The sequence below is a fragment of the Papilio xuthus genome, unplaced genomic scaffold, assembly GCF_000836235.2.
Source record: "Papilio xuthus unplaced genomic scaffold, Pxut_1.1 DF825928.1, whole genome shotgun sequence".
NCBI classification, from domain to species: domain Eukaryota; kingdom Metazoa; phylum Arthropoda; class Insecta; order Lepidoptera; family Papilionidae; genus Papilio; species Papilio xuthus.
This window is the reverse complement of record NW_013532721.1, coordinates 6,180,310-6,241,257: the sequence shown is the minus strand read 5'-3', so window position 1 is coordinate 6,241,257 and position 60,948 is coordinate 6,180,310. Positions and strand designations below refer to the sequence as shown.

General features: G+C 33.5%; 7 protein-coding genes and 1 long non-coding RNA gene across 10 annotated transcripts in view; 3 read left to right on the top strand and 5 right to left on the bottom strand.

Moving 5' to 3' along the window:
* Nucleotides 1-10,596: 10,596 nt before the first annotated feature.
* Nucleotides 10,597-11,472, top strand: LOC106125180 (protein FAM32A). The gene is made up of 2 exons (XM_013322282.1): nt 10,597-10,977; nt 11,176-11,472. The coding sequence occupies exons 1-2, from the start codon at nt 10,768-10,770 to the stop codon at nt 11,296-11,298; spliced, it is 333 nt and encodes a 110-aa protein (XP_013177736.1). The 5' UTR covers nt 10,597-10,767; the 3' UTR covers nt 11,299-11,472.
* Nucleotides 11,473-12,166: 694 nt separating this feature from the next.
* udt (protein undicht) lies at nt 12,167-15,612 on the bottom strand. The gene is made up of 9 exons (XM_013322511.1): nt 15,462-15,612; nt 15,274-15,388; nt 14,933-15,167; nt 14,580-14,796; nt 14,313-14,506; nt 13,899-14,059; nt 13,675-13,779; nt 12,953-13,426; nt 12,167-12,736 (listed from the first exon to the last, which is right to left on the bottom strand). The coding sequence occupies exons 1-9, from the start codon at nt 15,511-15,513 to the stop codon at nt 12,442-12,444; spliced, it is 1,848 nt and encodes a 615-aa protein (XP_013177965.1). The 5' UTR covers nt 15,514-15,612; the 3' UTR covers nt 12,167-12,441.
* Nucleotides 15,613-15,748: 136 nt separating this feature from the next.
* Nucleotides 15,749-16,461, top strand: LOC106125351 (uncharacterized). Its single transcript, XR_001228267.1, has 3 exons — nt 15,749-15,889; nt 15,998-16,115; nt 16,200-16,461. It is a non-coding gene; the product is annotated as an uncharacterized LOC106125351 (long non-coding RNA).
* A 4,975-nt stretch (nt 16,462-21,436) lies between these two features.
* LOC106125349 (vesicle-fusing ATPase 1) lies at nt 21,437-29,050 on the bottom strand. The gene is made up of 16 exons (XM_013322510.1): nt 28,853-29,050; nt 28,511-28,599; nt 28,064-28,190; nt 27,029-27,114; nt 26,100-26,245; nt 25,838-25,976; nt 25,602-25,744; nt 25,330-25,529; nt 24,939-25,071; nt 24,171-24,373; nt 23,718-23,906; nt 23,344-23,476; nt 22,786-22,943; nt 22,295-22,479; nt 21,702-21,860; nt 21,437-21,591 (listed from the first exon to the last, which is right to left on the bottom strand). Exons 1-16 carry the CDS (start codon nt 28,862-28,864, stop codon nt 21,456-21,458), a joined length of 2,238 nt encoding a protein of 745 aa, XP_013177964.1. The 5' UTR covers nt 28,865-29,050; the 3' UTR covers nt 21,437-21,455.
* Nucleotides 29,051-29,487: 437 nt separating this feature from the next.
* Nucleotides 29,488-35,276, top strand: scaf6 (SR-related CTD associated factor 6). 3 transcript variants are annotated; one of them, XM_013322547.1, is made up of 14 exons: nt 29,488-29,737; nt 29,813-29,983; nt 30,088-30,377; nt 30,979-31,141; nt 31,725-31,872; nt 32,260-32,336; nt 32,510-32,708; nt 32,777-33,335; nt 33,537-33,670; nt 33,844-34,011; nt 34,097-34,200; nt 34,334-34,487; nt 34,607-34,776; nt 35,101-35,276. In XM_013322547.1, the coding sequence occupies exons 1-14, from the start codon at nt 29,713-29,715 to the stop codon at nt 35,124-35,126; spliced, it is 2,388 nt and encodes a 795-aa protein (XP_013178001.1). In that variant the 5' UTR covers nt 29,488-29,712; the 3' UTR covers nt 35,127-35,276. The 3 variants fall into 3 exon arrangements, with proteins under 3 accessions (XP_013178001.1, XP_013178000.1, XP_013178002.1); XM_013322546.1 differs by having other exon boundaries at nt 35,061-35,276; XM_013322548.1 differs by lacking the exon at nt 29,488-29,737 and having other exon boundaries at nt 29,891-29,983; nt 30,177-30,377; nt 35,061-35,276.
* A 47-nt stretch (nt 35,277-35,323) lies between these two features.
* Nucleotides 35,324-37,302, bottom strand: mst (misato mitochondrial distribution and morphology regulator). Its single transcript, XM_013322549.1, has 2 exons — nt 36,677-37,302; nt 35,324-36,523 (listed from the first exon to the last, which is right to left on the bottom strand). Exons 1-2 carry the CDS (start codon nt 37,145-37,147, stop codon nt 35,390-35,392), a joined length of 1,605 nt encoding a protein of 534 aa, XP_013178003.1. The 5' UTR covers nt 37,148-37,302; the 3' UTR covers nt 35,324-35,389.
* A 3,264-nt stretch (nt 37,303-40,566) lies between these two features.
* Nucleotides 40,567-52,783, bottom strand: jumu (Forkhead box protein N4 jumeau). The gene is made up of 9 exons (XM_013322455.1): nt 52,623-52,783; nt 45,490-45,597; nt 44,503-45,407; nt 44,306-44,430; nt 44,129-44,236; nt 43,448-43,611; nt 42,422-42,571; nt 42,092-42,176; nt 40,567-41,936 (listed from the first exon to the last, which is right to left on the bottom strand). The coding sequence occupies exons 1-9, from the start codon at nt 52,680-52,682 to the stop codon at nt 41,827-41,829; spliced, it is 1,815 nt and encodes a 604-aa protein (XP_013177909.1). The 5' UTR covers nt 52,683-52,783; the 3' UTR covers nt 40,567-41,826.
* A 672-nt stretch (nt 52,784-53,455) lies between these two features.
* The window catches only part of LOC106125307 (MATH and LRR domain-containing protein PFE0570w), a 9,522-nt gene continuing 2,029 nt past the window's right edge, over nt 53,456-60,948 (bottom strand). Inside the window, exons 5-15 of the mRNA XM_013322454.1 lie at nt 58,048-60,948; nt 57,770-57,862; nt 57,361-57,456; nt 56,261-57,220; nt 55,812-55,871; nt 55,530-55,607; nt 55,312-55,407; nt 54,913-55,056; nt 54,761-54,835; nt 54,581-54,660; nt 53,456-54,141 (exon numbers count right to left, since the gene is read on the bottom strand). The exon at nt 58,048-60,948 is cut by the window's right edge and continues 42 nt beyond it. Coding sequence (XP_013177908.1) covers nt 53,674-54,141; nt 54,581-54,660; nt 54,761-54,835; nt 54,913-55,056; nt 55,312-55,407; nt 55,530-55,607; nt 55,812-55,871; nt 56,261-57,220; nt 57,361-57,456; nt 57,770-57,862; nt 58,048-60,948 — 5,051 coding nt within the window. The 3' untranslated portion in view covers nt 53,456-53,673. The remainder of the gene's footprint in view (nt 54,142-54,580; nt 54,661-54,760; nt 54,836-54,912; nt 55,057-55,311; nt 55,408-55,529; nt 55,608-55,811; nt 55,872-56,260; nt 57,221-57,360; nt 57,457-57,769; nt 57,863-58,047) is intronic.

Here is a 60,948-nt window from a genome sequence, read left to right as displayed (position 1 = left end):
AGCTAAATGTGAATATAATTTGTTTAATTGGAAGCAAGTATCACTTAAGATAGAGCTTCCTTTAAATGTTTCTAATCAATAGTAGATGTCGCGGCGGTCGGTGGCGGCACGTACGGCTCATTTGTAAAGCGCCACGTGGTACCGATGTGGGATTTATTGAGCCACGATCTTGAACGTACGGTAATCGATTTATTACATGTACTTAGAGTGTAGCAACCAACATGGTGATACTAGACACCTCTAACATTTGTACGCTTAATTTAAATTATTAACTTTTATTCTTTTATGTATAGGTACAGTTATTTTAAAGAAGACTTAAGTTCGTTAAAGACTTGTTTTGATATTGTTATGCAATATTTTTATGCATATAGGATTTCTTTAATCAATTCTAATTGCTTTTCCAATAAGAATCTTTTTAAAAAATATTTGTCATTGTTGCATTTTTTAAATTTATGTCAAAATTCTGTAATTCTCATAATCTGGAAATATTAACTTAAAGTTTAAGTTAGAACTTTAAAATTAACAATTATCAAAACTATTCAGAATATTAAACATGTATTTGCTAGGAATTAAATTCCCGTACCACTAACATTGTCACTTTTCAATGACATATAAACGATGATATAATTTGTCATCGACGGCGGTGGTCCACCGGGCGGCGGGCGGTCCCGTCAGCACGTGCCTCAGTTTACCTACTTATCGCCACTCGATAGTACTTCCGGAACAAAGCGCAAGAGCGACCTCTAGAGGGCAAGTGGAACCACAGCTGCGTACGCACGCGCTCTTCATAACGCGAACATCATTGTTTCATTCGAGTATCGCATACTGGTGGTCTCGACTTAACCATAATGATCGGCCCTTCACTCTTTTCCTGTGTTTTTACATGTTTATTGTTTACCTTTACAATACAATACATTTAAAGTGTCTACAGCCATTTTTATAGTGGACTAGCTGTCGCCCGCGACTACGTCCGTACGTGATAAAAAAAACTGATAAGTAGCTCTACCTCTGTGGCGAATTTCACGAAGATCCATTGAACCGTTCCGGAGATACCTTCAAACAAACATCCATCAACATAGAAGTTTATACGTAAAAGCATTTGCAAGTTTTAACCATTTAATATTCACTATATTTAAAGCTTAACTTAACATTTAACTTGAGCTTTTATACGAAATCTTTTAGTTGAAAATGGCGTCGCTCACCCTTTCCCATTCAAAGTTTTTGACATCCAAAGATATCTTATAACAAACTGCGTTAAAATATTTACGCGTTAGATGTTAATCATTAGAATGTTCATCATTTTTCAAAAAGAAAAGTTATAGTGGATTTAGTTGTTCCACTAAATAACAAGACGACGGCACGCAATGAAATTCAAACAACTTTATTAACATTTCAAGGAATAAAGGGAAGACGAATAAGACTCTTATAACTATACAAATAATTACATATGTAATAGTTATTCAGATATAAACATTTGTTTAACAATAGTAGAGCCCGCTTTAACATCTTCGCCAGAATTGGCACAGCTCGCCCGGTGAAATACCACGCGATAAGTGTGCGTCCCGAAAGCCTAATTTTGTCCTCTTTCCCTTCCCACCCTTTTTCTTATATGTGATGGGAAGTGGAAGTGAACTATCCGGATGAGAGGATGCATGGGAAGGGAAAATATATTCTTTCTGTGCGTCCTCTCCTCTGTTGATTAAAGGGAGGTAATGCAAATGCAATTGCTTATGTCTATGGGCACAGGTCACTTCGCTATTTCAGCGATTTCAGATCTCCGCCCGTTCTTTTGCCACCTTATGAAATAAAAAAAAATTGTAACCTTCCTTTAATAGGAACTTTCTACTTAAAATTGTAAGGAGCAGTATAAAAGTAGGCGTGATAACCTAAAGGAAAAGTGTAATTGCGGGGTAAGGTAGTGTAAACAGAGCATGGTCGTTTGATGTCGCGCACAAAGGTGGGCAAGCACGGGGGTCGGGGGGCGACAGACTACGGGGGTGCAAGGCGCGGGGGTTGCGGGGAACGGAGATGATATCAGCGTCGGAACTGCCACAGACAGATAACGAGCATGTGCGGACCGAATTTTAATATACAATAAGTTCCATTTCATATTTACGCTCGAACGATGATTGCCAAATTGAATGGTAGCAAGTGAAATTTATTTTTGAACAGCTTTAATAATAATATTTACAATATGTATAGTTTGGTATATTCTTCTGAACTGTTTATACTTAGGCATTTCGACGTTGCATCTGAAGTATAATATTAATGTCTTTAATAGTTTGTGTCGAATTCAGTATTAGCAGGTGACCCAAATCTGTATTTCTTAATCGCTTAATTCGTCCGTCGAAACGTGTCATTTTACAAAAAGAAAACCATTAAACCAGATCGTTTGACAATACTTGTGAAAAAATAATACAAATGTACAGGATAAATAACTTTGTATATAATGATGTCGATGGAAACCATCCCTACATTGTCGTTCTTTATATGATCACCGTATGAAAAATACGAGCACTATACATAATGTATTTCTGTATTACGTTTCTTACCTACTACATGTGTAACAGAATAATATTTTATAAGGTGTTTTTCAAGTGCATATTGAAGGTACGTTATCAAGTTTTCCGTGAAAAATGCGAGCGGCGCGGGTCGATACGGTACCGTCCCCCGCGTCCCGCAGGTGCGACGAGATAATCCAAGATGGCCGCCGAGATAGGACGTGACGTCACAGCATCCCCCGCCGCCCGCGACACCCGCGCGCATCCTCAGAACCTCACGCCACCCTCCTGAGATCCTTTCAGAAATCCCTCCAATAGAGTCAGCAAATTAATGCGGAGAATATTTTCATGAGTATAAAAGAGGATCTTAAAGGATGTATGTAATATAAATTAACTAATATTTTTTTTATTTGAATACATAAAATACACAAATAAATAAATACAGATCAATAACAAATCTGTCTATTATATCTATACAATACGGACAAGATGAATTCAAATATGTATGTATATACAAAAAGAATAAGTAGAATTTTATATAACCTATATTTTTATTATATAATGCCTACTAAAGGCATTATTATAACTTTATTTTACATATTGACCTCATTTACTATCTAAAATTGATTCTCCAACATTGAAAATAATATGTAACATTATATTTTGCTGACGGTACATTACAGGGTGGAAGGCACTATGTGCTGTGAGCTATGTAAGGGGTTATCTCCTCAGTCGCTGCTCTATCTAAATCTGTATTATCGCAACACGCCGCCGAATAATTATTATTAGTTGTACAAAGTGTACTTACCTACCAAGAACCTGCCCAGCATAGCTTGCAATGTCTATATTAATTCAATTCTCTTAACGTAGACAAAGAAAAAGTATAGTCGAACCTGTAATAGTGAGAATCCGAAAGGCCGCATCCTTATTCTCGCTTATGGAAGTCGTCCGTCGGTACTGGACAATCACTCTAACATGTAGAGGCTTATAGCTTATCCTGGTTCGACTATATACACGAATTCCAGTGGAATTTTACTGTCACAAAATTACATATAGTACGTCGTAATTTAAATGTATTAAATTCTTTGTCATGTCAAAGAGATTTTGCAGTCAGATTATGTTACAGTATACGAAACGTAACATAAAGCTTTCGTGTTTTTAACAAATCTTTTTGGGAGTCACAAAGAGTCGCCAACACAATTTGAACGCCATTTTCAGATTAGTCAGAGCTTCATATTTAAATGTAACGTAATATATGTTTAATATGTGGAACCTATAAAGATTTTATTAAGAAAATGGCTTATGCAAATAACTTTTCGTATAATTGAAACGTTAACATCACAAAGAACAATTCTGACAAAGGAGTCGAGGACCTATTCTGAGTAACGGACGCCACTCTTACTCTTGACTGAGGTGACGAGGTTATGCTACGTTTACACGAGGCCAGAACTGTGAGACAGTGTAGTAGAAAACTGCAGTATTGCAATTATAAAAGGCCCATGCTGATCGTAAAATTAGACTACCGTGGCATTTGTATTAAAACACATAATTGTTTCTACATAAAAAAATAACGTGGATACGATACTTTTTGTTTGTAAGTGTGCGGTTAAACAATAGCAGTACTCGTCTATACTGCCTCTTTGTACCCTCGTGTGAAACTAGCGCAACTCAAACAGTGACCTGCCCTATCACCTTCATCAGAATAAAAGCCCACTTCGATTTACGTAATAATTGAACAGTTGAACAGGCTTCTACTTCTATGTATCCTTTATATAGTACACTGTCACCCCTAGCATGCATTTTTATAGCTCTTGTACCTTTTCAAAGGTGTATGTAACCTGCCTTATCTGCATCTAACTAACGGATGTCTGTTTGTATGATTTTACGTCATTAAGTTGTATGTTATGAAGTAGCTAATCATTCGTTCGTTGGTATATCCGTTGTCAGGTGTATAGGTGTAGGTAATATCCTAATATAATTATTGGACATTTTTGGACTCCCTTAGTTTTATTCTTTTCGGGAGGAATGGAATTTATGTAACAATATTTAAATTGGAAAATACTTTTTCGAATAAAAATGTAGATAAAAATATGAAAAAATGTTTTAGTACCAAAATGTTATATCTATAAATTAGATATTAATTTAATTATTTTCGTTGCATTCACACATCATTCGTAGTGTAGCGCGGTAAGGGTGTGTTCACACGCGCGGCTCGCGTCGCGGCGGAAACGACGTCTAACCGGATATTGTATCGCGGCTTCATCTCCGGCGAGCTTCCCATTCCGGTCGCGCCTCCCCCGCATCCCGCACCCCCACACGCTTCGCCTAATTACTCCTTCGTATATATTTCCTTATCAATACACAGTGGATTTATCATATTTTATAATATTTCTTAAGCTTCAAGCTTCCATAAAATAAATGTTCTAATGTCATTCAATATAAATAATGACTAGCATAACAAAATAAATATATTTACTGTTCACATTTTCATTTATTTAATTTTATTATATTTCACAATGACATTAGCAATTAACAAAGCTCGAAGTATTGCCAGCAACAGCGCGAACACGCCACAACATACCAAACAAATGTGCGACTCGATAAATCTCTACCAATTGATTCGACCCCGCTTGAACCAAAGACGGGGGGCAATTAAATGCGCAATATTTGCGTAATGTTTGCCGACAGTGCCATCTGGCGATTACTCTAACACCAGCCAATATACTTGTAAAGGGATTTCGATTTACTATAACAAGGCTGCAAACACAACGAATGAATGCTCAACTTTGCCACACAGAGCATTTAAAAGGATATTAAAATTAGCGTCAACGTTTTACGAATAAACAAGAAAATAACAGTTTTTGTTGCGTACGTTCTATACACATTTCATTATCATCAACAGCATTAATCTGCCTACTCCTGGACATAGCTTTATCCCAATGCCTTCCAAAATACGCGGTCCGCCGCCTTACGCATCCAACCACTTCACGGTGTGCGAACTATATCATCAGTCCACTTGGATGAAGGACACCCTACGTTCCTGGTTCCGGGGCCTCCATTTGTTAATAATTAATTAAAATATTAAGTCAGGCTACATATAAATAGAAATCTTGTAAATCATTTAATATCACCTTTATCACTGGTTTACTATTTTTAAAATTCCTAGGAAAAGCAACAGTAGTTAAGGTGAACATCTGTTACATAAGTAGCTAGTAATTACAAATATTAAATAATTATTCTATTTATAAAGGTAATCAATTACTGTGGCATATTAATAGAGACTATATTCATAGTCATTTAACATTTATAGATAGACCGGTTTCGTATTTCAAAGGCATGTAGTAAGCTTATTTTGGTAATAAATGATCATTATATTATCTTCTATGAAAAAACGGGCAATAGATATTACTTGACATTTGACAAATATTTATCTTCCAAATAGATAATCTGTTTTGTTTTTCAAGTCTGTTATTGTTTGCAAGACTTCACAGAATTGTTTACGTGTGAGGTCCCGATAATTCGGCATTTCTAAGATGATGCAATCGCAATCTTCCCATCATTACATTTATTCTCCTCTATCTGTTATACACATAGAGTAGCAACGCAACTCAATCTTACTAATATTATAAATGTGAAGTTAAGATGGATGGATAACTGGATGCTAGTTAGAAGGTACCTCCAGAACGGCTTAACGGATCTTGGTGAAATTTGGCATAGATATAGATAAACATAATCTGGAAGAACACATAACCTACTAGACGAAGTCGCAGGCAAAAGCTAGTAACTCTATAATTTTAGAGCAATAATTATAGATGTTTGTTCTTCCGCATTCCGATTTCTAGTAGAATAAATATGTAAGTTACAAAAATATTATTATCTTTTACCACAAGTAAGTTAAAAGGAGATTTTATATTTTTTATTAGCATTAAAATCGCACGTGGCGATGTAACTGGCCGTAGGAAAACCACATTAGCATGTGTATTACGGAAAAACACATTACCTTATCGCATATCCAGCGGACGACTCGGCTTGGATGTATCGCCCTAAAATCTGATTTAGTGGCGTCTCCCGTTACATCATGCCCTCCATTACATCCCCCCCCCCTACAATGATACCCCCAACATAGCTATAAATAACTAATATTAATGAACACTTCTAATTAATGTCTTATGATACATTGTATCATCGTCTTTATTACACTTACTGTAAAATGAAGTCAGAGTAAGACTGCTGAATATTAAAAGTTTTATATTGATACGTCGAAAGTAATTTTACAGACTGCTATTTCCTTAACAACAAAACATTGTAATTACAACAGTTTGGAATAAAAATAACGTCTCTCCAAAACCCAATACTATCAAAATAAGTTTAAAGTTGTAAAAATTCTAGAATGTTGTGGAAAAAGGCACCGCAATATGTACTGTATAAAATGCAGTTTGCAGTAAAGTAAATAGAAAACGTGTTTTATGCGTTGCTTAATTATAGGTTATACCCATAAACATAGTTTTGAGTATGAATTTATATTATAAAAATAACACTATAAGCTAATAAATGTAAATTAAATTAATTCGGTCAATATTTTTCCACTCGATCCAGCATCCCGTTCAGTGATTCAAACGCAATTACATCTGTTATTTAAAGCTAAACTATCGGCGGGTCGTAGGCACCCTCGCGATACCCCAGGGCTCATTTAACCCCCTCGATCATAAACGGACAATAACCGCCCGCCGTGGGGTGGCCGCGAGAAACTGATTGCCGTCATTTAAATGGCAGGCGCTTACTTTCAAACACTATTGTTTCTTTTTATTCAATACTTTTCAAGTTCGTTAACAACAAAACAACTCGACTTAAGTTTTTAGCCATTTTTCTCTGGTAGTTTGTTTTCATCATTGTAAAGACACTTCAATTATTAAAAAAAAACCTAACCACAAATGTATGAAATAATAAAAAGCCTTCCAAGTTTCAAGTATACGCCACACACTTTTTTAATAAATCAATCAAACTTTCTCAACAAAGATCATAACTTGCAAACGAAGAACTCAAGAAAAACTTAAATTACTCTTTTTTTCCGCATTAAGAGTGCGAAAAATCTTCCTGACGTGCTACAAAATTGATGGGCGTCGGAAAAGAAAAGTGGCAACTCGAAATCCGGCAAAGTTTTCACGTCAGCCGAGTTTCACTTAGAGAAGTTTCTACATCCATTTAGAAGTTGTTCCTATACGACAGACTGACAAATTTTAATGAAGCCAAGAGGGCCGCTAATGTCTGCGCGCTGCCTAATGGGAAAACTTCGAACGTCAGCCTCGTCGGCCTCGGTTCGTAAGCTGACATTTTTACTATAGTATTATTAAATAAAGACTTTTTTAATATTCCTTGTGGTTTAGCTGTTAAGTAATTCTACCATTTCTATTGTGATCTTTACCACAAATCTATTGCCCTACGTGAATAAAAATGTTATAAAGATTCAACCATGTATTGACTGAGACGTCATTCTAAAACAGATAGCATTCTAGAACGCATAATTTCAAACGTAAATCAAATTGGATTTTACATTATTATTTCGAAACAAAAAAAAATAAAGACTACATATTATAATTTGTAATGGCCAGTCATTTGACGTTGAATGGAAAGCAAATTTTTCATTTTATTAAGTTTCTCAGGCTACAATAAATAAAGTTGTAACACAAAACCCCTGGGCGCGGAACAATAAAAAGCGCAATCATTCCGTCGTGTGTCAAACTCTTTCACAGAACAAACTGCTCGGTTTAGGTTACATTATAAATTTCAACATGATCGTTTGGTGACCAGCAAAGTCATTGGGGTAGCGATGGCGATTTAAACGTCTAACCCCCGCTAGAGGGCGACGCGGGAGTCATCCATCATACGCTTTACATATGTTTGAATAAAGCTCGTGGGAAAGGGATTTCCTCTCAGAAGTCAATGCGGTGCGCAAAACTATATGATGACCATATTTTTTTTCTTACGACTATTTTACTGATATTATAAATATGAATGTTTAGATGGATGGATGGATGTTTGTTTGAAGGTATCTCCAAAACGGCTGAACGGATCCCGCTGAAATTTGACATAAACAAACACGTGCATTTTTCTTCGCAATGCACATTTTCTAACCAATGTTTTTGAAATTATTATCAAAATGTCCGGTATACATGACGAAGTTTAAAAAATATATTAATTATATCCAATTTTACTTATCATTATTCATAATTCGCAACTTTATCAAAGAGAAATTGTCCGAATAAAAGCATATCTCATGGTGCGCTTACATTACAAATAGTGGATTAGGGCAGTTTGGCAAACAAGGCGTCGCCGGCGTGTGCCGTCGCCCTGCGCCTAACGCTGTATTAATGTCTATTAGAGGCCACCCATTGTTCTGCAGCGAGACGATTCATTCAGATTTACTCGGCTAATGCGACGTGCTAAGCCAAAGCCATCAATGTTAAGGCGTTAATGTATAAACAGAATTTAACTCAAGGACTGTGAACTAGAGTTCTCGACAATAAGTTCACACTTTTATTTCTATTATGTACAAGTTTGAAATGATAATGGCAATGGTTGGCCAATCGTCAGTCAACTAATTATTAGATATAGGTTTGTTCATGTTATCTTTCAAGATTTCTAATGAAAGTGAAATATGTTGCTATTATATTTTTTAATGGTATGGTAAAAGATATCATGGAAAAAGTAACGATCTAGATAAGTTTAAAACCAAATCCCCGAGTATATGTAGATGCGAAATGAGCGAATTGAGCCAAAAAGGAGGAAAACAACAATAGCTGAAGTAAAGTAAAGTTAATAGCTTAAGTAGTGTGTATCTGTGTAGTGTTTGGAAAGTATGTAGGAGGTCACCTACAGACTAGTTAAGTGTACATTGGTAAGACAACCTACTTAACTTTCCATGACAGATAGAAGTTTGTTTTTTGGAAATGAAAAGGCAATATTGAAATCAAACTAGTTTTTGTCATCCATATTCAGATGTGACATTCGCATCGTATATCTTATTAGAGACCGCGCGATTCCACAAAGCGATCTCATTACCGCCGTTTCACTTTACACTTCCTGCTCATTCGTGTGCAATCTGTAGTGAGCAAATCCGTTAATCTTATTTGGAGGGTAGACAGGCACGTGGCGCCACGTGGCGCGCAATCGAACTAATCTCGGCGCCGTACGCGTCGGCGGGAAAGCGCGTGCGCCGTCGCGATAACGCCTAGGAACGCCATTCATTCCCGCTCTTTTGTCGCAAACAATTGCTTAGATATTTATAATATTTTGCTACAACCTGCCACCCTCGCTACTGTATTCGTAAGAACTTAACCTTATAATCGCAATGAGCTTAGCAAGTAAGCAGAAACGATAATTCGATATTCGTCTCGTGCTCATCTTATACCATATACCTTATTGGATTTTCAAATAATATTATTCACTAATTTTTTTATAAACGTTCAGTGAAAGTTAACTAAGCCGAATTTTGTTTTTTGACTAGTAGAACAATCTAATAGACTCAGTTTGTTAGTTTTTTTGAAAATAATCATAACATTGAATGTAAGATGTAACTTTCATTAATAAACTTCTCACAAAATTTCGTCCATAAGATTAAGAGCCAGATAATAACCACAAACCTTAACATAATTGCATATTTTAGTTTCCGCTTTTTATAGGCAGCAATGAAAGGCATTGAATTTGAAATCCACGGTGATTAAGCCACACCACGACAGCACGATCCATGGAACATTTCTGTAAGTAGGTTTTATGGTAAAATTCTGATATTACACATTTTTAATTGTCCCATTGATAAAATAAAATAATACATTTAAGTACGAACAATAAGCACAGCAAAAATGGTAGAGCACCGATAGAATGAGCAGATTCCCGTTTGCCGAATGATTTAGTTCACGTTTATCACAACATCTTTCATTTATTGTCCAATAACAAAATCACTTGACCATAGAAAATTCGTATTTTATTTCGTACCAAAAATAATGGTTTATAAAAAAACAACTTACTGAACAGAAACACTATTAATCACCAAAGGTGGCAAGACTATTATTGAACGTCACTGTCTAATGTCAGTGTCACATGTCAGTTTGTCAGTAAAAAGACAAACGATGAGAAACGTAAAAGAATCACAAAAGTTACAAAATATTTACCAATACTAACGCTTACTAAGTGTTTCCTTAATTCACACTTGTCTTTTGCGTATATAAGTTATTAAAAACATATTTTGAAAGATTCTTTTTAATCTAAAATGGTTGAAGAAGACGAATACGCTTGTGTAAACAGGTCGCAGTTAAAAATTAAGGATAATTCTGGAATTAAAAAGAAAAAGAAGAAGAAGTCGAGTAAAGAAACGGAAAAGGCTATTGAGGATGAAGTGAAGGAACAAATAAAACATCACAAAAGCAATAACGAAAAGACAAAAGCTGAGCTTGCTTTCTTAAAGATGCAGGACAAAATGGTAAGATTCATGTTACACATCACGTTTTCATTGTAACTGAAAGTTTTGCAATTATAATTTTTAAATGGTTATAGAAAAATGCTGTTAAATTCTTAAATTCAGTTCTACATAAAATTTAAATTGTCTTCAAATTATTAAAAACATATTCCGTGCAAACACTATGATATCACAGTATATTTAAACTTAATTTCTTTACAGAAAAAACAAAGGATTCAACAAAAAGCTGAGATGACTCACAAACAAAGAGTAGAAAAGTTCAACCAACATTTGGACAGCTTGACGGAGCACTTTGATATTCCTAAAGTTTCCTGGACAAAATAGTTACACCTTTTTTCAATATTTGTTTATTTAAAAAAATGTAAATGGGTAAAGTTTGAAGGATAAAATTTGCTACCCGATCATTCTTATACCATACCTTCACATGTATTATAATATACATAATTTAAAAAAATACAGAATTTTCTTTATTAACAAATCTAACAATAGTGTGTCATTTTTTATTTTTTAACCTTGTAGGTTTATTTATCTTCAATTCTTCATTTGCGATTTTGAATATGTTATATTTTCTTCTGCACTAAAATGAACTTGCAGGGTAACTTGACACAGTAACTGAAAATATCATGGGAAATCTTTGTTTTTCCACATACACTTACAAATAAATTAAACAAATTATTCTTTAAACTGTTTATTTCTAAAAATATAAAAATAATTGTAAATAATAAGAAATATATTTTATTGGACGGATTGATTCAGTTTACATTATAGTTGATATAATAGACAAAAATATTAGTAAAATTTTGATTAGAAAAGAACAATTCCAAGCTGTAATTTTAATACTTTTATTGATACAATGTACATTAATTAATTAAAGTAAACCTTTTGACTTTTATCACTATTTACACTATAAAGATAAAAAGTGACAATTATATAAAATAAGACATAACATAATAAACTAGATTTTGTACTAATTCTTAAAAACAATTCTTATATGGACGGAGTTTGGGTATAAAATAATTGTGTAATAATATTAAATATATATAAAAAGCTATATAATAATCTTGTTTAGTTACAATACATAAATAATTATCTGTCACAACATTTTTACTATAACTGGGATTGCTTATCGGAAATTTCTTTTTCATAAACATAATAAAAACTGCTGTCAAATCATAGCATAAGGCTTAAGTTCCTCAAGACAATTTACATAATTACTGTTCATTTACTACTGTAAAAGTTCACGATATGAATTAGATTATAAGAAATTATTCCTACTTTAATAGAGAAAATAAACCAATATCAAAAATCTATGGAATTTTTAGTAAAGAGATTTTAAAATATTATTATTTTAATTCCATGATGTGTTAAACATAAATTTTACATCACAACTAGTAAGTTATGAGTTAAACCTAGCTTTCTCTAAAAACATTACTGGTAATACCTATAACTACATATCAAATATAATCACTACAAAAATCGATTACAAAATGTCAAAGTAACTATCAATAAAAGAAAACTAGTTACTTGCAACATTGATGCACCATTATTTTTCCAAAATGAATAACTGAATGTAAATATTTTAACATAATTTTCTTTAGTTGCCCACGGGTCACTGCCATCATCGAAATGCATTGGGCATTGGTCTCGTTCTCTTTCGTATTCCTCCATTTCTATAGCGACAGCTGCGCCCTCCGTGTAGTTCCATGATGTTACATCTTGCTTCAAATCACAATATGGACCTAATGCTTGAGACATTAGCACCCTAAAATTGACAATGTTTGTGCTTAAAGAATCTCCAGTAAAGCACTTATGATTAGTTTTTGAGAGTAACATCCCTGCAAAAAACTTATCTTCATCCCTGTCATTTCTTTGACAAAATAAAGGTGTTTTATGCAGGAATTTTGGTCGCGGAACAATTAGTTACACTTAAATGGAATCCATTCACGACAGATAGTCACTGTTAATAAAATATATTTACCTGTTTAAATCTGCTCTCTGATAAACCCAGCAACGGTATTTGGAGAAAGGATCCAATTCATCGTAAGTAATAAGATATGATTTCAAATTCTCCTTCCAGTATCCAATACATTTCATCTTGTAATCTGGATCACTGTATATATCTACAGGTCTACCTAAATGATCTACAGATAGACAGTAATTCTCCTTTATTTGTATAGTTTTCTGATCAGTATCACATACTGAGAAATCACTTATATTGATTTTGCAGTAAAGATTTGGACGAGGGGACAAAGTTACTCCACCAAGTATCCTAGTTTCAAATCTAACGTCTCCTCGTTGGGTAAAATTAAATTTACCAGCTACAGGACAGCGAATGGGCGATGGGTCTTTCTTAAGGAATATATCATATCGCCATTGCTGCTTGTTTGGGAACTGTACCCATGAACAAACAGTGTGGAAATTACTTTGAATCATTGCCAAACCTTTACGGAACCTGAAAATGTTGATAAAAATGTAATTAAAAAATACAACATTAAAATTTTATTTCTATATTAGGCTAGTTGTCACCGGCGACTCCGTTCGCATGAAATTAAAAAATTAAATATGTAGACTATGTTCTACATATGTGCCAAATTTCAAGATCATTGGAGCCATTCCCGAGATATCTTGAAACAAACCATCAACTAAACAATCCATCTAAACCTTAGCATTTATAATAGTAGTAAAATTAAAATATTATACCTTATAACATTGTGGTGCTGAGGCACAAAGTCAAAGCAAACATAATCCTTTTGACAACCATCCACTGTAAGTCGAGCCATCATAACCCTAGTATCTCGTTGTTCCCTTAAAAATACGATAATAAAATCACTTGAAGTAATATTATTTGAAGTATCAAGATTTAATGTATTTAATCTTTTTCATCTATAATATTTTAATTTTTATTTAGTGTAATAATGAAATACCTGCACACATAGATAGTCCGTCTAAATCGACCTTCATCTGGATAGTATGTTTCAATGATATGTGTTTCGTTAATAAATACATCTGCATCAATGTTCGCTGTATTTATCCAATCTCCGGAGAAGTTTTGCGGTAAACGACAACCAGGTTCAACCACTTCAGACTGAAAATATGGACAATTGTTACACTTATGAAAAACAAATAGTTTAAGAAATCAAATTAATGATGAAAGTGATAAAGTTGTATTACAACTGATATTATTTTATTTCTTTGGTATGACCAATGTTGTATTATGTGGTATTTATAATTACAAGTGGCATTCTTTATTACTAGGTTTATATTATTGTACCTAAATCTCTGTCTATGCAGATAAATCAATGGTTTAACATCAAATAACAAATCACATCTTAATTTACCTTAACTGGTGTAATACGATATCTCTCTGGAGATTTTTCTACAGTCTTCAATGTGCTGCACTGCGGTGTTATAGATGCACCAATGTAAAGATCATCGTCTCTGTTCTTAAGGAAGCAACGGTATCGTTCATCTTTTCGTGACTCTTTCGTGTTTGCAACAGCAAAGAAATGGTTCTTATCAACAAACCAATGTCCTGAAAATATATTGAGTTAAAAAATGAAGCATTGACATATGGGATCTTAAACTTTGTATAATCAAATACTTACCTAAACAGCTATATTCAACCACACCATCAAAAGTACCAGACATTCCAGGACACTTTCTATAAGTTATATTGAACTTTTGATTGGTGATCAAAAACTGAGTGCCTGCGGTTTGACATGATTTGATCTGTGCATCTGGGTTGTTACATTCTCCAGTAAAACGAAACCGGTTCTGATAAGCAAACTGCCACACTCCTTCAAGTGATGAACGACAATTTACCTAGAAATAAAAAAGTTTATATATCAATTTTATATAACTTAACATTTTTTATTCATGTACATTTTTTTCTTTCATATCCTCTTCAGGCCTAGCTAGTCTCTAAATAAGAATGTAAAGCACAATAAAATATACTTACTGGAACTGAATTTTCAGAGAATAAGGTTATAAACTGTTGGTCAGGAATCAAACTGCGACACACTCTCTCAACAGTTGGCTCTTCATCTGGAGCCACATCTACACAAGGAGTCTCAATCTTTTCTAGAACATTTACTGTGCGAGCTATCAATTTCACACAGTAATAGCAATTTGTGTATTTAAATACCATTGTATAGTTAACATGGTAATCTGCCTTTATATTTACACAAACACCCCTGAAATATACAAAAACTTAAATCAATAATCATTCATATACTTTATGAAAAACCTACATTAAATAAAATTTAATAACCAACAAAGGTCCTCATTAATTAAGTTTACCTTCCTGTCATTTCACTAGCATTGATATCGGTTATAGTTTGTTGTCCATTTTCGTATGAAAACCATGTGTTTCTCAATACTATTGGAATTGTGCATTCTGATGAGACTGAATCAACTGAAATTAAAATCAAAACGTTATGGGCGTCACCGCTATAAATTAAAGAAAATTTAAATAAACAATAACTTACAATTAGATAATACAACAACAGTAATAAACAAAGTCAAATAGCTAACAGACATCGTCGCGTATTTCTACTTCTATCACGGCATTACAAATTTAAGCACGAAATGATGAACAAACTTAAGAAAAAGTATAAACTGGAATGATAACTGTCAACTTGACAAACATCAAGCAACTTCCGTCATAGATACAAGTTAAGTTTTAAGGCAACATAGATACAGCATCAGATGCACTATGGGATCACAAAAGCCTTCATCGCTTATTTTTAACCGACTACTGTTCTTATAGGCTGGCAACATAGATGACAGCTTTTGATTTTGACATTGACATTAACTTAAAAACCTCAAAATAATACAATTCGCAAAAATTGTTTACCGTTGTTGCTTTTTTAAACGCTAGCATTTTAAATCGAAATAAATAAATAAGGACACAAAAGTAAGATAAACCCTTTAGTCGGTTTCTCAAATCTATCTTAACTTACGCCATTATCATCTAAAGATTTGCGTGTGTTATGTTTTTCCAAATATTTTTCCATTTTTGCAGCCATGGGTCGCCGTAAATCAAAAAGAAAGCCGCCGCCAAAACGTAAGGCTATTGAGCCGCTAGATCAGCAATTTAACTGCCCTTTTTGCAATCATGAAAAGTCATGTGAAGTTAAAATGTAAGTGGATCTTTTGATATAAACTATTAAAAGGAAACTTAACTTATCATGTTCAGTAAAAATGTCTTTTTTGTTATTTTCCAGGGATCGAGCGAGAAATACGGCTAGAATTCAATGTCGGGTATGCTTGGAAGACTTTCAGACTACAACAAATGTTTTGTCCGAGCCAATTGATGTCTACAATGATTGGGTAGATGCTTGTGAAAGCGCTAATTAATTTTAAGGCAATAAAATAATTTTTATGTATATGTTTTTAAGTTAAACCATATTTTATATTTATATTAAGCAAATCCATTCATTATTACTGATGTGGCACTTTTGTATGAATAAAAACAATATCATCACATTATTTCAAACCTTTATATAAATTCTTTATTCTCTTAGTTCTTCAAAAAAATTGTAATATCTCTAGATAATGCCATGTTTATTCCGCTTCCGTTAACATGCCCTAAGAACCATAGATCATGTATTAATACTTGTAAATGATTCTGAAGATAACCTATGTTATAAACATAAATTTTAATACTGCTTAGTGTTAGTATACTTATTATAATATAGATGAAATAAATAAACACACAAGTTAACTTGTTAATAGATTTATTTTCAATAAGTAATTGTTATTGGCAAGGCAAGACATCATTTATGGCAGAAAACCAGTAGAGTTCAATAAAGCAATCTATTTAAGTATATAATTTCAAACATTTTAACACTATTAGTACATCTAGGGGTAAATTGACAAAGATTTTTTATTAAGTGAAAAGAAGCATTAGAACAAGGGACTTTATGAGAACTTTAGGTAAATACTGAAGTGAAATTTTTATCCATACAAATTTAATTAGACCATATATATCAAGAGAATTTTAAAAACAAAAGCCATTAATGACTGTCTGCCAATCACAAAACAATAATATACATAGTTTTTATATTTAGCATTGTCACACTCAGAATACAGATAATATAATTTTAACTGGCAACACTACATTTCTACCGAGTCAAATAAGCATAAAAGCTAGACACTCTGATTTTAATAAAATATATTAAAGTCATTTTAGTACATGATTGCATAAATGGAATGTACATCCTAACATCACAAAAAAATCAAATCCAACGCAACAACTAAATTTGAAATTCCACTGATGTACAGTCAGCGTCATATAGATCGTCACAGACAAGATATGCAAATATATAGGTACACCAAAAGTAATCAATTATATCGGTACAACAAAAGTCCTCAAAATAATAGATACATTCACCCTGCTCAAATACATCGGTACATACACAGCATCAAATATATGAGTACATGCAAGATGCTCATAAATATCGTAGCAGCCACAGCGTCATAAGTAACGAAGCAGTCAAGGTGCGCAAAAATATCGGTACATTTGACAAAATTGAACTCTATCTCTATATACTTGTGATACAATTTGGAATAAACTACTTCTGTTATATTCATTTGACACTTTGTATCAACATTATAGGTTGTCCGGAAAGTTCGTTCTGATTTTCGATATAAAGCTTACAATAGACTGTAGCTGAAGTGGATTCATTTTCGGATTTCCACCATTATCAAACGTCACAAAAATTTCTATATTGTGAATAATTTCATTTCATTGGTTGAGATAAAAACTAATTTTTAAAATTTTATCCAATAATAAAAGACGTTTTAGATATAGAGTCGTACCAATATAATTTAAAATCATTTCCAAAAATTTAAGAGAACAGGGTTTCAATTTTCCTTATAAAGCGGCACGAACTTACTGGGCAACCCAATATTTTTCTTCTCCTGTCATAACGCTTAAATATAAATGTATGTCACGCCGAATATGACAGATATGTATTAACTAATATCAAATTTTGCCTTGTCACAATATATATAATACGAGTTTGGCGCAGTATTCTAGTATGTTTGCCGTAATATGTAAGTTTACCGGTTCGAATCTCAGGCTACTTTTTTTTCATTTTATCAATCACGGGGTTATTTTTTCATAACCAGTAAAAATTTGGTAATGTAAAATTTTGCTCGACATTTTTTTTTATAATTTTCTCTGTTGGGTAGAAAGAAATTTAAATAAAGTTAACAACAATTATGTCAGACCATCGCGGGTGAAGTGAGTGGGCGGAGCGTGGATTGTCTTTGCGGGTTTTAAGAATGGTACGCGCGGAAACTATACGTACAAGTGTTATCTACATATGTGTGCGCGCCCATGCACACTGGAATGTTTATTGCAATCGACCAAAAATTTGATGTAGTTTGGATATTGACATTCAGTTTTTTTTCTTTGTTTCTTAAATATAATCAGTATCAGTAAAAGGTAAAAGTAAAAGTGTTATTTTTACCGGTACAAGTTTAACAAACATGAGTAATAAACAAATTACATGCCAATAGCATCGCTTTATCTCCTTCATTTTTGTTTGAAATAGAAAAGTAATTTAACGGTCAAACTCATTAGTCCAAGGCAATATCAAAAAGTACCTAATAACTACGGCGATAGAGTTTAATTACATGTGCTTCGATATTAAAATTAAAAAGTTTAAATATCAAAAAAAAAATAGTGGCTTGGGATTTGAACCGCCGACCTTACGTACCAACGGCGGCGAACGGTAAGGCCACGAGACCAAACTAGCATATATGATGACAAACTTAAATTTGATGTTGGTTTTATCTACCTAATATCTGTCATCCGCGTCGAACACTTTTAGTAAATTTTGAAAAATGGTTTGATGCAAAGTGTCAAATGAATGTAACAGAAGTAGTTTATTCCAAATTGTATCACAAGTATATAGAGATAGAGTTCAATTTTGTCAAATGTACCGATATTTTTGCGCACCTTGACTGCTTCGTTACTTATGACGCTGTGGCTGCTACGATATTTATGAGCATCTTGCATGTACTCATATATTTGACGCTGTGTATGTACCGATGTATTTGAGCAGGGTGAATGTATCTATTATTTTGAGGACTTTTGTTGTACCGATATAATTGATTACTTTTGATGTACCTATATATTTGCATATCTTGTCTGTTACGATCTATATGACGCTGACTGTAACATTTATATTAAAGCACACTATTACCTCCGTTTAGTCATAGACAATGAGAGAGAGAATATGTTTTAATACAAGTGTTTTGCCAGTGAAAACCCACAGTAACAATCCATAATAACGATATAGAGTAAATATTTCATATTTTATCATTTGGGACATTTAATTTGAATGTACTTATATTGAATTTGACAAGAGAAATTGACTATTGAAACTAAATAAATTAGTACACATTTTAAGAAATGTTATTAATTTTACTTTGGTTTAAAATCCAAATATTGTTTAAATTTCAAATTGTGCAAGCACATATGTGCACTTTTTTATAACATTTCCAATTTCACGCCTTATTTAGCCTATTTTTTCATCAGACAAGTAGGTAAAACTTTTTTCTATATTGCAATAAATTTTGTCATAGTTTACTACAGTGAATATATCGAATTAAATTGTGTATTGCAACAATCAATTCCTTCTTGATTATTTAAGCCTACTTAATAATTAAGAAATTTTCAATATTAATATATATTTGAAATTCTACTTTTCAACAACAATCGAAATTTCAAACAATTTAATTATAATCTATGTGCTATATTAGTGATATTCAAAGACATAAGTACGCACATCTAAAGCTTTTTAATTTGAAATTGTACTTGAACATTTTTATAAGAATCGAGCTATATTAAATTTTACAGAATACACCTAATGTGTAAATCCATGCATTAATAAATTGCATTAATTTAACAAACTGTCTACATTGACACCGTTTCCTTACACCTAATATAAACGTAGGATTCCACTACCAAATCATTCATATAAAAAACACGTTTGTTTCTACCACTGTTCCGACAGTGGAAACCCACATTAATATGTAAAATAATATTCAAATACATCTATCTAAACAAAAAAGACAGCATCAAGCTGTATCACATCAGTAAAAATCCAAAGTAAATAAATATTACTCTTGCTAAATTATAATACAATATTATAATATTGAGCTATTGTCTATTCTTACAACCCTGGGATTTCTCTAACCATGTCATATAAGGAACGTAAACACTAATTATTTATCTATGTACAACTCTATGGAAGATTTACTAAGAAATTATAACGGAAGGACATGACATGGTTGAGAGTTGCATACCACCGAGCCTCCGTGCACAAGCTGTGTATAGGTTCATTAGGGTGTAAATTAGCTCACAAATAACTGTAACATTTACAACATAATAAATGTGCAAACAACTCTAAAACTTTATACAGAATGTAACAAACTAATTATTGCTCAACATACAATTAAACATTTATATATTTCACAAACATATATCCCACATTGTTATGTAAGAATAACACTAATACTGATTGTAATAATCAAAATTTACCCATATCAACAAAAGAATCATACTGTAGATCGTAACTATCACACGCAGAGTCCAATTCATCTGTAACAATATCACTTTGGATAGATGTTAAAATTTTCACTTCAGCATTTTCTTCACACACTGCCGTACTATCCGAGCTGTCACTTTCTATATATTCCAGTAATAATTTTGTTTTACCATTTTCAGTGCAGACTTCCGACAGCTCAAATGTACTATGCACTGTTGACTCGTCAATGTTGATGGCATCAAATAAATGAGAAAGCAAAGCATCATTATATGTCACAGCTGCAGCGGTGTCGTTAGATGATGGATCCGTAAAGCGACCGGAATCACCTAGTTCAGATATATTAAGCGATAATGTGTTATCATCATTAGCTTGCTGATTTGTCTTTTGGATAGCAATGTCTTGATGAATTGATGTTTCAAGTTTCTGGTTGTCACTGATTATATTATCTCTAGAAGAAATAGATGTGTCATCGGATAAATCACCTTCTGCATTCAATGTCACGGAGTAATCATTTTCATCTCTTTCTCCGGGCTGATCCAAATCATCAACACATTTGGTGGAATCATCGCTGCTATCTGATACAAGCAATTCCAGGCTGCGATCGAGTATTGCCGTGTCGGCACAAGACATATCATCTTCAAAGACTATTTCGACGCTTCGTATTCTCATGAGGGGCATTTTTGATGGTGATATTTCATTACCTTTGGCCATTCTTGCTCTTTTATGGGTGGAATCTACGCTTTCGCTGACTTCGTCGTAGTCAATCTCGTAGCTCCTGAGATCTGAGTTGCAGGGTGTGCATTCTGTGACCTTGGGGCTGTGTGCTCTGGGTGATACGTGTGGATTGTGATGTTCATGTGAGGTGGAAGGCGAGAGGCGTGTGGTATGCGCGACTGTTCCCTAAGGTTGCAACATTTCTTATTGTATGGTGGTGCCGAGGTCCAGCCCGCCCTCCTCTTGCATTTTGGTGAGGAATTTGAACACTCTCGAGTCCTCGTCCGTCTGTTTCACCATGTCGACTAACGCCAATAACTTCTTAATACCGATGAATATCCTGTCAGATAATTTTAATACAATCAGTTATTAAAGAAAAAAAAAAACCTTACAACTTCTAAACATGTCTGAGACATGGTAAGTTTTTGAACTACTATGGTGGATACTCACTTGGCTCCTCTGAGGTCACTCTGTATCCTGGCGAGGTCACGTTTGGAGAAGGCGTCGCTTTCCTCAAGCACTGCCATCACGTGCTCGGGCTGCGACAGGTTGGGTACGTGCAACACGCCCGTAAACGCCGACAACACTTCCATATCTTCAAGCACTTGTCTGTCCAAAAATATTACATTTGTGTTTAAGTGATGACGTCACACGACACCGTATTCGTATTTCGTTCCTCAAGTTCATTGTGAGCAATTCTAATAAAACACTTTATCTATAAACTCGTGTGAACACTAATTGCTGTAGTGAGTCAGATCAGTATGAGTAATCTGAACTAAAAAACTCTTTTAGCAAAGACATCGCCGGCAGATGATCTAGTTTAGATCTAGGGGAAGACTTGTAGATTTTTTAATATATTCCAAAGTAATGTTTATTAGCTAGGGAAAAAATTGACAAGTACTTATCTAGTTGTCTATGTAAATTTATATGAATCGTAAAAATCTTAGTATTTATTAAGACCTAGAGAGGACCAGCTTCCCTTATTGCCACCCCCTGGCGACATCCACGTCTATTAGTGCTAACTATCTCGCTTGTACATGTACCTGCGGCTGCTGGTGCACAGTATGAGCAGCTTGCGACCCTTGGGCGGCTGTTTCTTGAGCAGCACGAGTAACGCCTGCAGCGTCAGGTTGGAGTAGCGCGGTCCGATAGGCCCGTAGTCCAGCAGCCGCTCGATGTTATCCACCAGGATACACGACAGACTCGAACGGTACGCGTCGTCAAAGTACTGCAATACATAAAACGTATACACATTTGTTTTAACGTATATTTCGACCGTTTATAATCGTACTAGTCGTATCTAACGAGGTAAAGCAATGTGTCACGTTAAAAGTACATATGTCGTAGTACGCAAGTCCCAGGTACGCAAGTCCAAAGTACGCAAGTCCAAAGTACACAGGTCCGAAGTACGTAAGTCTGAGGAACATAAGTGCTAAGTCCGTACGACGGAAGTATGTAATACATATGTTTGTTATGTAGGTAGAAACACCGGTTGGATTTAATTAATATAATTTTCACGTAGTTGCAATATTACCTTGCGTATCTGCAAGCACTTGGCAGTCTCGGTGAAGCCGACCATATCCTCGGGCGAGCAGACCTTGACGAAGGGGAAGTCGGAGCGCTTGGCCAGCTCGGCCGCCAGCGCCGTCTTGCCGCTGTTGGGCGGACCTTCCAGCAGCACTGACACCAGGCCTGCACAACAACACATGTTTATTCGCTCCAAAGTTCCTTAATAAACAATTATTAAGAAGGGTCTCTAGCACGAAAATTCTAGTTCATCGACATTTGTATTACATTTGTACAGCGCCCCTTTCAGGCATAAAGCAAGTCAATCTCGTACAAATTTTAACACATTTTGTCGACTACGTTACTAAAATGTGAGTCATAGGCCCTATAACGAATATTTGCGATTTGCTGCTAATAAAACTAAATTCATATTTTAATTAACCATTTAAAGTAACCAGATACCAGTTAGATTCAACCGATTTGTTAACAATTTCTTATAAAGTGTCCATCATATATGCCCGATATCCGTTGGCCTGAAAGTAATGTTTTTTTATCTCGAATAATTATATAGAAATTAGTATAATACCGCTGGCCTCTGTAGCGCGCGCCTGCTGTATGTAGAGCAGACCGTCCTCCAGCAGCGAGGAGACCGGGGAGCCCCAGTTAATGATGCCGCGCGATAGGAAGTGCTCCAGCGCCTCCGCCGCAGTACCGAATGCCTAACAAATTTATATAATTCATTTATCATTGATGGAAACAAATTACTAAGATGTTACCGAAAAAACGTAAAAAAAAATATTGAAAAATCATTCGAGTTTTAAAATGTTATGAAAATATGCATATGAGGCAAACAAAAAAGGCTGATTTTTTACCTATTATTACACTATTAGCAACTTTGAACATAGTTGTTAAAAAATTGATTTTCCATTATCTATGGTGCATTATTCTATCGTGTCTTACCGGTTTAATATCATTCTCGAGCGCGTGTAAGAAGTCAGTGCGCTCGACCATGAGCTTCTCCATAGCCTCGGGGTCCACCTCAACTTTGCTGGAGGCCTTGATCAGCCGGTTCATGGCGGTGGACTGCGCCGCGCGCACCAGACCCTCCAGCTCCGCACCAGAGAAGTTCTTTGTTAGCGCTGCTAGCTCCTGCAATCGAAATACCATATCAAAATATTAACTTTGTCAAAACTATTATTAGAATATATTTATTTTCGAATACCATATATTTATTTCTGACGGAATATTGCTAGTATTAATTTTTAATAAGTTTTTACATATAATGAAAGGCAAATATTATAATTATTTTGTATTCTACCTTACCCTCTTTTATCCTCAAATTATTAACATAACATAGAATTAGTTGTAGTTAGCTGTCGTATTTTTTGTAAGTAATATTGATTGAGTACAAACTTTGCAGTCAACATCTTCAGCGATCTTCTTGTACTCGCGCATGCGCTTGGTGTGAATGCTGAGGATTTGCACTCGACCGGTCTCGTCCGGCAGACCTATCTCCATCTGCACCTCGAGCCTGCCCGGACGCATCAGCGCCTCGTCTATCATGTCCCGTCTGTTCGTCATACCGATCACCAGGATGTTGTTCAGTTGGTCCACACCTATATTCATAACCTAGTTATATCGAACTGTTCACTTAACAAACACATTGACTTTCGAACTTCGATGGTTCGTTTTTAAGTGCTTGACCAGACCAAATTTATACGCCCAGCCTCGATTCATGTACCAATTTTAGAATTTCATAAATATAATCTGAGGTTTTTACGGTGAAGGAAAACATCGTGATACCTGCACATATCTACGATGAACTGCAAATATATGTGCAGTCAACCTGTACTGAGTCAGTGTGGTTGACCTATGGCCTAGTCACCCCTAACTTTGTTAAGGTTCGAGCTTTTCTGTGGTAACATTAGCTGTTGACGACTTCTATGGAAGATGTGGAATAAGAAATGAATAGGAATAAAGCATGTCTAGCTTGTCTTGTCCATAAAAGAATACAGTCTGTCAAATTTTATGTTATAGTCTACATAATATCTTGAATAAATCTCTTGACAAATCGTTATAATTTTTATTAAATAAGATCCCTTGCGCCCCATTTTGCTTAATTATTATATCCAATCTGGATTGTCATGCGCTGTCAGCCGTTATAAAGTTTAAATACTGTACCATCGATTTTGGAGAGCAGCTGGTTGACAACTGTGTCGTGTACCCCAGTGTTGCCGCCCACAGAACCACGCGCCTTGCAGATCGCGTCGATTTCATCGAAGATTATAATGTGCAGCCCGCTGTTCGGTCCACACTAACAAAGTTAAAATTATATTTGTTAAATATTCCGTTTTAAAATTACTAATTACTATATTAATCGAATAATTAGCAGTTACTTGTATTGGTTTGGTCAAAATATTTAGTACCAAGATCCTCGCAATAACTAGAGCTGATTTTTTTGGTAAATTTAACTTTGCAATACAAATATAATCCGGCAGTCCGCCATCCTGCAAAGTAACACCGGTAGCTGTAATATTCACTGAAATACGAAATAATTATATTTCATGCTTACCCTTTTCTCTTCTTCTTCGGCGTCGGCAAACAATCGTCGAATATTGGCCTCGCTCTCACCAACATATTTGTCCAATATTTGCGGACCGTTCACGATCTTTGGTTCGCGGGCGTTCAACATCTTGCCAATCTGTCTGGCCATCAGAGTTTTACCAGTACCGGGTGGCCCGAACAATAAAATACCCTTTACGTGCTTGCAACCTAAGAGATAAATTATTTTTAGTATCTTATACTCCAAAGTAATAATGGTGACAAGACATAAAAAAGCTTTACCCAATTGTTCGACAACTTCTGGTGGGAATACGCGAGACGCAAACGCACGTCTGAAGATAGCATTGAATTCTTTATCCAGACCACCGATGCCCATTTTGCCAAAGTCCCAGTCAGGATTGATGATTGATTGACGAGGCTGTTTCCTATATAAATGAAGAAATACAACACGCTTTACATAAAAGCTAGAGTTCAAAGTTCAAAATTGTATATCGCATTTATTAGTACGTAAGACTTACCCTTTAGCCTTCCCTACTAAGTTCAGGGAGGAGTTCTCAGCTTTATCAAACTGTATGCAGGCATCGGGCAGCAGTCTGCCCATCCTTACGCGACGCGGGACCGCGTTAGCACCTGATGCCAACGCTTGGACGTCCACAGCTTGGGAAAAATTATTAAAAGTGTACTTTACAAAAATTATGTCATTAACATCATTATTAGATATCATAATTACACGATATTCCAATTATCAACAAAATAAAAATATTTGCGCCTAAAATTTACCTTCAAGATTCTTTACAATTAATGACAAGACTTTTTTATCCTGGAAGGCGAATGCCAGCTGTTGACCGACGGTGAACACCTGGTTGGAAAACTGGATGAGAAAGTCGCGCGCCATCTGCTCCGAGTCGTACGGTTCCAACGATGTTCTACGAGTTAAAAAAATATAATGACTAATTTTTTTCTCGTATATCTTTCGTATTTTTTTTGTATAAAAAACTAGAAGAATAAAATGTAAATAGTGCACACGGCATGGGACGACACCCAGTAGAGACAGGTGAAAGCTGCTTTAACTAGACAATCGAAGAATTGTAAAAAAGTAAATTACTACTAAATACTAAGATTTTTACTACTAGTTCCCCCCCCCCCGAGCCATGATCCAGCCTAGATCATCGGCAGATGACTCTTTTACACATAGTCTGGGAATTAAATTGAAATCGCCTTAACCGAAGGCACGCAATCATTGGGCTCTTACTTGATAACCATATGATAGGAAATTTGCCTGTTAATTCCAATTACGTCATAACAGAGATAAAAGTTCGCGTGTCGTTACATGACTGACACATTAAATAACTCTGCAAATTAGCAATACAGAGTGGTGTAAACGATAGATTGATACGGTTTTTTATTTAGTAAATAGCTGTAGTAACTCCGTCCGCGCGGGATTAAAAATAAATGTTAGCCAATTCTCAGACCTACTCAATATGCTCACAAAATTTCATGAGAATCGGTCAAGCCGTTTCGGAGGAGTATGGGAACGAAAATTGTGACACGAGAATTTTATATATAAGAGTTTCAATCTTTAACAAAATCTTACGTGTCTTTTAGGCAAATAATAATTTATTTGACAATAATAATATTAATTGATCTTATATCAAGGAGTGATGTTCAAAAATGTTTTCATAAGTTTAGTATTATAATTGTTTACTTACGTTTTTTTCAGCATAAAGTCTGCATCTAATGTGACACTGCACAAACATTCTGCGTTTTGTGGCTTGAACGGTTTCACGTCGATGGGCTGCAACAAAATACGTAATTAAAAAAATACATAATATAACAAAAAAAATAACCAATTAAATTATACAAAAAAAACAAGTTATAATTTCAAAAACCTTTTTTTTTTAAAAAACGTAGTAATAATTTTATTTAAATACTAGCTGTCGCCCGCGACTCCGTCCGCGCGGGATTAAAAATAGATGTTGGCCGATTCTCAAACCTACTCAATATGCTCACAAAATTTCATGAGAATCGGTCCAGCCGTTTTGGAGGAGTATGGGAACGAAAATTGTGACACGAGTATTTTATATATAAGATTGAGTTAACAATAGATTAAGAATATTATTTCATCATGTGTCTAGAATAAGCGCGTAAGGCTGCAAAAGTCATTACGTAACTTATCGATCTCTGTACACTGCAACTCTTATAACTGTTAAATGCAAGATGGTTTGCAAGCAGCATTTTACATCTTTCTATCTTACTAATATTATAAATGTGAATGTTTGGATGGATGGATGTTTTTAAACAGTATGTATCTCCAGAAGGGCTGCATGGATCTCACTGAAATTAGGCATAGATGTAGAATATAGTGTGGAAGAACACATAGGCTAATAATTAAGATTTTTTTAATTCAGCATGGTCAGACAACAGTAAATTACATAATTACCATCAGTACTAAAATCAAATATTTATGGTAGAAACAGTTCTGAAATTGTAGCCAGATTCTATAAGCAACATAGATCTCCCACAAGATAGACTGATTGCTTTGTATAATTAACTAGATTTCGCATGCAACTCACTCAATAACGAAATTAAAGAAAACTTAATTAGTAGCCTATATATTCTTCCAGACTATGTTCTACATTTATGTAAATTTTCAGCTAGATCCATTGAGCTATATTTAAAGATACATAATAACAAATATCAATCTAAATGTTTGCATTTATAATATTAAGAAGGTTATTACTTACTTGGCCAATGGAAAGTGTAGCCCATTTTCTTTGTGGTGCTGAAAATCCAACAGTACCACGATCCACACCACTGTAGAATCTGATACTGAAGACAAAGTGTGACGGACCAGTAGATATTTCTATGTGCCTGAAAATATTATAATTTATGTTTCCTTCATACTATACAGGATAGGTGATAGACAGAATGTAAAATCTAGGACAGATTGCATAATCTGTGACGATTGCAGTATGGAATAACTGAATAAATAGCCTAATATGTACAAATTTTCTTTGTGTCAATGCAATATTTTCTGGTGAGTCACTGATCGAACTTCATGAAAAATTATTTTGAAATACAAATAGAAAAAAAAACTTTATGTATAAGTGTAGACATGAATTATAAGTGTATATATAAACTTTATGTATGTCATGAAAACATATGTATAAGTGTATAATTATTGAACTTACTTGACATCACTGGGGAAGTCGTCTGGATTAATGAGAGCACAATTTGTTACAGCCAGCTCATCAGAGGGGCATTTTGCTGCCTTCATCCGCTGAAACCATAACATTAATTATAGTAACATACCTAATTTAATTTCCTATATCTGTGCAAAATATCAATGAATATATATTTTTTTAATTTCTAAGGAAAAATTAAATCTTTTTAACTGTTAGCTTTTATAGAGATCTGTTTTCAAATATAATGAGTCAAGTAATGAATAATCCCAATTTCTTTATGTGATTTAGTATTTATCTAGAAAAATGTTTTAACAAGAGAAGAGGCTGTTTAGTCCATAGGTAACTTACCAATGAAGACATTTTTTGTGTTTATTTATTAAAGTTTCTTATAAATCAATGTTTTGACACTATTGATTCACGTTGAGAAATTGACGTTGATGAATCCAAATAATCTGACACTCCTTGCTTGATACAGCGAATGACTGCATTGAACTATTTTGGCTCAAAACCAATTCACTCATGAACTCACGAATCACGATCGCGATCAATACATCTTGTACGGTATTGCCATTTTAACAAAATTAACTCCTTTTTTTTAAGATACGTTAAGATACGTTTTTTAAGATCGTTATTTATAACGTAAGTTAAAAGTTAAATAACAGGACTAAAACTCTTTCTTGATGCCGTTTGCTGCCTCTCGCTAGGAAAGCCGCAGGCTAACATTGAAAACACAATCAAACCTTTATCTAAAACGTCCTATGCAATATCAAGTGGAAATTGTATATTAATTTATAAAAAAAAATAAAGGACACAACTTGGTAGAATAACATTAATTTACCTCAAAAGATTGAAATTAATTCAAATTGTAAGATAGTAGAGCCAAAAAAAATTTAAATACGCTCGTCAAAGTCAATCGATTAAATATTTCTATTGATGTCTATGGGTCTATTGTATATTTGTATACTCTGCATTTTGAGTGATTTTAAATGAAATGTGATGGAAATACAAATGGCCGACGTTGATCGCGTTACTGCGGTTAAAGTGTTTTGTGACAAATAAACAGGAACATTTTAATTTATGCCTCGCTAAACGGTGTGTTTTGTGAAATAATATTTATTTCGTTTTAAAATGACACCAAATATTTTTTGTCATCGGGTGCATGAAAATTAGAGACAAAATTATTATTAACCTCCAAAAATATAACAAAAATGGAGCTTCCTCAACCTCCACAAGGTAATGTTTGGTCTATTGCGTTGAAATTATTAAATCTTAGTTACTCTATTTAATACCTAACATTTAAATTTAAAGATCAAGACCTTCGCAACATAATAGACAAATTGGCTCAGTTTGTGGCGAGAAATGGGCCAGAGTTCGAGAAAATGACGAAAAACAAACAAAAAAACAACCCTAAGTTCAGTTTCCTGTACGGCGGGGAGTACTTCAACTACTACCAGTATAAAGTGACGACAGAGCAAGCAAGTAAGCATTTATCACCGATGGCAAAGATAGAATGTTGCGGTCGCGGCCGATCGCTAGTTTGCATGTTGTGATAACCGTTTCAAGTGAACCTCCGCTGTTTATAGTTCTAAAGCAATCGGCCGGTGGGCAGTCTGCTCCCGCGCCCGCCGGGGCTTATATGGCACAGAACAGGCAATATGTAATGCCCCAACAGGGCGGTGCTACGGCCGCGCAGCTAGGGCTCGCAGCGACGATGGCGGTGGCGCCGGCACTCCAGCAATGGTTGGCGGTCAACTCCGTCCCGCCTCCGGCGCCCGGTCACCACTCTCACGACATCGACAACCTCAATGTACAGATCAACATGCTCAAGGAACAGATAACACAATCGGAAAACAATCTCAGTGCTCAGCATACGGTTAGTAATTTATACATTTTGAGTTACTCTACTGTTTTCTCTAATTGGATTCTGAAATGAATTACTATATATAACATAATATTTGAAGCTGTTTATTTTCTGTACTATCAAGTTATTTTGTGTGGCACAAAAAGAATGGTCATTGTAAGACTTTATATTAAAAAAAAAACATTTATCATAATAAACTATCTGCATACAGTATTACATCATAATGAGCTGACAGTTACAAATATTCTATGGAAACTATTGTTTAATTATTGGTACAAATTTCTTATTATGCATGATATTATTTGAAACAAGAATCTTTTATATTTACATCAATTGTTACTTGTAGTGTACAATGTTTTTGAACTAAAAATATTATTATATTAGTTATAAATATTAAAGTAAATGATATTAATTACTACTTTATTCATGTTTTAAAATTCATTTATTTCACAGGTCTAAATAAGACAAGATGAAAATTATTTTTTTATATGTTTTTATAACATTTGCAGCACATCATAATTGTATTTTATTTAAATGTACATTCAAATTTTGCCCGCCAGATAAATTGTCACATATTCTATTGACCATAAAATAATATATGAAATTATTGTAGGTGTTGATACAGCAACAGCAAGCTAAGATCAATGAGTTGGTGGGCAAGGCGCAAATGGAAACCATTCAAATTATGGCTGAAGAAAACAACATCAATCTCAGTGAATTGGACACAATTTTACAACCTATAATAGAAACATGTACTAAGGATAGCATTTCTTCAGGTAAATATTCTTCTTTTAAGTATTAAAAAATAAATTACACAAGATTTGGGGTCATTGGATCTTATGCTACTTTGGAGTTGAGTTTGAATTGATACAAAAGGGATGTTATAAGCACTAAGTCAAATTTATTTAACATTTATTATATTTGATGCCGAAATGGTCCTAATGAAATATTTTCTGCAATATGCTTCTACATTACATTCAAGTTAAGCAGGATTTTACTTTGTTTGTATCTTATAAGAAGTGTTTGTGATAATTTACTTTTTCTACTTGGTTGGATTTATGTTTTTGTTATGTTAACGTAGTATTTTTTAGCTTATTTTTGTATGTTAGTCTAATTTAGAAATAGTCATATTTTCATCAGATTGAAAACCAAACTTAGGTATGAGATTTGCTCAATTAACATCAGTAGTTTTGTAGACTTAACCATGCATCCTATTGTAAGCACTTAATCTTTATAGATATTTTGTTACTATATGCAACTTATGTAAAAATAGATTCATTTTACTTATCAAAAAACTTGAATATTGATATTTTTGCAATATTCTTGTGAATGTTTACTAAGAATTAGGTTTAATTGTAGGTAAAGGTTGGATTTTGCAACATGCAACATCACATGATGCGGGCAAAGTGATATCCCAGCACCTCCTGAGAAAAGTGACCCAGCCGGGAGCAGCATTCACACAGAAACTACACATCATTTACCTCGTAAACGATGTGCTCCATCACTGGTAATTAAATATATTTACTACGTTAGATTTAAGTTAATCATTGTTTACTAATTCATCATTAAGTTAAGAGAAAAAAAAAACATTGTTGCTAACAAACCCATTTATTATTTGCGTATGTTTATAATTATGTAAAATATTGTAAGATTTTGTTATTATTTGTAATATTATTATTTTAAACTAGTTTTAGGTTAGTGTTGATTTAAATGTATATCTCGAGTCTTGTATTGTTTGTAAATCGAATAGTTGATTTGAAACATAAATTATTTAATTAAAGTTTCAGTAAACATTTTGTTAATAATTTTAATTTCCATTATCTACTGTTGTGTTTCCTGTCCCTTGCTGCAATTATCTATTCGGTGTCTATGATGCTCTTATTCCTAATTACAGTGCACGCAAAAACGCGGAAGATCTCAAGAAAAATTTGGAAAATGTGGTGGTTCCCATGTTTTGCAATGCCAGTATAGGTAACATATTTATAATAATGTCCTCAAGATTTAGGTCTCTTGTTCGATTCTGCATTTTCATCTTGAATATTAAGCATCCTTAGAACACCATCACCTGTGGTTTGCGCCAGTCAGGTAACTTGCTTGAGTCTACTGACTCGTGCGACAACAATGTAAACATTTATCTGTTTCAGCTGTCACCGAGGAACAGGAGGCGAAACTTAACAAGCTGCTCCGCTTGTGGGAGTCCAAGTCGAACTATTTCGAGCCGGCGGTCATTGAGAAAATGAAGAGCCCCACCTCCTCCTACCAGGAGTATCAGGCCAACCTGATCACTCAGCATTCTAACGCCATCTCACACCTCGCACAACAAACCAAGTCAACCTTCGAGAAGTATGTATTTAGTGGTTAGTTTTATTTTAGCTGTTAAAATTTTAGCTAAATCAATGGTTCATTTTCAGTTATCAATCACAGCATCAAGCCTTTGTCGCTCATACGCTGCAACAGATTCAGCAATTGGAGATGCAAAAACATGCATTGGAATTGCAAAATCAGGACCATAAAGATAATACTCATCAGCAAACTGTGCAAGGACCACAATTTGAAAACAATAGTTTTAATGAACCAAACTTTCCTCCAATGGGCTTTCATGAACAAAGCTATAACTCAAGCCATCAGTTTGGCAGCGAGAGCGGAGATAATTACCCTTCTAACAACAGTATTAGTGGGAATGAAAACAGCTACGATAGTCAAGTGTTTGATCAAATAATAGCCCATAAGAAACCTGTTGAAATGGAAAAACCAGACCTATCAAATCTTCCAAAAGTAAATTTCTCCCAGCCGCCTCCCGGTTTCACACCGCCGGACAAACTACCCATGTTAGCATTCCAAAACGGTCTTCCAGATCTTAGTAAACCTCCCCCTGGGTTTATGCCATTCCCAGAAATAAATAACGAAGACTTAATGCCTTCTGTACCATACTTTGAGTTGCCTGCTGGACTGATGGTGCCTTTAATAATGGTAAGAAAATTCTCTCTTTTTATAGCTAACAAATACTTTACAGAACTGATAATTGATTTTAATACAAGCATTTGTTAAGGTAAGTAAAAATGCATGGAATGTTGTTAATATTTACATGTTTTTAAAGTTTTGTTTAGAATCATTGCTTGTTTGGTGATATCAATGTAAATGTAAACACTATAATATATATTTGAATTATAGTTGGAAGAGGATCGGTATCGACCTCTGGACCCGGAGAAGATCCGGCTGCCGCCGCCTGCTCCGCCCAATGACCGGCTACTGGCGGCTGTTGATGCCTTCTACGCCTCGCCCAATCACGAGCGGCCCAGAGACAAGTAAGTTTTACTATAGCTTATATTAGTTTCTCTGTCTACGTTTATTGTTTATGTAAAATGATGTATATTAATAACAATAAAATACGTAGTAATGTAAAAAGCAAATAATGGATTGCAGAATTTAAATTATTTGTTTCTTATTTATTGCATTGTAACAGTTTTTACGATTTTAGTGAGGGATGGGAGAAGCTTGGTCTGTATGAATACTACAAGGCCAAGAACGCCGCTCGGAAGCGCAAGGAAGAGGATATCGCGCAGGGCAGGAGACAGCGTTCCAAGTCACCTAGTCCCATACCCAAAGACCTGCAGAAACAACCCACACCACCTGGCAGAAGATACAGGTACAAAACTAAAACTTCCTATGCTTGGCGAGATTAATTTTATACGAAAAAAATGAGTAAGTAAATCTAATTTTGTTTATGTTAGATCAAAAAGCAAGACGCCAGAGAAATCTCCGGTACAGCCAAAGTCAAGATCACCTTCTCCCAGACGGAAACAATCATCGTGGAGGAGAGAGCGAGACAGAGAAAGTGAGATATTATCATCAATTCTTATTATTAACCCTTTCTTCTTGGATTTATGAGTTACGACGTCACAGTAAGCCGCGGTTTGATACGCTCGTATCTGAAACGCATTGTATTTCACAGCTTTTTTTTATTTCAGATCGTCGGCGGTCGCGGTCAAGATCACGATCTCGATCTCGCAGCAAGTCCCGGGAGCGAGATCGGGACAGGGACCGAGACCGTGCGCGAGAATCGCCGTCTTCGAGGTCACGACGTGTCGAACGTTCCAGATCACCTACACCACCTAGTTTTCTGTTAGTTTCTTATAGTGTACAAGATACATGATAATTATTCCTAAAATATCTCAAACTGATATAAATTTTATTGGCATTTAATAATGAAACTTATAAATAAAATGTGAATTTATGTTTAGTTGTGGCTCGTTGCCTACGACGTCCTCTAGCGGGCTAGATCCAAGTAACAAGGGCCACCAATTGTTGCAAAAGATGGGCTGGAGCGCGGGCGGACTGGGCGCGGCAGGGCAAGGCATCGCGGAGCCCATCAGCGGCGGTGCCGTGCGCGACAAGCAGGATCAGTACAAGGGTAACAATTAGACATGCAGTATATTAAAACAACCATCCAACTGATTTAGGGTACCCCTAAAAAACTGAAAGGTCGAATATATATTTCGCTTTATACTAGACTACAACAGATTATTCACGAAAACTTACTATCTTGCTAGAACTATGAATCTGAAAATTTGGTTAAGTTAGTTGCACACTTAGTTACACTTATATTTTTTTAATTATTTTATATTTATATTTTTTTGTTTCAGCAGAATTTCCTTTTTTTATAAATTATTAACCAATTGCAATTGTATTTTATAGGTGTTGGAGTAAACCTAAATGATCCATATGAAAATTTCAGAAAGAACAAAGGTGCGGCATTTATAACGAGAATGAAGGAGAGGGCTCTCGAACGGTCATCGTGATCGAACATAGACTTTGTACATGAATGTAAATGTGCTAAAAGAAGTGTCTGTGCGATTGGTGATATGATGTATTTTATCAGAATCATCTTAAAATAAATTTATGATATTTTAATCTGTATTTTTATTAAAAAAAAACATTTAAATGCAATTTTTTGATATATTACTTTGTTTTAAAAAATATGCGTATGGTTCATCTACCATTAAAAAAATCAGTCCATTTTAAGATTATAATTCTAAACATTCTTCATAGTTATTTTGGAACTCTGCTAATGTTTCCAATCGCTCCTTAAATTCTTCAGCTTCACAACCTTCTCCACTAAACTTATATAGTTTAGCAAACTTTATCCTGCCAACTTCCTTTTTCAAATTTTCAATTGTGTTTGACAAAAAGTTGCCATTATGGTATCCTGCCATCAATGCGCAACTCTCAACCTTTGTTTGATTTTTCTCATTTGTAACAAAACCATGTCTGTTTAACTTTTCTGAGAATATATTTGGAAATGGTGGCTTTATTTGTAATGGTTTTTCACATATTGTTACATTTGTAGCAGAAAGAAAATGATTTGCTTGAAAATATAACTCAAACATTTCTTTGACATTACTGTATTTAGGATTTCTTTCATCTTTTTTCATTAAATATTCCTCAATTCCTCTGATAGTAATAAGTTGGAATATTTTATCTGGAGCTATGTCACAACTAGGTGTTATCGATGTGTAAAGTGACTTTTCATTAATTTCTAAGAATTCATTTATATATTGATCTTCAGGAATAGCAAATGGAAGTCTCAAAGAGGCTGCCGCCATCTTTCTTCCATACCCAGTCATATCGGCACAGGCATCAGACAATGTGTAAATATTGGATTTAAGCCTGTATTTGTAACTTAATGTGTCCAAAGCTGATGCTAAAATACTTGCAGAGTGGTAATACAATTCTGGCTTATAATTTAAATAATCAAATACTATTGGCTTGCCTGGTTTCCTCCATCCCTTATTGCCAGTGCAAAGAGGAACAAATAGTGTTGCCAATTGTGTCAGTTCACTCAATGAGAAAGCAATGTTGACTATTCTCTGTGTATCTTTTCCAGTAGAAATTTCTTTTTCTTCATCAGTAGTAGGATCATTATCCGGGAAATAAGAAGGAATTATTGGATGGGCTAGTATTGATTTTGAATATTCATCAGTTAAATGTTCAATACAGCCAAGAGCTAGGCCCGCAAACCCATCAACACAATCAAAGTTGACATGGAAGCCTTGCATACTGTCACATTCCTCTACATAGTTCCTAATTTTATCAGAAAATGATTCACCATAGTCCTGTTTCCACAAAGATTGTCCAGTATGGAAGATATCAAAACTTTCCTGAAACCAAAATGTAGGTTATTTAGAAATAAGTAAATGTTGCTGATTGTCCTAGTGGTACTAACCAAGAAAGATATGGGTTTGAGAATTGATTTAGTATTATTAAGAAAAAATATGATTATTTTAAAACATTATTAGTCAGTTTATACTTACATTAGAGCCTTGTTGGTATTCCTTGACAATATTAATTGTTCTTGAGTGTAACCTAGGATATAAATAATCAGTCCATGTATTAATCTGATCCTCCAACTGGTATTTTTTTGAAACTATTTCATTCAGAGGTTTTGTGTCAATATCTGCTAAATATTCATTCTTTTGTGCAACTGGCTCTTGAATTTTTTCTACAGCGCTCCATTCAAAGTCTTCCTGTCCATCTTCGTCGGGTAAACCACCAGTAGCCGGTAAAGATTTAAGGGTATCTCTTAAATCTGATATTAGAAGTCTAGGAGTATAAGTGATCTCCCCCTTGGTATTTCGTCCTTCTCGGTACAAAACATCATTGTTACATTCACTTTTTTCAGTGCCTGTATAATCAAAACCAAGTTCCTGTATATTCCAGAAATGCGTCCCAACATGATTCGAATAATAGCCAAATTGAAGAGTAAGTATTTCGCGTGTCGACATAGCAAGGCACCGTTAAACAAGCTAAAATTATAAAGGATATATACGTTAAATTATATTTCACAAAAACAAAGATTAGCAGTTGCACTAAATAACAACAATCGCATTCCTAGCATGTGCGACGTTCGTTTTTAACAGATGACAGTGACAGCTAGGGATTACGGGTACACAACATTTTATATACTCTTTGGGTACACAATAAGATACTTTGGTGGATACACTGGAACTGGATCCATTTGATTTTTGCTTCGATACAACACCATTCGATCCACTAGTGTATCGAGATATGACCTCTGTGGATCTGATCAATTACTAGTCAATTTTATTAACTAGCTGTAGTAAGGGTTTAAAAAGTAATGTGATCTTGTTTTATTTCGAGTGTTTAGCATTTACCATAAAAATCCACTGCCTTAAAAAATGAATTAAAATATTTTACTCCAGATATTTTATCAATAAATCGATCAACACAGTGCATAACGATCCAAATCATCTGGCTCAGGCATCCCTAGTCAAATGCATCAACAAAAATGCTTTCGGTGTTTGCCACCGACTAATTATGAATTTTAACACTTTTTAATAAGACTAGATTTAAGTATGTAATTACCAAAAAACTATATCTGAGATTATTTGATCTCATGTAGATAGAATGTAGAAAGATGTTTTTGCATTTTACGGTTAATCAATTCTTTTAGATAGCAACAAAATTTTGTACAATAACATGTTTAATTTCATATGGTATTTTTTACATTGGTACAATTAGGTTTTCTTTTATACAATTAGGATTTAAATAAAATAAATAATTGCAGGAATAAATGAAACTACACAATTATTACTTCCATTTTATTACAAAAAAATTATTAAAAATCATTCAACTTAGCTTCTATAGCTATAAACTAAACTATATTCTAATCTTATGTATTACACTTACAATTTCTGGATGTTCAAATACTGGCAGTGGAAAAATACGTTACTTATTTTAATCATGATACGTCTAAACATCTGCTAGTCAACTGTTATTCGAATGGCCAGTAAATTGTTTACAAAATCTCGTGAAGAAGACCTTAACTCCTACTTCTGCATTCTTGCAGGCTTCTAGCAATTAAGGAATGAATTGAATGGTCCGTTCACTGGCAACTACCAAATAAGTATTTGAAGACATAAAATATTTACATAATTGCACACTATTAGATTAATAAAAATACATTAAACTTAAAGCACCCCCAAAGGTTAATAAAATAACGGTCACGATGTGTAACAAATACAGTATTTTTTGAACTTGAGTACTCAGACCAACAGGTCTATTTAATAGTAAAATTACATGAAAAAAGTCACAAGCCGAGTTGATTAATAGTAACGGACTTATGACTTACATCGGTCATCTGCATTATATGATATACAAGACGTTGTTGTTAGTTAATAACTAAAACAAATGTATCTGAAAGAACTATTTATAAAGAATGTGTTAGATTGCAAGTATAAATGTTTTCAGATATCTTGGCGGTTTTATTTCAGGTTGCGCAGAACACAATGTGAAGTGTGGGGGGAGGGCACTACGCGGCACACCAATGATCTAGGGCCGCCAAGATATTTGAAATTATTTAGAAATATATTTCTTGTATTCTCCATAAAGTTTTCCTGCCAAATATTTGGGTATCGATCTTTCATTATACATTTCTTACTTTTAACATTTTATACAGAAAGGTGCTTTTTATTTCCATCATAATTGTCTAAGATTTGAGACTAATAATATTCTAATGGAGAAAACACCTTGTGATTTATATAATCAAAACATAATATTAAAAAAAATGGGCGAAGTGTGTACAAAAATTTAAAAATGATATACAATCATTTACTTGGCAACAGACATCATGTGTTGCCAAGAAAATGAGCAATACCATTTTTTTAGAGCCATAGTTTTAAATGATTAGAATTTAAGATAACATGTTTGTAACAAGATGCACACAAACATGGAAACAAAAACACAACTCAATTATTATAATTACCTTTTTGAATTCATAAAAAAACACATCATTTTACTTATTACAGACACATCTGTCTGGGATCAAATCTATGCTATAACCAAAGAAAATATAGATAAAGGAAAGATTTCAGTACATAGACAGGCCAATATTGTAAACAAAGAAAACATCTAGAATTGTAAAAAAGGTGAGATACAATTCTACAAGCTATAAGGTCTCCGCGCTATATTTATTTTCAAAATGTTCCTTGTTAATTCTTAAGGGAAATAAAAACATTTTTGTTGAAAAAGGCCTATCTATGTAGTTAAACCTTTGCTTAACACAAACTTAGGTGAGTTTAATGATGTTAACATATGTTTTATAGCAATCTCATATCACAGTTTTACTCTAACTAATGATTAATAGTAAAAAGAGATTGCTAGTACATATTTAATTCATTCTAATAATTTCAATTTCCTAAAATCCATTAATCCTTACAAAAAAAAATCGAAAATTTAATTTAAGCAATTAACTGGGCAAGGTCTTTATTTTTTTTACATCATAATGTTAGTTTTAATTTCTACATATTTTACATCACTTTAATTTGTGAACTAGTTTTATTATAAATAATTTCTAACGAAAGTTTAGTAAATTGTGAATAATTTTTCAAATTTCATAAGATTTTTAAAAAATTTCCTCCAAAGAAATACACATTTATTATAATTACCTGTTTTATGAAATGTAAGTAGAATCTCATACATAATTATTAACATATCATTTTTAACTAAAACTGGAATTTCTTCAGATATATTTTAGTTACATCATCATCAGCTCGCTATATGTCCCCACCGAGGGGCTCGGTAGCTACCCTAAGTTAAGGGTGACTAGGCCATAGTCAACCACGCTGGCCCAGTGCTGGTTGGTTGACTACACACATATCTTTGAATTTCTTCTCAGATATGTGCAGGTTGCATCACCATGTTTTCCTTCACCGTAAGAACGTCGGATAAATGTACATATGTAAATCGAAAAACACATTGGTACATGGCGGGATTCGAACCCAGGACCTGCAAATTGCAAGTCAAGTGCTTGACCCCTGAGCCACCGACGCTCTTTTTTTATATATTACACATGAATTACTAGAAATATATATGTATTAACTTAAATTTACTATTAAGTTAAAGTTGTAGTAGAGATACAAATTATAGTCCTGTAAACAAACTAAATGATGATGATTGGCAATTGAACTCCTTTACTACAAATAAAAACCAAAATATTGTAAACATTTGATACCTCAATTTATTTCTTATTTAGTCCACTATATGAGTAACTAGCTGTCGCCAGCAACTCTGTCCGCGCGGTATTAAAAAAAAACTTGATTAGTAGCCTATGTGTTTTTCCAAATTATGTTCTACATCTATGCCAAATATCAGTGAGATCCATGCAGCCATTCTGGAGATACCAATAAAAAACATTCATCCATCCAAGCATTTGTCTTTATAATATTAGTTTGATGTTTGCATGTTTTACAAAATTTTAGTATTCATTTGCAATTGGATATACTTAGCCATAATAGTAGCAATAATTTTATAATTTAAGAAAAATATTGTTGATATCAATTTCAATTGTCCAATCATCAAAAATTGCATTTCAGTCTCATTGGAGCGTTAATTACAAGAAATCTATGTAGTACATTTTTAGACATCAATCACAAAAAATATGAAAAAATAACAAATATAAGTTCTGAATAAAATTTCAAAACTTGTATTCATTTTTATAATTTTGTAAGTAATAAATTCATGTCAAAACAAATAAAAACTGAGCCAATATTACTGGAAGTGCCATTTGCTTATATTTTACAGTTCTACTATGCTAATTGTGTGAGAATATGTTTGGAAAAACATTTTTAAAATACCATAATCCTAAGTTTTATTAATTAATTAAATAAAGAATCAAAGACAAATACATAATATTACAGTGTAATAAATGTTAAAGGTACATAATTAGATTGAAATATACAATAGTGATGATTTATTTTTAATTATTAAGATTATTTTCTTTACGGAGGGGGTTTGTTAAAAAAAGTTTGAAATTATCTGTTCCTAAATATTACCTGTAATTTATATTTACTTTAGTATTGAGAAATTTGTAAGAAGAGATTCTTTAGGTAGCTGCCAGTGTAATATATAAAAGAACATATGTAATACAGATATGTATATTTACAAGCGGTGGGAATTCATAAACATACCCGCTCTGCCGTTTGCCGCTGAATACAGACATTATATGTCATACCTCCATTTTAAAAGAACACAACCTTTATCCATACAATGTAAAAAAAAAACATAAATTCCTTCTGGAATATTCTCCGACATAAATGTGTGAAGTCAGCAGCGATGTATTTGTACTGACAGTGTATGGCTGAGAGAAAAACAACCAACTAATAACTAAACGGAAACCATCGTGTACTCAACTTTGAGAGTGAAGTACGTGCCTAACTTAAACATTACACTAATTATACAGTGAACGATATGTAACAAGTGTTTGGCATGTAATAAACATGGTAAATACACTTATCTGGTACGGACTATCACTTTTTTCTTCAACACAGTCACACACACAAACTTCTAGACAACTACTTCACTTTAGTTTAAGAATAAAAAAGTTAACGTTCACTGGATGCACTATAACTTTGACTTCGGACAGCATTAAAGCCACTGTCGTTGTTTAAATAAGCGCTACTCGATTCACAAGCGGAGTTTTCCGTCTGCTTGTATGTGTCGTGGTAGACACTGGCTGATAGATGTAATTCGTCTTTGCCCTCTTCGCTGTGTGTACTGAAAAGTAAATAATCGTTTAATTTTTAATCGCTACGATATTTTGAGCAACTAGATTACATTGTAATTGTATTTCATATGTACATTAAGACATTTGGCTAGGCTCTTAGCCTCTCGTGGGGACATATATGAACTTAAGATAGTATAATACTAACTTGAATAATCTTCTGTCATGGACAGGTCGAGCTTCACTGGTTTCGTGACATCGATATCGAATTCTTCGTATGACTGGTCCAATACCTATAAGAAGCATTATAAAATATTTAATACAATATAATAATTTTAACAATCGTAATTTAATTCAAATGATTCAGCTTCCTCATAACAATACAATAAATAGTTTAAAATGCAAAAAAGAGACATACGTTTATTCCCTTGCATTTTTAAACTGTTGATTTTATGCAACATTTTTCTTAATTAGTATGAAAAAACTATGGTAGTATCTACAGGCAAAGTAAACAAAATATCCAAGTTGATTATCTTACTTCAATGTCGCTGACTTCGTCACTGGAGTCAACATCAGTGATGTAAGATGCGAGTGAGGAGGGCCCGGTGGCCAGCAGGCGGTACGTGCCGCCCACCATGCCCGTGCCCGCCACCACCTCCTCAACCTCCAGCTCTTGGTCAGATGCCTCCTGGAATTATCGCAAATGAATTATTAAATTATCATAACCTGACTTACTCAAAGAGTGTATTTATTTTAGTGCGGATTTTTGCGTGCCGGAGGCCTAATTTTATTTCTCTTTCCCGTCCTACCCCTTTCTTACGCTTCGCTATTTCTACAAATATAAGTTGCTGCTAACTCGTTTGCCACCTTATCATATAGCTTAGGGCTGAACCGATCTTTAGTAGTTTCATTCAAGTTTTTTCCCAATAGCCAGTTTTTTTTAATAGTGTTATAATTCTTTTTTTTCCATACTACATTATAAAAAAATAATACTAAAATTTGAATTCAAAAGGTGTACAAATTCGTCGAAAACTTGCTTTTTAAAACTATAAACATTGAATCGACGTTAACAGGTGCAAAATACCTGATGACATAATTAAAAGTTTTTTGTACTTCAATTACCAAACGCTATTACTCGGTTAAGGTGAATATATTTGAACCGGTTTCAATAACATACTTCTTGAGCTATATATTTGATTACTTGCTTGTAAATGTAATTCATTAGGTCAATTGAATGAATTGAATTTGACAGCGACATATAATAAAAGTAAACACGACAATATGTTCGTATAGTTCAGGTTTAAAGTAATGTTTCATGTAGCATTAGCATTTTCTGAAATAATTTATTGTATTTTTTTTTATATGGTGGCAAGCTAGCAAGTAGCGACCACTGCCCATAAATATATGCAATTGCAGATGCATTGCATACTTTTGATTCTTTTATTTGATCAGGGTAATTATTTTTATTATGAGTTAGGTAACTTATTTATTTTATCGATTGCTTTTAATTTCTACTAGATTAATTTAAAAAAATATGAATGATGGTCTAGGACATATTACTGACTTGTTCAATGATGGTCTCCTCCTCCTCGTCCTTGACCTCGGGGTCTATCTCGAGGTCCGCATCCAGTTCTACATCTGCGTCAGGGTCCACGTCGTCCTCAGCCTCAGTGTCGCTCGCAAACCCGCTGTACTTCATCTCGCCGCGCTCTAACGCTTCTAGACTATCTGTAATATAATATTAGCTTTATAAAAAAAAAAGCTGTAAATTCACATTACGGTCCTGAACGTTTTTTTATTTGTTAATTAATACGTTCAGTGCCAATCGTCTGTAAGCTCACTGCAAATATGTAAAATGGTAGTGGCATTAAAAGGGTTAATCTACCAGGGGCACAGAAAATCATAAGATCACTTTTTATGTCTAAAATTTTGATTATCTTGTTTCCTATATTCGGGAAATGAGCTCGGCTTGTGAATGGATAACGGAAATGATGAAGTGGTACCGCGGGTAAATGTTAGTAAATAAAGCGCTGTATTGGAAAGGTTAGATGACGGATTTGCAGTCCTAAGATTGGAAGGTTGGATTCGAGCCAATATAAATTATTTCGTTAAAGATATAATTATAAAATGTGCCTATAAATATTGTGTCTCGGTGCATTACTCCGTTATTGTAATTCTCTTTTAATTTGAGCTTAGAAGTTTAGACATTATCGTGTTATTTAGATACAGTAAAAAAGTAATTTACCTGGATAAACCATAGCGTTTTTAATAGCTTGCGGATCTTTTCTTGACCATTTCAACACCTCTTCGTCCATTTTTCCAACTTTCGATGGATTCATAGCCCATAAACAACCTGTAATTAAAAACGTGTTTAACATTTTGTATAATGCGATAGGAATTCGCGGATATAATTTTGACATACCTTTTCTTTGACTTCCATTAGTTGAAGGCTTTTCAATTTTTTCAAAACATTTATTCAAACTGAGATTGTGTCGCACCGAATTCTTCCATCCACTTGGCGCAGTTTTGAAGTATGGGAAATGTTGACTGGAATTATTCGAAATATTTTAATTATAATCTAAAAACTCAAACAGATCTAATTAAGTAAATATTACATACCACATGAAATTATAAATTTCCGAGACTGGCAAGCTTCCTGTTCGCGAATTCTTTAGAGCCATAGCTATTAAACACGAATAAGAGTACGCGGGTTTCGGAAATTCTCCCACAGTAGCTTTACCGTTGCTATTTACAAGCTTGGATTGGCTGTTGTCAACTTTGAACGAACCGTTTACAGATGTCTTTATAATTTGTCTACTGTTTCCTAATGAGGAATTATCTATCAGAATGGTCGCTTGATTTTTATTACCGTTCGCGAGAATTGTTCTAGATTGCTGTGCATCCAGTATGTGTATATTGCCGGATATTATTGTCTTCGCACCGATGTGCTGCGACTTTTTTTGACTAGTATTTAATATTGAACAGTTCTTGCTGTTCAGTTTAATCAGTTCCGGTTGCGTCGTCTTTATGCGCACCGTTGTCGGTGAGTTGATCGTCGATACTTTATTCTTAGTACTATCGACATCTAAATCTTTAAGTAAGTCTTTGACAACATTCTTATCTTGTTTCCGTATGTATATCAACATTTGTGTAGCTTCTTCTAAAGGTTTACTTTTCGTTTCCTCGGTCTCTTGTACTTTGGTTACTTTAATAGTGTTAGGTGAGAATGTTAAATGACTTTTCTCTTCTTTCGGGCTTGCTAGTAACGCGTTACTGTTTGTCTCGCTCGCCGCCGATGTTAGCAGGAGGTTTGAAGCTTCCTCTTTGACGATATTCTTGACTGGAGTCTCCGCGAATGTGGAAGGCATTACGGAGTTCGGATTAACCATTACAGCGTTCGCCTCTGAACCATATAAATCTAAATTATGAACGAAACTAGAGGAGTTGCTTAGCCATGTTACCGAGTTGTCGGTGTCCATATCTAACAACGGTGGTAATTCCGAGAAGTTCAGTCCTAAAGAATCCTGTAAAGAGTTTTTTGTTATAAGTTTTACCTCGTTCCAAGTACACTGTTGTTATGGTATGAATTTAAATTCTTTTACTTACAGGAAAATCTGTGATGCTGCTTAAATCTGTTGCTATTTCATTTTTAATATCCATGTCCAGCATGTCTTGGAGTGAATCTGTTATGTATAAATCCATGTCTAAGCAGGCCTGCAACAATTATATAAAAAATAATTAAAACAGTCTTTTAGGACGATTTAAACTTCAAACAGGAATAGATACATCAAAACATTACTTTGGTTGTTAAGTTATGAATTGTAATGAATATTGGATGAATTAATTTTTTTTTACTGATTTTTTTATGATTTGATTAGAAAATTCGGCTTGATGGAACAAATGGATAAATTTTGAATTTCTTTACTAATAAATTATCCAGATATGTATCTACAATATTACTACTAGTATATTTTTCAAGGCCCTTCCGAGTAGTTTCGAGGTATGTAATACCGTTTTGTTATTGTTCATTTGTTATAAGACAGAAATATTCAAGGAATGCATGCAATTTTCGCGCCATCCCCTCTCGCTCGGGTATCGTCGAATTCAAACATACAAAGCGTGGCGACGGCCGGCGGCAGCGCAGCCGTTGTTTGGTATAGAAACCTGTTTTTGTCTCATGGTATGCGCTACCCTAGTTGAAGAGAGATATAGTATCGCCTTTTCACTTACACACACTGTCTGACCTAAATTGTATTTTGATAATAATAACAAAGACTTTAAATTTATACCTTTTCTAGTTAGCTAGAATGAGTATTTAAATAAATGTTGTCAATTAATTGATGTTAGGAAACACCTATTAAATAGTATTTTTGATTTAGGTATTACTTTTAAATCATGTTTTATGACTTTTCATTCCCTTGCATGTATATTTAAAATGAAATAGACAATTTTAAATTAGAGTTTGTAAGCCTCTGATAGTATTTAAATAAGAAATAGCTTTCTATTAGATAAACCAGCTGTATAATGTTCCCACGTTTCGACTTAAGTATAATACAATTGTTGCATTATAGATAACAATACAATATCATTGTGCAGACCTATACCAACTGACAATTTGTTATAGTTGAGGGGTCGACCTGAACGCTCCTACCTAGAATCGTGAACAAAAAACAGCAGCGGACGCACCGGAGACAGGCCACGGAGCCTTACAACATTCGGGACGATGTTTTTTGTGTCCGTGTTTCTAATTATAGGCGTCCTCGACTTGTGTGCTCTCTATTTACTTATGAGAATTTTACTTTCATCTCCTTCCGATATGATATTAACATTGTTTGTTCCTTCAATCGAGTACGTTTACTTCCTAACCATTTTTCAGTAAACTGCCTTTTGACTCTCACAATACGATTAGGTTGATATCATAGCAACATATACATACGTGTAAATTATAGCTTTTATGGTGATAGTTTGTTAAATAATGCCGTATGGTATTATCGGTAAAGAGAACCCTCTGTGTAGATTTAATGAGAAATCTACACTTAAGAACTGATTATATGAGCGATTCTGTGTACGGCAGTGTTAAGTGTCGTTTCCTCGTTGGCCCCAAAGTTAGGGGGTGAGAACTCCGTAGTAGAAATATATTATAGAACTGCTTCGCCGGTATGTAGGTACACGTAGTGTAATAGGTAGGCTCTAAGTTTGAATTAGTGACACCTCATTCACCATGTTCCTGGCAAATGTCATGTTCACCCCTTACTTTGAAATCGAAACCAGGAAGTAACAGATGGTTTTTTTAAACAATTTTGTTACGATACTATAATTAAAAACGATGAGGATGTTTGTACCAACATATTGTGTAATAAATGCAACGTATTTTGAGGGAATACGAAGAGTGCAATGACAGATAATATACACGTGTATCTTATCGGCATCGACCAATCACATTTCTTTTACTGATAACCTTATCACGTAATCATTATCTATGTTATCAAATTCCCGTCAAAATATCAATGTAAACAAATCTACTCTAAATCTATCTGTTTTTTAAAAAAGTACTTAAGTGCAGATACACTTTTATTGCATTTCAAAAATACAAAACGTTACGTAACTCAAACATTTTTTTAAAATTCATACTCTCCTAACTATTGAAATTTATTTATTAAAATTGAATGTAAAATCTATATTTACATACGTGTCGATAGAAAATATTCTTATTAAAGCGAACAATAAAATGAAAAGGTTACAGAGTGAGAGGTATAACTAGAGGGGTGGAGAAAAGAGACGGAGATAGGAGATCGAAAACGGGTGAATCGACCCCTAATGATATTGCAGCCGGCTTTGCGTTCCGAACGGGGAAGGGACAAGGTATTCGCAATGTGAGAACTGCCGCTTCGGATGAACGATGTAATAACTTAAATATTGACAGCAGTATTTATTTTTCTAGTTAAAATAGACCTATAATTTCGTATTAGTAATAAAGCATAACAGCTTAATAAGCAGTTCAAATAAATATGATTGATAAATAATACATTCTTCTTATTTAAACAATATTATGTTTTTAATTCAAGCAAAATTTATTTAAATTATACTTGATAAAAAAATATAACCAGGAGCAATGTCCTTTGGTTAATAAGTAGGTCTTCCATTCCTTCATGACACGTACGATGTGGCCTTACAACGGATTTTTTGTATGTTTTACCAAAGAGCATTTCCGGGATGAGTTTTTTGCACAGACAATATCAAGGTGTTGTTTTAAGAACCAACTATATACTAGTGAATAAAAACATAACTTAGTTACACATATAGTGTAGTATTGTGGAATTGATGTTATTTGCTAATAAATCGCCAATATAATCAGTTTGCCGCTTTGATGAAATCCCTAGATATGAAAAGGTTTATATTACTTACAATGGATTCGCATATCAGTACACTTTTAGGTCATATTAATACATACTTTATAAACATCGCACATCGTAATTAATAATAGAAATATCGCTGACAAGTATACAATTTCAATAATAATGATAGACAGTGTTATTTTTAAATATGAATTGAGATCGTCCTAGTTTCAGTTTAGAGCTGGAGTGACGTCATAGTGATGTCTTTTATTATTCAAATCGACATTATGTTAGTGTTACACAGGCCGAGAGAATCCGTAGATCCGTCTCAGCAGGCCTCGACTCAGAGGGCCATGAACCCGGTTCTTTATTATTTAGAGTTCATTTTGCTCACTGCATTGCGACTAAATATGAATTCTAGTTTGAGCTAGAACATTTGAACATATTGAGGATTTATAACAGGGAAGGAAAAATTATAGGATTAAAATTATTGCATAAATGTTATCTGAATGGGGTCTGACGTATTAAAAAGTTTTTGAATTATTAATTACGAGACCTGGAAGTAGCTAGTAGTATAAGTAGCTTAATTTCCCCGGGTGGTCCGTTTTCAGCATCGGAACGAAGTAACCGGGCAATGTGGTTACAGTAAGGCTAGAGACACACTCGACTTTCGACTGTGCGCGTCACAAGTTTAATAATATCCATTTTAATTTAAACGTCAGCATAAGTCTATGTAGATGCCATATGGTATTGTAATTGTAGAATACCAATAACTTGTTAATTCAACATGTTAACAATTTTATGTCACTGAAAATTGTTCTCATATTACTCCATACGTAGGCGCCATTATGATTATAAATTATAATGAATGTGGAAACGTGATAATTTTCAATCAATTCAAATAATCTGAATACACTTTGCATTAGCGCCCATTTAGACTAATGTGACAGTAGTGGGTTCATTGCTATTTTGCTATCTAAGGTCAAGCCAACGATATTTTATCGTACATAATATTTTTAGAAAATGGTTATACGATTTTACGTGTTTACGATTTTCGATCTAAGGATACTAATAATGTCAATTTATTTATTATTAGAAGTAAAATTTAAAAGGTATTTGTAACGACAATCTATACGTTTCAAAGGCAAAAAAAATCACACGGATGTATTCCATGTAAATTAGACGACTGTTTCAAGAAGTCTCCACCGTTAGAACTTTTAATTAACTTTAAAAATAACCGAAAACTCATAAAATTTTCCGTTTGCAGTAGCCTAATTCGATCGTGGTGATGGTGGACTTAGAGGGGGGTGAGGTAAGCGGGAAGAGAACAGCGCCGCCCGCGCCGTCGCCCGCCGTGTCCTCGAACCTGACCGCGTGCGATCGCCTTGAACTCAACTCGCTCGGCTCTCGAACAAATCACCTTAGGTCTCTCCGTATGCTCGGCTCGGTACCGTGAAAAATCGCCGCCTCGGAAAATTTTAAACGTTATTATGGCAATCTCAAACTCTGAGCTGCAATAGTCAGCTCAAAATTCTTCAAATATGGCCTTACAGCAAAAATATATTTAACTTCTTACTGGTAAATATTAAATAGAAAGACTGTAGCCGTGGCCACTGATCTGGTACAATGGTTACATAGTATTTGAATTGGAAAAATTATCATTACGTTCTGTAAAGTAATTATAAAGCAGTTACTAGAAAATTTAAAGGATACTTTGTTTTATGCGTAAAATGGATCAAAACAAGTTTTAAAATAAACGGTCTATATAGTGGTGGTTGGCGCGAAAACTACTTATGGTATATTTTCCTTCTGCGTGCGCATCATCACAAAATGGGCGGAGTCAAGTATTGATTGAGCGTGTGGCGCAGTCACTCCCCTCGTTCCACTGCCGTCTACTTTCCTGTTTTCAACTGAGGGAGGGAAATGGAAATATTTTACGCAAACTTTCATCCTGTATCTTGTTACCCGCGTCTAGACGTAACGACAAACTTTTATTATGCATAAGAAACACTAATTATAAACCTTATAAATTTTAAAATTGATAAAAGTCGTTATGCTAGAAAAAAAAGGTTAAGAAAAATTTTGTCGTAATGAAATAAAAGGTAAATACCTACAGTCGAGATGGCATCTGATCATGCGCGAGGGCAACGACCTCGTAGTCAACTACTGACTCAACCTTGCAAGAATAGATAATATTTTACACTAATATTATTTAATGTGATGACCTTGCAGACAGGTAAAAAGTATGCTGGAATTCAATCGATAATATGTGAATTACATTTATTATTTTTAAATTTAAAACGTTGGTATAATGACGTCATCTACAGGTTATTTACTACATATGTATATCATAAGAGGTAGGTATCAGAAGTTGTCCGATTTTGTATAAAATAAATAATTTTAAATTATGTTGTCGGTCGTAACCGAAAAATTCTACGAATAGAATCAAACACCTGCCTCGACACTGTAGCTCATGACTATAGCTCTAAATGAATTCTTTATCAAAAACAATTAGTGAAATAATAAATTAGATAACTTGTTAGGTTTGTCCATCTTGGTAGACAAAAATACAAGAGCTGTTTGCTTGTTTGAGCTAAGGAAATTGACGACGGCAGATTCTGTTGATTTTACTTGAAATTTTTTATATTTGCTTATATAAAAATTTTATATGATTACATCTTCATGAGATTTACGACAACTATTTATTAAATTTTTAATATTATAATAGTCAAAAGAAAAAAAAACTATTGACAATTCAAATCTTGTCATTTCTATGTAGTACATTATTTATTAATAATTTACAGTAGTAAATATGTTTTAACCCGTAGGGAGTAACGGCTGGCTGACGGAACACAGCGCAGGTGTGTGAAGCGATGCATTTTTATTATGGAAACAACTACATTCAAAGAAACGCACACCACCATAAGTTGCAGCCGCCAGTCCCTTTTCGTGAGTTGCACTTGCATACTCGCCACAGACTATACAAACCAGTGTATTAATTTCTATGGCTACGTAATTTTTACTTAATCATTTTAATGTAATACTGTTATTATAAACGGAAATGTTTGGATGCATGTATGTTAGAAGGTATCTCTAGAACAGCGTAACGAGTTTCGGTGAAATTTGGCATAGAACGTAATATGGAAAAACACATAATAATAATTAACTTTTCGTTTTAAATTCCGCGCGAACAGAGTTGCGGGCGACAGCAAGTACAATTTCAGAAGACCTTTTATAAAATTGCACTGGCTTGAGATTTTAGTATCTACCTACTCATATTAAAGGAAATAATTACTTATTCAGTCACGATTCAATGATTTTTTCTAAAAATATAAAATTTTTCATTCAGTGTGAATAATTTAAAACCTATTTAACGTTATTAAGTGCTCAAAATATTCATTTTGGAATCAAATAAAAAGTAGTCAAATTTCTGCTCTGTGTATAGTGCACTCTACTGCACTATTACACACTCCTACAAAATGTATACCAATATCACACACACACAAACACAAAGTGCACTCATTGTTAAACGTTTTGAAATTCTTGTTCAGAACCGGCCGTGGGAACAGAATTACACTGTAGATTCATGAAAACTATTTCATGTTTAGCAATGTTATTCTCCAACTATAATCAGAAAATCATATAAAAGTTTTATTATTGATTTTATAGAACCCATTATGAAACATTACATATTTATGAAAGTGTTGATCAAACTTTAATTCTTGGAAAGAATGTAAACATAGGTACATAGCTATCATGCTCGAACATACTACTCACAACCGTTTGTAAGTTCATTGACGGGGAATTGGCGCCGTTTTTAACCGTTACGAACATTAAGTATAACTAGGTAGGATAGTTTTATAATAATAAATAGATTAGAGGAAGGTAAATAAAACAGATAAAGCGTAAAATAAACTCTGAGTAAGGGTAAATTTAACACAATTCGTAAAAGTTTTAATAATAATAATACTCATGCTGTCCCGTTCTAAGCAATATCTACGTTATGCGTGCGAAAGGGATCAGAGATGAATAATTTAATCCGTTATAAATCTAAACCTCGTGTTAAAAATGCAATATTAATCATTCTTAGAATTTATAATCGTAAAAGTTCTTATTGGGTATACTTTACTGACACCCATTAGTCGAAAAATCATTATTCAACGTCATTGCTATAGTACACATTAGTTATCGAACTGGAATAATTTCCCGCCACTTTACCACTATGTATAAAACAATAACAAACATTGTTTTACGACAAATAACACCACTTTTATTTGTTTTACTGGCACTGCAATTAATGAATGACATTAAAAAGAGCGGGACATAACTCCATTGGACTTTCCCATTATCCATACGTATAATCTAAGGCAAATTTAAGAAGGTTAGAACTGAAATGTTACTTACCGAATATTTATTCACATAAATATCCTTATGCTCAATAGAATAATCCCAAATTTCACACATTTACGTTTTTCCCGTCATGAAATTGACAAATATAACACCACTCACTCCATAGACTACAATCTGTTTTACTATTATGTTAAAAGGTATACAAAGAACGGAGTCTCTCTCTATTGGCGGGCTACGACCACGTGATCAAACTTATATCTCGTCTATTGGTCATAAGTATAATACGCATTGACGTCACTAGTCATTTGACACACTTAATTTATTTTTCAAAGCCTTTTTAGATTTTCCTTCTAGATTTTAACACTAGTAATAAAAAGCATATATTATTTTAATAACATTTAAGAGTTAACTTTTATGAACATATACTTACGTCCGCACTTACCTCTAAATGCGAGTCGGCCATTTTCAACAACATGGCGGTTTGTTTACACCGGCATGATAAGGCGGGAAGTAGTTTCCGCGAGTATTCGCACCTAAACTGCTACATAATAACTTAAAAATAAATATTTACGCTCAAAAAACAATTTTATTGAATGTTTCATTGAAATCATCAAAAATTAATGAAATTCTAGACGAAAACACGACACATGGGTGATATCACTTTTAACGTTCATGAACGCCATCTATGGACCAATATAGTATTTATTCTATGGCGGGAAAATTAAAATGAAATCCTTTTAATAAGAAAAAGCTAAAAACATTTATGTCAAACACCTACAAAACGGGATATTCTAAGTATAATAATTAACAATAACTAAAGCAAAGTCTACAAAATCAAATATGACAAAATCGTTGTTTAAAAAAAACAAAACTGGAATGATGTAAAAATTAAAACAACAATGATGTCATGTCATAGATAGTAAATATAAAAAGGTTAACATTCATTTTATATTATTTTAGTGGCTACTAGTAGGCACTGAGAATTCACTCAAAATATCAATTAAGGCCATAGTTTTCATTGCTAAAAATTACATTTTAAAACAGACAAGCAAATAACAAACTGTTTACAGTCTTTGTTTACTAAGCAACAATTACATTTTAACGTTCAAAATTTGGACATTTTAATATTCCTGTACTTTTTAAACGACGTCTGGGCAACTAATTTATTTTTGTTGCGATACAAGTAATCATTTTTAAAATTACTGACATTAGTAGATTGCGCCACAAATTTGATATCTTGGGGTATAACATTAACTTTAAAATTTGTCGTGAAGCCACTGTTTGAAATCGAGGCTGTAGGTACAAAAGGCAGTACTTGAGGTTTCTTGATCACTCTCTTCGGTTTTTTAGAGGCTCCATTATCTTCACCATCCTTAATATAAATGCTTTCTTCTAAATAGTTCGATGGCTTGTTCCTTCTCGTTTTTGCAGTTTCTACTTGAAATTCTGTAGTGGATATTGCCTTTTGTTTCTTCACTGGAGCTTTCATTTTAGGTTTGTCTGCCAATTTATTTAAGACCGAAGGTGGTAGTCGAGGAATGTGTATCTGATCTAACGAGTTCTCTTTGAGGACCTTTGAACAGATAACAAATATGACAGTGTACATCAATATTACAGACCAATAACATAAACAAATGTATCAATTCTCTTAACATCAGCTTATATGAGTTTTGCTATACATGTCACTGGTAACTGGTGAACTGGTAATTTGGTCACTTTATAATGGAACTATGAAAATAACTTTTAAAATTTCAGTTTCTTTTATTGTTACGTCACATTTACATTTAACCCGGGTAAATTCAAAAAAATCATTACCGTGGGTTTATGAGAACACAATCCCGTTTTAACATATTGTTATCTCTGTTTTTTCAAAGATAATGCCGGGGATGACTATATGTTTTATATATAGACTTTAGTCTCAGAATCCCACGGTTAATGATTATAAAAGTAGCGTAGGATTGTAGAGGAAAGTGTCATAAGAAATTTGCTTAAAAATACATATTGAACCTTACCTTAGCATTTTTATGTCTTCCATCATCATCTTCCCTGTGTTTACGTTTTTTACTTTTGCTTATCTTTGTTTTGGTGTTTCCTGAAAAGATGATATAGCCAGTTACATTACAGTTTACGATACATTAAAATTATTCAAGAGTAAAACATTTAATTTTACATTTTGTAGCTTATATTTTTACCTGAAACAGAAGCTTGGCTATCTCTTCCCACATCATGTATGTGCTCATGTCCATTTTCTTTATTTTCATTTTGTCCTGTTTAAAGTTGAAATATAATGATTTAGAAAGTATAAATTATTTTGATATAATAATAATTCAAACCAATCACTCACCAGCAAAATGTATTTCCGATAGTAAGTTCTTTTCATTTTTGTTTTGTGACTGATTCCTTTCTGCTTCCGTACTCTTCTTATTTTTCTTTTTAGGGGAGATGGTGTTGTTTTGGGATTTTTGACTGGATCCAAATGCTTTAATGTCTAAAAGATGTATGAATACATGATACAATTTAATTTTAATAAATGAAACTTGGAAATGTAGGAAAAAAGTTCTAATTCTTCTAGAAAAATGGAGGTAGCAAAATTTTTGAACGGTAGTGAAATGTTACTTTTTTTTTATTTTATTACTTTCATTTATATAATTTTGATAGCTTTATTTAGCAAACATATTATTGTTTGTATGAAATTAATGGAATATATTAGTACTGTAAAGTAATAATTTAATGAATACTTTACCCGCTGTTTCTGTTTTATCATTTACAGTATCTTCGGAATTTTGTGAGACTCTCAGTTTTTTTGATTGTCTGCGAACAGATTCGTTGGTAGCTTCACCTAGAAAGATATAAATAATATTTGGGTTATAAAAATCAACTATTTTCTATAAAAACATCTACCAAAGGTTTAAACTTATAATTCAAAATAATATTTTAATTAATGTTATATTTAAAACAAACCTGTTATAAAGTCTTCTATTGCAGGGGTGCCAGAGTGTTTCCTTTTACGTTTCTTCGCTCCTTCATTGTCCTTTTCTCCTGTTAAAACAAACTTTATAATTATACACGAATCTTGTACAATGTACAAACTTGTGTCAGTTCTATTTAACAATGTTTTAGAAAGAAACTACAAATTATTATAGATACGATGTAACCTCCCTACAAAATGAGTAAAGCTAATTTGTTAATCTTGTCTTTAAATAGGTGAAAATTTTCTAATCAAAATATAGAAATGAGAGTTACCTTCATCTGCAATGTTATCCTTTGCTTTAATTTCTGTTTCCGTTTTTTGATCTTCATCCGCTGAAATTTTAAATAATATAAATTTACTATGCAATAGTAAAATAGCCTAACACTTTCCACAGCTTACTAGTACTTTGATTACGGTTTGCCCAAAATTTGGAAACAGTAAAGTACAAATACCAAAAAATATTCCTTGAATGTTCCTTGCAGATCAAAATTAAAAAATATATATTGTATTTGAAATATCAATTTTACTGACAGTAATTATACCTTTATGAGAGTTATAACACACACATTTTACTTGAAATGAAACCTTACTAATATTTTAAATGCGACCGTTTGGATGGATGTTTGTTTAAAAGTATCTTGAGAATGGTTGTATGGATCTCGCTGAAGTTTGGCATAGACGTAGATTTTTTTTTACTTCTTATTTATTAAAATATAAATACCTGTTCCAATATTTTGTTTCTTTTTAGGACTCTTATTTGATTGATCTAATGTTTTATTTTCCTCCAACATTGAACTGTTTAGTGATTTAGAATGTTTCTTTTTCTTACCACCACTAGTGTTAATAATTTCTGTAGGTGTATTTTCTTCCGTATCACTAATTTCAATAGAAGGTAGAATTGATATATTTAATGATTGTGACAAATTCTTTTTCTTCTTTTCTTTGGCAGTCTGTGAATTTAATGATTTATTAATAACTTCAGTTGCATCAATAGTTTCAGGTACATCCACATTTGATTTATTAAGTGGTTCAGATAAATTCATTTTCTTCTTTGCACTTTTAGGTGTTTTTATATTTACTGATTTATTTTTTTCCTCATCACTGTCATCAAGTTTAGTTAGAATTGACATATGCAGTGATTCTGATAAAATACTCTTGTTCTTTTCACTTTTAGGTGTCTTTGAAGTAATTGATTTGTTAACTGCATTGTCTGTATCAGTAACTTGAGTTTCAGAAAGTTTTTTGTTTTTCTTTTTTTCACTCTTTGGTGTTTTTGTTAATGATTGATTAATGTTCTCAGTTTCTGTCAGTTTAGATTCAGGTAATATAATCTCATTTTGTGCTTCTGAAACGCTGTTGTTTTTCTTCTTTTTCTTATCGCTTTTAGGTGTTTTTGGAACCACTGATTGATTTGTAGCGTCCTCAGTGTCTTTAACTGGTTCTAAAATCGATTCATTGTGCGATTCTAAAAGACTCGTATTCTTCTTTTTAGATTCACTTTTTGGTGTTTTCGAAACCAAAGTTTGATTTACAACCTCTCCAGATTCTGTTGTTTGAGTTTCTGTCACATTTGATTTATTCAATGATTTCCTTTTGTTTTTCTTCTTTTCACTTCCAATAATATTTGATGCATTTAAAGTATTTGAAGGCTTTTCTGATTGAGAGATGTTAATGAGATTATCTGAAAAAAAAACGAAACAAATTCTCTATTTGCTAGTCACAAAGATATAACCACTTTAAAGTTACCTATAGTAATTTTTTTGCCTGGTAAAATATAAAACTGGTAAGTTTTCTATTATAGAGACTAAAAAGCACATTTACCTTTTTCTTTTACGTTATTACTGAGGGAGTTACGCTTTTTATATGAAATTTCAAGAGGCGGGCCACCGTCATTAGAGTCGGCTGTACTCAATGAATCTGAAAAGGTAAATATAACTTATTAAAGATAAAATCTATTTATTAATATTATTTTATGCTCATGTTTTAAGCGAAGGCATTTTATATTTTTCTCATAGTAAGTATATAAAACATTTTTGCATTATTAACCAATACAAAAAGAATCACCGCTGACTTTATTTCTCTAAAATGCAGAGTGTTACAGAGTACTTTAGTTGTCAAAATAGGTCAAGCCGTTTAGTCTCTTATATATCGCACATTTCAAATTCTACACGACAAGCATTATCCCACTGTATGTTGGACAAAACATAAATTTAATATTAAGAATACTAACCACTTTCCTGTCCTTTATCATTTTCTTCCCTCATAGAGCTATCACCAACAGTGTCAATGAAGAACGGCATTTCTTCCTCTTGATTATCAGTATCTAAAAGATATAAATAATAAAAGTAATATAAGTTTTTTTGTTGAAAAATTAACGTAATTGAAATTTTACTACTTATATTTTAATTTCATCACTTTGTTATCGGACTCAACACGTCTTTGCTTTAAGAAAGCTATTATTTAATAACTCTCAATTGTACGGTTATATTTAAAAATTTTGTGACCTACCCTCATTTGCTCGAATATTGGTTTTTGCTTCCGATTTCTTTAACGGTATAAATTCTTCTAATTTGTCATCAGTCTTTCTTTCTTTATGTTTATTAGAATCTATACTATTAACACTGTCTTCAGAGAAAAGTAACTTTAAGTCAATAGAATCAGAAGAGTCATCCATACAACTTTCCTTCTTTTCCTTTGCTGGTTTAGATTTAGTTTTTACCGCAGTTTTTGCAGATTTATCCTTTACTTGAGTTAGATTTAGTTGATCAACAATTGATTTTTTATCTTTTTTCTTCGATTTTTTATTTGAATTCAGAGATAGATTTCCAACATTGGATTTTTTGACTGTTCCAGTATGAGCGATGTCGTCTGGATTAATTGTTTTGTTAATATTTTCGCTTTCCTTTTCACTTGTATTCAGATTTAAAGACACATCGTTAATATTTTGGGATGACTTATTCTTTACTTTTGTAGATTCTTTTAACTGTGTTGAATTGAGGTCTACGCCAGATTTATTCTGTTTAGAGTTCGCTTTGCTTTTTTCGTCTGCATTTAATGAGACATTTGCATTTTTAGATTTTAATTCCTTAAGAACTTTATCGTAATTATTGGTAATTTTAATGTCTCCGCTACTTAAAGAAGAACTGTCATCATCAGAATCTTCCAACGGGTTTTTAGATTTTGATGAATTTTGTTGACAAGGTGTATTTTTTACATTATTCGCATCAACAAATCCAACAGACATATTAGTATCTTTTATTGGTGTCTTTGGTTCCAATTTTATTTGAGTTGCCAGTGGATCATTGATTTCCTTTGACGTCTCTTCGCAAATAGTAATTTCTTTTTCAATTAATGCATTGCTTTCTAATGACTTTCTACGTTCTTGTTGATTTTCCATCTGAACGGTATTTTCCAAATCCGATTTAGCACCCGATTCATTAAAGGAAACTAGTCTGTTCCTCTTATTTTTTCTCGAACCTATCACATCATCTTCAGACTCTGAAGAATCAGAACTTTGAGAAGATTGTATCTTTAATTTTGATCTGTTCTTAGAGTCGGTTAATTTGTGACGTGATTGGAACATTTCTCTTGATGCTTGTTTTTGCTGTTTTAATTTTCTCTCGTTATATTTTTTCTTCGATTTTGAAGTCATTTTCAGTTCATTGTCACTCATTGATAAATCATCACTGGTTCCACTGAGTAGCTCATTGTCTTCTTCATTAGAAGACACCAGAAATGAATCTTTTTCATAATCCGAGTCATTGGAGAACTCTTCATCGGATGTTAAGGTTTCGCCCTTTTCTACTACTTCGTTTTCCTTTTCATATTGTTTCTCTTCTTCATCACGACTGTCTCCAGATAAATAGCTGTCGCTGGCTTCTTCGGCTTCATTGTCCAATAAACTCTCCTTATCACTTGCTTCAGATTCCTCATCAGCAGTAGAGTTGTCATCAGAAGATTGACTGTTTGTTATAGCTGACATGTTTTTCTTAGGAGTAGTTTTATTTTTACTTTTAGAATCATTGTTATCGAAAATGTTCGAAATTTGCTCATTTTGTTTTTCCATATTCTTTTTCTGAAGAGGTGTACTAGTTAAATATGTTTTGGATAGAGTTTTGTTAATTTCTGTCGTTGCTACTGTAACATTTGGGGTGTTAAGTGATTTGGATAAAATTTGTGGCGACTTGTTTTCAGATATTGAATCTTTTAATTGTGATAGTATTAGAGTACTTTTATTTTCATTTCCACTTTTATCCAGATTTTCGCATGTTGAAACACGTTTGGAAGATTTTCTTTTTGATTTATTTAAACTTTCATTTGTAGCAGTTTCGTGTGAAATTGATTTATCTTTTGATTCTATTTCTTTGTTAGACAAATTATTAGTTAGTATTTCTGGTAATGTTTCATCAACATCCATTGGTTCACACGAATCATTTGCATTTGATTGTTTAAATTCGAAAGATGTTGTGTGTTTAAAAATAGATTCATTGTTGGCTTCGAAAGGAGTAGCTAGAGCATGATCAGGCTCGTCATTACTTTTTTCATCTTCTAACTCATGATCTACAACTGGAACACATTGATCTTCATTCGCATCTTCCTTATGAGTTTTTGAATGTTTAGAATTACTGTCTGAATCTTCTATTAGTACCACAGTTTGGATGTTATTGCTTGGATCATTTTTAAATAGATTCGTAATTCCACTGTCTACACCAGCGTCATTATTAGAATCTAATTTATTGGATGTGTGAAGTGATGTCTCTTTATTTACTGAAGACTTGTTCATGCTGCTATTTTTTTCGGTTACATCAATGCCTTCAGTGTTGCTATTATTGCGTTTGCAATCACCAGACCCTGAATTATTAATGTCATCTAAAACAACATAACATTTAGATTGACGTTTTTTTCTCGTTTTCTCATTATCACTATAGAAATCATCTTTTGTCACAACAGGTGTGGTTATCGTTGTCCATGATTTAGTTCTTTGTCTCTTTGGTTTTACTTTATTAGACTCCTGAGCTTCTATCATACTTTTGTTCACATTTATCTTTTTACGAGGATTCATATCTAGATCTCTGATTAGATTTGCACTAGAAGTTGAAAGCTTTTCTTTTTCAGATGATTCTTTAATAGCATTGTTAGGAGAATTCTTGGATTCATTTGTTCTCTCAGGACTAACAGTTGATGAAACTTTATCCTCAGACTCTTCATTTTTAGACTGAGATGCATTAGTCGTATTATCACCTAAACCATTGTTTTCGTCGTCCTTCTCTGGTGTATTTGATAAAGATTTTTTGTTTCTAAGTCTTGGACTTCTTCGAACAGGGCTTTGTTTCGAGTTTTCATTATCTGAAGTTCTAAGTTCACCATTAGTAACTTTGGTAGTATTTTCTGGCTCCTCTGAGATAGGTT

What these genes read in the sequence shown, in the direction of transcription:
- scaf6 (XM_013322546.1), top strand. Translation starts at nt 29,713, where the DNA reads ATGGAGCTTCCTCAACCTCCACAAG. An exon ending in ACCAAGTCAACCTTCGAGAA is followed by an intron (nt 32,709 to 32,776) that starts GTATGTATTTAG and finishes GTTCATTTTCAG; the next exon opens with TTATCAATCACAGCATCAAG. An exon ending in CCACCTGGCAGAAGATACAG is followed by an intron (nt 34,012 to 34,096) that starts GTACAAAACTAA and finishes TGTTTATGTTAG; the next exon opens with ATCAAAAAGCAAGACGCCAG.
- LOC106125349 (XM_013322510.1), bottom strand. An exon ending in CTACACTTTCCATTGGCCAA is followed by an intron (nt 27,115 to 28,063) that starts GTAAGTAATAAC and finishes ATTTTGTTGCAG; the next exon opens with CCCATCGACGTGAAACCGTT. An exon ending in CTGTGCACCAGCAGCCGCAG is followed by an intron (nt 21,861 to 22,294) that starts GTACATGTACAA and finishes ATTTTTGGACAG; the next exon opens with ACAAGTGCTTGAAGATATGG.
- mst (XM_013322549.1), bottom strand. Translation starts at nt 37,147, where the DNA reads ATGTCGACACGCGAAATACTTACTCTTCAATTTGGCTATTATTCGAAT. An exon ending in AATACCAACAAGGCTCTAAT is followed by an intron (nt 36,524 to 36,676) that starts GTAAGTATAAAC and finishes TTTTGGTTTCAG; the next exon opens with GAAAGTTTTGATATCTTCCA.
- udt (XM_013322511.1), bottom strand. Translation starts at nt 15,513, where the DNA reads ATGTCTGTTAGCTATTTGACTTTGTTTATTACTGTTGTTGTATTATCT. An exon ending in GGTTGAATATAGCTGTTTAG is followed by an intron (nt 14,507 to 14,579) that starts GTAAGTATTTGA and finishes ATATATTTTCAG; the next exon opens with GACATTGGTTTGTTGATAAG. An exon ending in CAGCACCACAATGTTATAAG is followed by an intron (nt 13,427 to 13,674) that starts GTATAATATTTT and finishes CAACATTTTCAG; the next exon opens with GTTCCGTAAAGGTTTGGCAA.
- LOC106125180 (XM_013322282.1), top strand. Translation starts at nt 10,768, where the DNA reads ATGGTTGAAGAAGACGAATACGCTTGTGTAAACAGGTCGCAGTTAAAA. An exon ending in TAAAGATGCAGGACAAAATG is followed by an intron (nt 10,978 to 11,175) that starts GTAAGATTCATG and finishes ATTTCTTTACAG; the next exon opens with AAAAAACAAAGGATTCAACA.
- jumu (XM_013322455.1), bottom strand. Translation starts at nt 52,682, where the DNA reads ATGTGTGAAATTTGGGATTATTCTATTGAGCATAAGGATATTTATGTG. An exon ending in TTTATGTGAATAAATATTCG is followed by an intron (nt 45,598 to 52,622) that starts GTAAGTAACATT and finishes TAATTGTTGCAG; the next exon opens with GCCTGCTTAGACATGGATTT. An exon ending in AAACGCTATGGTTTATCCAG is followed by an intron (nt 43,612 to 44,128) that starts GTAAATTACTTT and finishes ATTATATTACAG; the next exon opens with ATAGTCTAGAAGCGTTAGAG.